A 72,089-nucleotide genomic window follows, 5' to 3' on the forward strand; every position below is an offset into this window, starting at 1 on the left:
AATACCGCCTGTCGGCACAAAAAACCCATGTGGACTTTTTAACTATTGACCTTCCCCATGTTGACCTAATGCTTGTGTCGATAATGACCCTGTCAACCTAACCCCTGTTGACCTTCAGTCATGTCGACCTTCCTACATGTCCACCTTCAGTCCTCTCAAATTTATGAATCCCTGAAAGATGTATCTGACACAATCTGACAATAAACTTCTACCACTAAGTTGGAGAACATTAGAAAATAAACATTTAAACAAGCTCAACATTCAGTGCTACTGTATACACACTGTACGACACATGTAGCAACTTCACCTGTTTCTATTATACTGCAAAGTACAATATGAATACATTTTGTGCACTGGTTCTCTTTTGTTTGTGGGGACCAGATAAGTAAGATAAAATATATATTTAAAAATTTGCAAAAATCGCTTATCCAAAATGCTAGTGGTCCCCCTAGAGCATTTCGGAAATGGGATACTCAACCTTACTTTATTACTGCACAAGCATCGAAGCCCAGCTTATGCAACTGAGCCACTACAGTTGTTTATGATTTATTTAAGGTTTAGTCACATCTAAACATAGACTTGCAGCTGAATAGGGATTACTAGGCTCTATTGTACATGAAGATGATGTTAAATGCAGTCATGTCATGAATATATAGTGAAGATGTGGTTTTAGATACAGTATGCATTAAATGTGGGTTTTGGTTTAGTACTTATACTTGGTTGCTGCTCCTGCTCTTCAATCAACTCATGGTGATCCAAATTGACTCACAGTGCTTAAGTTGTACAAAAACCCAAAACTTTTTTCACAAATAACTTATACAGCGGAGTCACAATACTTATGGTGGAGTACGGCACCTACAGTCCATACAAGTTGTACAATTTTTTTTTCACAAATGATAACTTTGTCATAATCCTTTGTGTGCCAGCATGCACTGTGCATCAAATAAAAGGTTAATGCTGCTGCCCTGTATTGGGAGCTCTGGGCTGCCATATATATTAGCCAGTGACAAAAGGGTTTTAATGGGGAGAGATAGAGTTATGCTGCCAAGGGGGGGCTTGGTTCTTGGGGTGGAGGGTTAGGCATTAATGGGAAAAGGTATGGTTGTGCTGCAGAGGTGGGAAGGTTAAGGTTGGTAAGAAAAAAAAGTGTGTTTCCTCTCGTATGTGAAATGTCACCAAAACCACCATAAAAGGGACATTGGGTCTGATTCAGACTTGATCGCTTTTGTGTGAATTTGCAGAGTACGGTAAATAGATTCCCATTGCCCAGACAGATTGAAATCCTATCATGTGAAAGTTTGCGATTTACTTGCGAATGGATCGCTGATCCAGCTCACTATATAATGATTTTCCCAGTTTGTGCAGGTGTGCATAATTCTGAGCATTTCACAAATCTGCGACAAAGACAGCTTGATTGGGGCCAGAACTGACATCCCAGACCTCCCTGAAAATGCCTGTATATCAATCACCTTTAGCAATACCCCTAGAGTTTCTACTGTACATCTCCATTTTCCCCTCCTCCCACCCCAGTCACCAAAGTGTACACATGCAAAAGAGACAGACGGTAGTCCCTGGTCACCCATGTTGTGTGCAAAAATAAAATATAGTGAAATAAATCATATGTCAAGTCTGCTATGGGTCTTTTTTAAATCAAGTTGCTCATGTGTAAAATAAGCCTTCTAACAAAATCTATGGTGGGGAGTTAGCAGGCATCTCACCAACAGACTCCATGGGCTGCTTCCAGAAATTTACTGGGCTGGATTTTAACTCCCAGTGCACCCCTGGTGTATAGATGTACACTGATGGCCTCAATGCAGGGTAGGATTTCCCACAAAGCAACCTAGGTGCCCACTTAGGGTCTGCTAGGTCCCAAGGGACCTGTGTACAGGGCCCCTGAAATCTAGCCCTGACCCCACAAGGCTAGATTACCAGTGGAGCTCTGTGCTTCTGCATGGAGCAGATGGAGAGGGCCCACTGACAAATCCCAGCCCCAGCCTGCCCCAACCCCACAGCACTGGGCCAAACAGTTAGCTTTGGAACCCTATCTGCTGGAGCAGGAGCAGAGTCAATGTGAAATGTGTACATGGTAGTTTAAACAACAACGATTGAGTAGGGGACCTGTCTGCTGTGTGTGCTGCACATCATAGTGGTGGCCACCACATATTGGCCCTGCATCTCTCAGCCACATTATCACCCTCTACATCTCTCAATCACGCCATCATCTCACCCCTGCATCTCTCAGCCACATTGTCACCGCATATATCTCTCAATAATGCCACCATCTCGCCCCTGCATCTCCCAGCCACATTGTCACCCCCTACATCTCTCAATCACGCCATCATCTCACCCTGCCTCTCTCAGCCACATTGTCACCCCCTACATCTCTCAATCATGCCATCATCTCACCCTGCCTCTCTCGGCCACATTGTCACCCCCTACATCTCTCAATCACACCATCATCTCACCCTGTCTCTCTCAGCCACATTGTCACTACCTACATCTCTCAATCACGCCATCATCTCACCCCTGCATCTCTCAGCCACATTATCACCCTCTACATCTCTCAATCACGCCATCATCTCACCCCTGCATCTCTCAGCCACATTGTCACAGCATACATCTCTCAATAATGCCACCATCTCGCCCCTGCATCTCCCAGCCACATTGTCACCCCCTACATCTCTCAATCACACCATCATCTCACCCCTGCATCTCTCAGCCACATTGTCACCCCCTACATCTCTCAATAATGCCACCATCTCGCCCCTGCATCTCCCAGCCACATTGTCACCCCCTACATCTCTCAATCACGCCATCATCTCACCCTGCCTCTCTCAGCCACATTGTCACCCCCTACATCTCTCAATCACGCCATCATCTCACCCTGCCTCTCTCAGCCACATTGTCACCCCCTACATCTCTCAATCACACCATCATCTCACCCTGCCTCTCTCAGCCACATTGTCACCACCTACATCTCTCAATCACGCCATCATCTCACCCCTGCATCTCTCAGCCACATTGTCACAGCATACATCTCTCAATAATGCCACCATCTCGCCCCTGCATCTCCCAGCCACATTGTCACCCCCTACATCTCTCAATCACGCCATCATCTCACCCCTGCATCTCTCAGCCACATTGTCACCCCCTACATCTCTCAATAATGCCACCATCTCGCCCCTGCATCTCCCAGCCACATTGTCACCCCCTACATCTCTCAATCACGCCATCATCTCACCCTGCCTCTCTCAGCCACATTGTCACCCCCTACATCTCTCAATCACGCCATCATCTCACCCTGCCTCTCTCAGCCACATTGTAACCCCCTACATCTCTCAATCACACCATCATCTCACCCCTGCCTCTCTCAGCCACATTGTCACCGCCTACATCTCTCAATCACGCCATCATCTCACCCCTGCATCTCTCAGCCACATTGTCACCCTCTACCTCTCTCAATCACGCCATCATCTCACCCCTGCCTCTCTCAACCATATTGTCACCGCCTACATCTCTCAATCTCACTATCATCTCACCCCTGCATCTCTCAGCCACATTCTCACCGCCTACATCTCTCAATCACGCTATCATCTCACCCCTGCTTCTTTCAGCTACACTGTCACCCTTTACATCTCTCAATCACGCCATCCTCTCACCCCTGCATCTCTCAGCCACATTCTCACCCTCTACATCTCTCAATCACGCCATCATCTCACCCCTGCATCTCTCAGCCACATTCTCACCGCCTACATCTCTCAATCACGCTATCATCTCACCCCTGCATCTCCCAGCCACATTGTCACCACCTACATCTCTCAATCACGCCATCATCTCACCACTGCATCTCTCAGCCACATTCTCACCCTCTACATCTCTCAATCACGCCATCATCTCACCGCTGCATCTCTCAGCCACATTCTCACCACCTACATCTCTCAATAACGCTATAATCTCAGCCCTGCATCTCTCAGCCACATTGTCACCCATACATCTCTCAATCACGCTAAAATATCACCCCTGCATCTTTCAGCCACATTGTCACCCCCTACATCTCTCAATCACGCCATCATCTCACCCCTGCCTCTCTCAGCCACATTGTCACCCCCTACATCTCTCAATCACGCCATCATCTCACCCTGCCTCTCTCAACCATATTGTCACCGCCAACATCTCTCAATTATACTATCATCTCACCCCTGCATCTTTCAGCCACATTGTCACCCTCTACATCTCTCAATCACTCCATCATCTCACCCCTGCATCTCTCAACCACATTTTCACCACCTACATCTCTCAATCACACCATCATCTCACCCCTGCATCTCTCAGCCACATTGTCACCGCCTACATCTCTCAATCACGCCATCATCTCACCTCTGCATCTCTCAGCCACATTGTCACTACCTACATCTCTCAATCACGCCATTATCTCACCCCTGCATCTCTCAGCCACATTGTCACCCTCTACATCTCTCAATCATGCCTTCATCTCACCCCTGCATCTCTCAACCATATTGTCACCGCCTACATCTCTCAATCTCACTATCATCTCACCCCTGCATCTCTCAGCCACATTCTCACCGCCTACATCTCTCAATCATGCTATCATCTCACCCCTGCTTCTTTCAGCTACACTGTCACCCTTTACATCTCTCAATCACGCCATCCTCTCACCCCTGCATCTCTTAGCCACATTCTCACCCTCTACATCTCTCAATCACGCCATCATCTCACCCCTGCATCTCTCAGCCACATTCTCACCGCCTACATCTCTCAATCACGCTATCATCTCACCCCTGCATCTCCCAGCCACATTGTCACCACCTACATCTCTCAATCACGCCATCATCTCACCACTGCATCTCTCAGCCACATTCTCACCCTCTACATCTCTCAATCACGCCATCATCTCACCGCTGCATCTCTCAGCCACATTGTCACCACCTACATCTCTCAATCACGCTATAATCTAAGCCCTGCATCTCTCAGCCACATTGTCACCCATACATCTCTCAATCACGCTAAAATCTCACCCCTGCATCTTTCAGCCACATTGTCACCCCCTACATCTCTCAATCACGCCATCATCTCACCCCTGCCTCTCTCAGCCACATTGTCACCCCCTACATCTCTCAATCACGCCATCATCTCACCCTGCCTCTCTCAACCATATTGTCACCGCCTACATCTCTCAATTATACTATCATCTCACCCCTGCATCTTTCAGCCACATTGTCACCCTCTACATCTCTCAATCACTCCATCATCTCACCCCTGCATCTCTCAACCACATTTTCACCACCTACATCTCTCAATCACACCATCATCTCACCCCTGCATCTCTCAGCCACATTGTCACCGTTTACATCTCTCAATCACGCCATCATCTCACCTCTGCATCTCTCAGCCACATTGTCACTACCTACATCTCTCAATCACGCCATCATCTCACCCCTGCATCTCTCAGCCACATTGTCACCCTCTACATCTCTCAATCATGCCTTCATCTCACCCCTGCATCTCTCAGCCACATTCTCACCACCTACATCTCTCAATCACGCTATCATCTCACCCCTGCATCTTTCAGCCACACTGTCACCCTCTACCTCTCTCAATCACGCCATCATCTCACCACTGCATCTCTCAGCCACATTCTCACCCTCTACATCTCTCAATCACGCCATCATCTCACCCCTGCATCTCTCAGCCACATTCTCACCGCCTACATCTTTCAATCACGCCATCATCTCACCCCTGCATCTCTCAGCCACATTCTCACCGCCTACATCTTTCAATCATGCTATCATCTCACCGCTGCATCTCTCAGCCACATTCTCACCCATACATCTCTCAATCCCGCTATAATCTCACCCCTGCATCTTTCAGCCACATTGTCACCGCCTACATCTCTCAATCACGCCACCATCTCAGCCCTGCATCTCTCAGCCACATTGTCACCCCCTACATCTCTCAATCATGCCACCATCTCACCTCTGCATCTCTCAGCCACATTGTCACCGCCTACATCTCTCAATCACGCCATCATCTCACCCCTGCCTCTCTCAGCCACATTGACTCCCTCTACCTCTCTCAATCACGCCACCATCTCACCCCTGCCTCTCTCAGCCACATTGTCACCCTCTACCTCTCTCAATCACGCCACCATCTCACCCCTGCCTCTCTCAGCCACATTGTCACCCTCTACCTCTCTCAATCACGCTATCATCTCACCCCTGCATCTCTCAGCCACATTCTCACCGCCTACATCTCTCAATCACGCCATCATCTCACCCCTGCATCTCTCAGCCACATTGTCACCACCTACATCTCTCAATCATGCCAGCATCTCACCCCAGCCTCTCTCAGCCACATTGTCACCCTCTACATCTCTCAATCATGCCTTCATCTCACCCCTGCATCTCTCAGCCACATTCTCACCACCTACATCTCTCAATCACGCTATCATCTCACCCCTGCATCTTTCAGCCACACTGTCACCCTCTACCTCTCTCAATCACGCCATCATCTCACCACTGCATCTCTCAGCCACATTCTCACCCTCTACATCTCTCAATCACGCCATCATCTCACCCCTGCATCTCTCAGCCACATTCTCACCGCCTACATCTTTCAATCACGTCATCATCTCACCCCTGCATCTCTCAGCCACATTCTCACCGCCTACATCTTTCAATCATGCTATCATCTCACCGCTGCATCTCTCAGCCACATTCTCACCCATACATCTCTCAATCCCGCTATAATCTCACCCCTACATCTTTCAGCCACATTGTCACCGCCTACATCTCTCAATCACGCCACCATCTCAGCCCTGCATCTCTCAGCCACATTGTCACCCCCTCCATCTCTCAATCATGCCACCATCTCACCTCTGCATCTCTCAGCCACATTGTCACCGCCTACATCTCTCAATCACGCCACCATCTCACCCCTGCCTCTCCCAGCCACATTGACTCCCTCTACCTCTCTCAATCACGCCACCATCTCACCCCTGCCTCTCTCAGCCACATTGTCACCCTCTACCTCTCTCAATCACGCTATCATCTCACCCCTGCATCTCTCAGCCACATTCTCACCGCCTACATCTCTCAATCATGCCATCATCTCACCCCTGCATCTCTCAGCCACATTGTCACCACCTACATCTCTCAATCATGCCATCATCTCACCCCTGCCTCTCTCAGCCACATTGTCACCGCCTACATCTCTCAATCACGCCATCATCTCACCCCTGCATCTCTCAGCCACACCATCACCATTTATATGGAGCTTTTCCAAAATGTCCAGTTTATTGTCATATTTTGAATGAATTCTTTGTGCAGGTTAATAATTTGTTGTAACTTGCACAGTTCTGGCCCTTTCGGAATACAGTATAACAATGATCTGGGCCTGCCTATTTCTAGCCACACACATTTAAATAGAAATACAGTACTACCGTATGTGAGAAATGTTCTACAATTCGCCATATCATTATATTTGTACATCCCCTCTAGATTTATCCTACTTCCAGAACTACTGGTCTCTTGTGACCAATTTAATTAGAATGATTTTCCTAATAACATAGTACAAACCTATTATTTCTTGTGAAGGTAATCATATAGTGACTTCCTTCATGTCTCCAAAACAGATTGGATGCTATAAAATGCCTTGAAAGGGGAAATTCCCCTTCAGTAATGCTTGTGGATTTGTAAATATACAGAATATAGTAAAATATAGTACATTACAACTCTGTGGTACACATACTATATTAATACTACAGGTATATGTGTACAGCACATTTGTATTTGACCACTTTCCTATGATTTGTAATGATATTTTTTATTCTTTTTTTACAGCCATTGTATAACCACAGTTGTGTAGTTGTGTAGTTTGTGGAATTTGAATCATGGACAAAATGTCTATATAGCTTTGGCTTTCAGTTGTGAGGTAAGTAATTCTTACACTGTTGTAGCACTACAAAATGTACAGAGACTATCTATCTATCTATCTATCTATCTATCTATCTATCTATCTATCTACCTACCTATCTATCTACCTACCTATCTATAAATCTATCTATCGATCTATCTACCTACCTATCTACCTATCTATCTATCTATCTATCTATCTACCTATACATCATCAGTTATGCATCATAAATACAGCGGCTTTCAGCGCAAAAACTGCCCATCATAGCACCCGCATTATCGCTGGCCCGGCCGCTCACCTGCTTGTAAGTCATCCACCCCCGGGAAAAATTGCTAAAATGGGCAAAAAACACTCAGTGGGTATGGACCTTTAATGCTAGAAACATTCTACTACAACTGTTAGTTTCAAGGTTTGGTAGAAGTGCCAACATCTCTGTGATAGATGCGCAAAATATGCACAAAAAATTGCCAGCATCGCTCACATTTGTTAAAAAAAATCCAAATAAAAATCGTTTTGGTAAAAAAAAAATTGTATTTCCTATATAAGGTAAACAATCCAGGTCATTATGATGAATAAAAGTGTTTGCTTGGCAAAATTTCACACCTATTTAGTTAAATTCACTTGGCACTCAAAGGGTTAATACCATAAATTCCAGGACATTTCTTACCTGTGGTCCAGTACCCGGAATGATGGGGTGGATAATACCCCAATGCCTGTTGTGCACAGGAGGTTTACCTGCTGCCAGCATGATAAATACCAGAAAGCTAGAGCTAAGGAGAGTTACGTATTAAAGGCTTCTTCTCACCTCTGCTGACTGTATTTACTAACAGGCAGATGTTGTCTGTCCACTAAGAACATGCTCCCGATAGAAGTGAGTACAGCAGGTTAGATCATGTGTCAGACACTAGGGAAGACTGACTTCCAAGGAAACAAAAGCTCTAGCTTCAGGAGGGCTCAGTTGTGTATATGCTGATGTTACTGCACAATAGTACTGTCATTTAATATCCTGGAATATATGTTATAAATATCACAGTTTCATGAATTGAAATATCTCGCTGGAATATTTGCTTTGCTATTTACTAACATATTTTTACGTTTATATATTATATGTATTATTTGATATATTTATAGGTTCAATAACAGCACTTATCCAACCTTGGTATTAGGACAGGAACAGACTGGCACCCAAAAGCCGTTTCGAATGGATTCCAACCAGTCTTCACCCCTGTTGAAGACTGGTTGGAATCCAGTCGAAACGGCTGTTGGGTCTTTTTTCATGATGCTGTAGATCTTTAAATACATTTTTTTCACTAAAACCGTGAGTTCTGGTCTGTTCCTGTCCTAATACCAAGATTGGGTAAGTGCTATTTACTACATATCTGGACCCTGCACCACCAATGATGTTCAAGTACTGAGTGCTATTTTGCTAAACCATATATATGTTCAATAACAGAATGAAACTGTGCCTGACCTTTCTGGAATTCTACTCTGTGTACTTACTCCTGTTGCTACTAAGAACTTGTAATAATACATGTGAATCATCCATACCTGGGTTCGGACTTCCTGTGGCTATTAATGGTTACTCTTCAGAAGGGGATATCACATTTGGTGGGCTCTTTGCTGTTCATTTGGATGTAGAATATCCAAAATTAACATTTAAAGAAAAGCCTCAACCCCTCCAATGTCACACGTAAGTGTTGCTATTAAGTCTTCAAAATATAAGTATAATACTAGAGTTTAATGCAGACAGTGTACAGTATAATAGATAGAAAAAAAGAAGCGCTGGTTGTCTGATACTTATTTTATTAAAACAATTACAACATAATAAAACAACACTTTGTTGGATGCAGAAATCAGTAATTGTCTGTTGCTGGATGCAGATATCCAGAATAGAATGTGAAGTGTTGTAGAATTCCAAACTAGAGTGCCAGATCCAGGAACTACACATGCAGTTTAGTAGTGGATTAGCTGAGTTAGTTTAGTTTGTTATTTTAGCTGGTTAGTTCTACCTGCTCTTAAGGTGCCCATACACGTACAGATTTTCTGTGCTGTGCGTTTTGAACTTCAAGCTGCCATGCGATTTTGTCATTTGAAGTGGATGCGATGTGATGCGATTTCAGCTTCTTCTTTTTTTTTTAAGTTAATAGTTACAAAATGTACATCGCATCACATCGCATCCCATCGCATGTACTACTAAAGTGATGCAATGTGATGCAATGTAGCGCAAAAAGTACTGCCTGCAGATACTTTTTGTGCTATAATACAATATTGTACCCGCGGGGATGCACATCGCATCACATCCCCGCAGGTACACGGTGCGATTATCGCACATGTGATGCATTTTGAACTTTAAAAGTTCAAAACGCATGCGATAATCGCAGCGTGTATGGGCACCTTAAGTCTTTATTATAGCGGAACAAAAAATTTAAAGTGGCACTCACAGGCAGTATAGAATCATGCTGGGTACTGTACACAGGAATTATCCTAAATAAAAATAACACCTGCCCTTCTCATAGAAACTGGGCACTTATTTCTCCTACTACAAGACTTGTCACATTGGACCTGATTCACTCTAGGTTGTAGTTTTATGAGTATTCGCAAAACTACAACCCACGGCGGTAAGCTGCAGGAGGTCGTTCAACATGGCCACCCTGCATGCCGAATCCTGTAACGCGAAGCAAATGCAAAAATATTGGATCTGCATTGCTGAAGTGCGAGCGGTTTACTATAAAGCGAAGAGCTCGCACAATACATGCTGCCCTCTGGCTGCGAAACGCGGCACAGGCCGGCCATGTTTTAAAGCGCAGCAGCAGCTGCAGATGCACCACCCTCCCTCCCCTGTACAGTCTGGACACACCTGCAATGTCCGGTCCACAACCTGACAATGGTCAGACACCACCCCTGCACCTGACCGCCCCAAAAATGCCGTTGATTGTGCTCACATCTTTCACAAGCCTCATGTACATGATCTGCAATTTTTTTTAAGATCTGCAGTGCTTGTTGAATCAGCCCCATTAGCCAATGCACATGTCTGATTCTCCGCAAATGGCATTCCTTCCCTGCATGCCCATACACTTTTTCAGTATCTAGGTACCGTTTAATAAATTAAGTTTGTCTTCTGCATATTCAAACCTATTAATACAGAGGCATTGTTGCCACATTATAAAACAGCTTATCTGCAGCCTTTTCTCACCCTCCCTTCTCCAATACAACCTCTCCTCGTCAGCACCTTGAGCTACTAAGCACTAACAGAAGGAAGGCTCATGCCGAGAGACACAGCTCCTCATGTACATCTTATTATCAGGACCACCATCAGGGGTGGACTGCAGGGACTAGAGTCCCGGGACCCTACAGAGAAGGGATAATGCCAGGTGGTGGCCCTGCTTATTATCACAGGAGGCAAGTCTGACTTGTCACCAATTTCACTCCAGTGTGGCAAAACCTGTTTTCACCTGTTCCTGCTTAGTTTGTGGATCGGGTTGGAGTTCCCCATCTCCCAGTTTGTGGGGGATGTTTTAAAATGAGGTCAACAAGATTTATAATTTTTGTAAGAGATTAATTTATACAAAATACATTCAGAAAATACACTTTAGGATAACAAGTATTTTGTATGTCACTAATACCCATTTTACATTAAAAAGCCAGATGCGGCCCAGCTTTTGACCCCTTTTACACTGCCGTTCCCAAAAGGCATAGTGCCGGGTGGATGGCATCAGCGAAGGTGGGTCCTGAGCCAGCGCTTGGAGATTACATCATCACCAAGCATTGGGAAATCTGCCAGCCAGGAAGCCCACAATGTCAACGACATGCTGGGGCCAATCTCAGCACTTGGGAAAGCTGCTGGTCTACCCTCAGCCTCCGTACGTGCTCCTGCCAGTCTCCATCTGTGAGGTGAATGGATGTCGCACCCAGATATATTCACCTCCTCTCCGGCTCCACTGCTGTCTGCATAGTACAGCAGACAACAGCAAAGCCAGTAAGCCGCCTCTCCCAACCTCCGTAGTGACCGCAGGGCACTGCGGTCGGGAGGTATGGTCTCCGCCATTGATATAAATGGGTCCAACCCAGGTTACCATTTACACTACCCCTGACTATGGGTCTCACCTATGTTCAATTTAGAAAATTTCCCGGGTCATATTGCCCATTTACATCAAGCCCTAAGCTGGGTTATTGTTTTGGTGTAAAGGGGGTGTAAGAGGCCACAGATTGCTCCTGAAGCCAATGTTGCAGTAACCTTCTAAAGAGACATTGTAATACCAAGAGTTATATATATTATTATTTAAATCATATTATTTCATAACAAGTTAAAAGCCAGTCAAAATGATGGATTTTGCAGTGTACTTTCACTTTGAGCTGTGACAGTACTAAGCTCACAATTTCTCCACCCTACACCCCAGTTCCTGTCTGCTCCTACCTCCAATCTCTGTCTTTAAAGCTCGTTCCCCCCATGTCCAGCCATTTTGAAAAAGATCAGGGTCCCTGCAAAAATTGCGTTCACTTTCTGTTAGTTTCACACTCAAAGGAGTAACTTGGTCTATCAAGTGGCCTCTAGTGGTCAGTGGCGGTACTTCACCTGATAGAGGTGAGGAGTAGTTAGCCTTTTATGTATATAGATATAAATGAAATATGTTAAAGCGTTACTTGTTCAATTCTAGATTTCACATAAGGTATTACCGCTATCTCCTGGCTATGGTGTACGCTATATGGGAAATCAACAGGTCGCCGGATATACTACCAAATATCACACTCGGATTCAGACTGTATGATACTTGTTACAATGAAGTTAGATCATTGCTGGGGACAACATTTATATTGTCAGGGGGAAAACAGACAGTGCCAAATTTCAGCTGTGGCACAGAGGGCATGCCAGCGGCCATAGTCGGTGACATGACATCTAAGGCCTCAATACCAATGGGCAGAATTCTTGGCCTGTACCGATTCCCTCAGGTGAGTTTCTACAAAAAAACTTCTAATTAAAGAATACAGTAAATATATATTCTGATTGGTGGAGTTATTAAAGACCCCACCAATGTTTTGGCTGACAATTGACAGATATTTACTCTCAGTTATTAACAGCGATAAGAGAATAAGTTTCAGGGCAATGATTAAATAATTTCAGATTGCTACAGATGCTACAAAATGCTTAGATGAGGCAATAACACTAAGTTCTACTGATTGTGGCGAGCTTCTGCCCCGGCCCTGTTGCTGTCTACATACTGTATGACCTAAGATAGTCACTGCATTACTAGATAGAGAATAGTCACTGCATTACTAGATATATAATAGTCACTGCATTACTAGATAGAGACTAGTCACTGCATTCATAGATAGATAATAGTCACTGCATTACTAGATAGGTAATAGTCACTGCATTACTAGATAGAGAGTAGTCACTGCATTACTAGATAGAGAATAGTCACTGCATTACTAGATATATAATAGTCACTGCATTACTAGATATATAATAGTCACTGCATTACTAGATATATAATAGGCACTGCATTACTAGATATATAATAGGCACTGCATTACTAGATAGAGACTAGTCACTGCATTACTAGATAGAGAATAGTCACTGCATTACTAGATAGAGAATAGTCACTGCATTACTAGATAGATAATAGTCACTGCATTACAAGATAGAGAATAGTCACTGCATTACTAGATATATAATAGTCACTGCATTACTAGATATATAATAGGCACTGCATTACTAGATATATAATAGTCACTGCATTTCTAGATATATAATAGGCACTGCATTACTAGATATATAATAGGCACTGCATTACTAGATAGAGACTAGTCACTGCATTACTAGATAGATAATAGTCACTGCATTACTAGATATATAATAGTCACTGCATTACTAGATATATAATAGTCACTGCATTACTAGATAGATAATAGTCACTGCATTACAAGATTAATAATAGTCACTGCATTACTAGATAGATAACAGTCACTGCATTACTAGATAGAGAACAGTTACTGCATTACTAGATAGGGAATAGTCACTGCATTACTAGATAGAGAATAGTCACTGCATTACTAGATAGAGAACAGTCACTGCATTACTAGATAGAGAATAGTCACTGCATTACTAGATAGAGAATAGTCACTGCATTACTAGATAGATAACAGTCACTGCATTACTAGATAGATAATAGTCACTGCATTACTAGATAGAGAATAGTCACTGCATTACTAGATATATAATAGTCACTGCATTACTAGATAGAGAATAGTCACTGCATTACTAGATAGAGAATAGTCACTGCATTACTAGATAGATAATAGTCACTGCATTACTAGATAGAGAACAGTCACTGCATTACTAGATAGAGAATAGTCACTGCATTACTAGATAGATAATAGTCACTGCATTACTAGATAGATAATAGTCACTGCATTACTAGATAGAGAACAGTCACTGCATTTGACAATAATAGCATTCACGGAAATACATCACACCCGCAGCCAATCTCATTTTCAGTTGCATTTTATATATTTTAATGTGTTTTCTTCTTTCTTTGTAATTAGATAAGTTATGCTGCAGCACACCCAATCCTCAGTGATAAGTTACAGTTCCCATCTTTCCTTAGAACCATAGCTAAAGATGACTATGAAATTGTAGGAATTGCAAAAGTGGTGAGTCACTTTAACTGGACTTGGGTGGGGATCATAAGCTCTGATAATGAGTTGGGAAGTTCAGGTTCTCAAATGCTTATCAAGGAGATTGAACGAAATGGAGGTTGCATTGCATTCCTTGAAATTCTTCCCATCTTCAGTTCCATCGAGTCAGTTTCCCGCATTATAAATGTCATCAAGAAATCAAAAGCTACAGTTATTTTGGTGTATTCCACCATGGAGAACCTTATTTCCCTTATGGAGGAGGCCTCATTTCACAACATTACAGATAAAGTGTGGATTGGTGGTGGAAGCTGGTCCATCACTTCTGACTTCCCAAGAAAATACATTTTGACCACCTTAAATGGCAGTCTGGGTCTGTCACCTTCAAGTGGAAAAATTCCTGGTTTTAAAGAATTTCTTTACAGTATCCACCCATCTAGATATCCTGAAGACATCTTTATAAAAACATTTTGGCAAAATGCCTTTGGTTGCATTTGGCCAACAGATGCCTCTAAAAATGATACATTCTCAAATGCTTCTGAAGACCAAACCTCTTGGTGCACAGGGAAAGAGAGATTGGAAAGTATTGATCCAAATGTATATAATGTGAACACATTCATATACACATACAAAATTCACAACGCAGTTTTTGCCATTGCTCATGCTTTGCATGAAATGCATTCCTGTATACCAGGCAAAGGGCCCTTTCTCAATGGATCATGTGCAGATCATTTTAATTATCAACATTGGCAGGTACAGTATAGTAGAACACTGGCAGGTACAGTACTGTACAACATACTGTATACAGTAATAGCCTTCTTATAATAGTGTTGTGCTGATTAATTGTTAAAAAAGCTCCTATCCTGTATTGAATAGATTTTTTTCTTTTTACTTAGATTTTAAGATTGAATCATTTTTATTATGCAAGATTTATGTAATGTTAGCCACACTTTCTTTTATTGTATTGTATTGTGTGTTTGTTTTGTTTATTTGTTTTCTGGTTTTGTTCTAAATATGGAAATTGCAAAACTAATAAAACATACTTGATTAAAAAATAGCTAAAAAGATAGTTTATCAGTTTAATATTTTAATATTTTTGTTTTTGTTTTTACCAATTCCATATTATTGAGAAATAAATGCAAACAGCAGGCGCACATACTGTACTAAATAATGACATTTAAATTGCATTTTGTTACAATCTACACCAAAGAAACTGAGATTTGAATCATCAAATGAATGCCCCTGCATATCATATACATTGCGCATGCTGGCGAGCGGACGCTATATCTGACTGGGACACGTGTCCCAGATTCCCGTCAGCAGGGGACGGGAACCCTGCCCTTCTCCACTTCAGGGAGATGGGCAGGGTTAGGGGGTGGAGCGGGAAGGTGGGGGAACGTGTCGGGGACTGGCGGCGAGGCAGCGGGGGAGCTCCGTTGTAAGGGGACGCACGCGCGTCTCGTGCGATCGTGCCCTTCCGAAGTCTAGCGTGGCTGGCGCGTGGCAAATCCACCGCCAGACCCTGCAATGAAGAGAAGCACTACATCTGTAGCAACAGAAAAAGTGTTTGGATCGTGAACGCAAAGCGACTGACAGGATGATGATGTTTGGGGGTGAAAACCTTCCAGTATCTGTGAGTGTCATAGAGAATGCAGGAGTGCCTAGGCGTTGTAAGGGAGGGTCTGTGACATCAGCCCTGGGCTCGATGAGCCTGTCTCAGTGGCAGAGTTGTGGGAGGGTCAGACTTACATTTGCACAGATTGGAAAAAAAACTCAATGGTTTGTGAATTGTGTATTGATTTGCAAGTGGATAATGATTAGCGACCCATTCACAATTCACCCACAAATTTACTTGGGGCGGGTGTTCTTTCTGTCTGAGCGGTGGCTGTCTACTCGCAGTCATCTGCAACTTTGCACAACAGCGTTCAGGTGAATCAGGCCCCAAGCCTGTTTTGGGTTGTGTAACATTTTTAGAGCCATTCACCTCTGACCATGCAGCACTGAGCAGGAATATGATTTTTATCAAGCTCTCTCCTTTATAAAAGTTGTATTCTTTCTTTTAAATTAGTAAATATGTCAGTAATGTTATTCAATTGCATCCATAAGGTAAAAGAGTAAACAACTGCATAAATATTCTAAAATGTTAAACATATTTTTTACTACTTTCAGCTGCTCCATTACATTAAAAGAGTCAACTTCCTCAATACAGCAGGAGAACAAGTATTCTTTGATAAGAATGGAGACATACTACCTTTCATGGATATCCTTAACTGGCAGCTTTATGACAATGGCAGTCATCAGTATGTCCATATAGGCAGCTTTGATGGAAGAGCCCCAAAAGGGCAAGAGCTACAGATGGAAGAAGAAAAGATTATCTGGAATGGACACACTCATGTAAGTGTTGGCTTTTTCGGTATACTGTAGTTATATTTTTATGCTACATTTTAATCATCCAATATATACTGTATTAGAACATTTATTCATATGTATAGTATTTGGCTGTGTATATGTAATGTATTATCGAAGACAAAAGCATCTAACATCACGTCTTTATGTTAATAATTGGAATAGAACTTCATTCCGAATTTGCATCTGTTGCTAATATTTTTATCCATTTCTCTTATTTCTAAATGTACTAAATGAATTAGTTTAGTTCAGTCTTTCCAACCTGCGGCCCTCCAGCTGTTGTGAAACTACACATCCCAGCATGCTTTGCCATAATTTTACAATTTCCTAACAGCAATAGTGTGGCAGGGTATGCTGGGATGTGTAGTTTCACAACAGCCAGAGGGCCTCCGGTTGGACAGGCCTGGTTTAGAGCATTTAGAAAAGTTTTTTTATAAAATGATGGACTTCCAAGGCCGCGGAATTCGCAGTCTTGTGAGTCAACCAGAATAAGGTTCAATGTGTGGTCCTGATAAATGAGTTTAAGAACCACTGATTTATTAGCTTTTGGCTCAATGACCAACTATTATATCTGAGGTTTGGTGTATATGGAAGATTGCGCTATAATTGAGCAGCTCTTATGGGTTAAAGTAGTTTACGGTTTGGAGAAGAGCGCTGAGTGATATACAAAATTTATGTTAATATATAGATATATATAGGTGGATGTATACTTAAGAGTGGTACCTGTAAGGAAAAAAGCTGTTTGTTAATAAAAAATGTTTACACCCTTTTGGGGAGGATTTATGTTAAATAGAGGTTCCAGAATCCTGTCCCTAGCTTACCCTAAAATCCTGCGTCTTGCTTCAGTGGCTGGAGATGTTTAGGCAGGTCGTGACAGGCTGAAGTTGATGTATCGCCCGGCACTGTTGTAGACACGGGAGCCGGGATGTGGAAGTCACTGTGAGACGCAGTTGATGGAGAGACCGTCAGGATGTTCTTTACTGCATGCCGCACAAGCTGGAGGATCGCGGCTAGGTCCTTGATGTTGTAGACCAGTCACTTCAGGTTGTGTTCCCAGCATTGTGTTTTTATATCTCAAAACTTTATTGATAAAACCGGAAGTGATGTCCAGGAAATGGCTAAAAAGTGGTGGGAACCACATGTTTTCCTCAGTTTAAAGATCAACTCTTAGATTATATTGATTTGCAGCTAGAGAAAGTTAAAAAGTTTGGAAAGGTAATATTCGAAAAATCTTAATAAAGCTTGGTACCACTCTTAAAGAAAAGCATTTAATTCAATGTCAATATTAAGTCCTAAAGGTTCTAGAGTTTTCATGTTGAAGATCCACTTCGTTTCAGTTTTTTTCAATTCCTTTACTAGATCTCCACCACGCCAGTTTCTATTGACTTTTTGTATAACAGTGCATTTTAAAACGGCTGGATTTTTATCATGTTTTACACAGAAATGATTTGAAACACTGTGAGTCTTTAAGCTCTTGATAATATTACAAATGTGTTCAGCAAATCGAATTTTCGCTTTCCTTTTCATTTGTCCTATATATTGTAATCCACAATTACATTCCAGTAAGTAGATAACCCCCTCTGACTCGCAGGAAAGGTGATCCTTGATTGTGTATTCTTTTCCTGTTTGGTTGGATTTAAAAACGTTTAACGGTTTGGTTAAAGTTTTTTTGTTTCTGCATGCCTTGCAGTTCAAACAGTCAAAGAACCCATTATTTTGAAGTGAAGTGTTATTTTGAAACTCTTTGGTGTAGCTGGTAACGAGATGGTGTTTCATATTTTTTGCTTTACGGTATATTATTTTTGTTTTTTTGGCAATATTGGTAATAAGGTTTTGTGCAACTGGAGTACATGCCAGTGTTTCTGAATAATCTGTTCGATAGTCTCGGAATTACTTGTTTATTGTGTGAAAAAGGCAAGATTACAATTTTCTTGTTATTTTTCTTTTGTCTTATAAGTAATCAGATCTTTCCTTTCAGTATTGATTTTTTTCTAGTTGTTGATCTAGTATTTTTTCTTTGTATCCTATGGCCATGAAGTTGTTTTTAATTTCTTTGCTTTGTGTTTTGAAAGTCGAGTCATCTGTGCAATTTCTTTTGACTCTGCGAAATTGTCCCACAGGGATACTCCCAATCCAGTTTTTATGGTGCTTACTGGTTGAAGGAAGAATATTGTTTCCATTGACCTCTTTGGTATGGGTTCTTGTTTTGAATCTTTCATCTTCAATGACAATCTCTAGATCTAGGTAAATGACTTGGGTTCTACTGGAAATGATAGTGAACTCTAAATTTAATTCATTTGAGTTTAGATGTGTTTTGAAGGTGTCTAGTTGTTGTTCTGTTCCTTGCCAAATGAAAAAAAAAAACATCATCTATATAGCGGTACCACTGTACAAGGTGTTCGCTATGTTGGGTATGAGTCCAAATACAGTCATCCTCCCCCTTGGCTACAAAGAGGTTTTCATAGCTAGGGGCCAGTGGGGTCCCCATAGCTGTCCCCCGTTTTTGCAAGTAGAATTGTTCATCATGCCAAAAATAGTTATGGGATAGTATGAAGTGGATATTTTACAAGGGAAATACCAACATCAGAACAGGAGTATCCCTGTGGGACAATTTCGCAGAGTCAAAAGAAATTGCACAGATGACTCGACTTTCAAAACACAAAGTGAAGAAATGAAAAACAACTTCATGGCCAAAGGATACAAAGAAAAAAATACTAGATCAACAACTAGAAAAAATCAATAATACTGAAAGGAAAGATCTGATTACTTATACGACAAAAGAAAAAAAACAAGAAAATTGTAATCTTGCCTTTTTCACACAATACACAAGTAATTCCGAGACTATCGAACAGATTATTCAGAAACACTGGCATGTACTCCAGTTGGACGAAACCTTATTACCAATATTGCCAAAAAAAAACAAAAATAATATACCGTAAAGCAAAAAATATGAAACACCATCTCGTTACTAGCTACCAAGGAGTTTCAAAACAAAAATTCACTTCAAAATCATGGGTTCTTTGACTGTTTGAACTGCAAGGTATACAGAAACGAAAAAAACTTCAACCAAGCCGTTAAACGTTTTTAAATCCAACCAAACAGGAAAAGAATACACAATCAAGGATCACCTTTCCTGCGAGTCAGAGGGGGTTATCTACCTACTGGAATGTAATTGTGGATTGCAATATATAGGACAAACGAAAAGGAAAGCAAAAATTCGATTTGCTGAACACATTTATAATATTATCAACTGCTTGAAGACTCAAAGTGTTTCGAATAATTTCTGTATAAAACATGATAAATTCCAGCCGGTTTAAAATGCACTGTTATACAAAAAATCAATAGAAACTGGCGTGATGTAGTAAAGGAATTGAAAAAAACTGAAATGAAGTGGATCTTCAACATGAAAACTCTAGAACCTTTAGGACTTAATATTGACATTGAATTAAATGCTTTTCTTTAAGAGTGGTACCAAGCTTTATTAAGATTTTTCGAATATTACCGTTCCAAACTCTTTAACTGTCTCTAGCTACAAATCAATATAATCCAAGAGTTGATCTTTAAGCTGAGGAAAACATGTGGTTCCCACCACTTTTTAGCCATGTCCTAGACATCACTTCCGGTTTTATCAATAAAGTTCTGAGCTATAAAAACACAATGCTGGGAACACAACTCTATTCCTTGAAAAAGTGCACAGGACGCATGAAACGCGTTGGAACCAGTAAAAGGACTCCGATAGAATCCAGAAACAAGTCTCCCTACATCCACTCTCGTCACTTCGGTGGCCGGCGCCGACTTCTGGTACTTCCGGTTATCGCGGCACACAGCGGGGCTGTGCTACAAACATCACAACCTGAAGTGACCGGTCTGCAACATCAAGGACCTAGCCGCGATCCTCCAGCTTGTGCGGCACGCAGTAAAGACCATCCTGACTGTCTCTCCGTCAACTGCGTCTCACAGTCACTTCCGCATCCCGGCTCCCGTGTCTACAACAGTGCTGGGCGATACATCAACTTCAGCCTGTCACGACCTGCCTAAACATCTCCAGCCACTGAAGCGAGACACAGGATTTTAGGGTAAGCTAGGGACAGGATTCTGGAACCTCCATTTAACATAAATCCTCCCCAAAAGGGTGTAAACATTTTTATTAACAAACAGCTTTTTTCCATACAGGTACCACTCTTAAGTAAACATCCACTTTTATCTATATATTAACATTAATTTTGTATATCACTCAGCGCTCCTCTATTATACCTGTTTTTTTTTATCTCCTTACCACTTCCTGCACTCCATGGTTAATTACATTTACTTGCACATTTTTTCAGACCCCAAATTCTGTCTGTAGCAATCCTTGCCCAAAAGGCTTCAGAAGATCTACAGGTCAGGGAAAAAAGACCTGTTGTTTTGATTGTATTCAATGCTCTGAGGGAGAGATCCTGAACCCAAATGGTATGTGATATTAGATGTTTTGTATACTAACTATTGTATGTGTGTATGTGACATTAGGGGGGAAATTTACTAACAAAAATTAATGAAAAAAAAATTTGGGTGCGTAAATGTATTTTTGGCATTTACTATGCCAAAAATACGAATTTTCGTATTCATATTGATGGGACATTCATATTTGTATTTACAAATACGAATGAATACACCATCGATAGATTATGCCAGGAATCACCATTCAAACGATTGGTGGTTCCTGATTTACTAAGCGTCCGTATTGAAAATACGGCCGCTAATTGGCGTGAAACGCCCGCGAATATACGGCAGGAAAATAAACTTTATTTTCCTGTCATATTTGGCTGTAGCCTGCACAAATCAGTCAGATCCATGCAGGCTTCAGTGTAAAAAAATAGAGAATCAAATAAATACATTTTTAAAAAAACAGCGTGGGGTCCCCCCACGGCTGTAACCAGCACCAGGCTGAAAGAGCCGGGGCTGGTAATAAAAAATCAGGAAACCCAACAAATAGGGGTTCCCCGATTTTTTAAAACCCGCCCCAGGCTCCAGGTCCGGGGCTGGTTCCCAAAATACGGCGGACAAAATGACTAGGGGTTCCTCGTATTTTAAGAACCAGCCCCAGGCCAAACCAGCCAGCAGGGTAATGTCACAGCCAGGGGACACTTATAAGATAAGGTCCCGCGGCCAAAACATCACCCTACTGACCAGTCAGCCTGGCCAGAGGACCTGGGGGAGTGGGAACCCCCCCAATAAGGCCTGGTGCTGTCCCTGGTGACCCTGTGCGGTGGTCACCGGGCTGATTTCAGTGTAAAAAAATTGAATAAAACTATTGTCTTTCACTGTGGAACTATGAGTCCCAGCAAGCCTCCCCTGCAAGCTGGGACTTGAAAAATAGTCAAATAAACACACTGCTAGGTGGCCAATAGAATCATTCAGTCGAGAGGCGCATAAGATGAAAGATCTCTGTGCCTCTCATCAGTCTGATGCGGGGAGCTGCCAGAGTCGCCAGCATGTGACAGAAGACCAGGACTATGGCGGATCAAGACGACAGATCTTCACAGGAGGACCTGGGTGAGTTGGATTTCCTTCCACAGGTCCCCCATGGATTTCTTCGGACCCGGACCGGATGCCAACACTGATGCCGCCGACATGGACCTGGATGTCAACATGGAGCCAAACGCCGACATGGACCAGGAGCAGCACCAGGACACCGGACCAAGATCCGGGGACCTACCTACGGGCTCAAGATGGGTAACTATCAGTATGTATGGGCTTTGGATGTATTAAAGTTTTATTTTTATTGTGTGTCAGTGTGTTTATTTGACTATTTTTATTACTGTGGAACTACAATCATCAACCATCTTGAGATATCACAGGGCAGCGATCAGGTCTGAATGACCTTCAATGATGTTTACATACAGTACTATGAAATCCTTCGTTAACATTGTGGCTACTGTTACTGTATTAATTAAATAGAAATTACATTTTGCAGAACGGTCTGTGAGACCCTGTCAGCCATCACTTTAAAAAAAAACAATAACTCGGGGGAAGCGGCTGACATCGTATGACGCCTCCCAACTCCACACTCCCATGGTCCATAGTAGTATCTGCACCAGCCGCACATAAGCAGTAGCACAATGTGGCCATTTTATCTCCTGACTGTATTTACCCACAAGCTGCTACTGCCTGCAGTGTCCGCAGTAGTCACCGCCCAGCCATGATGCATAGTGATTGACAGTGTCAGCAGCGTCCTGCCAAGCTATGAATCTACCTTGGTATGTGGGGACCCCAAGACAGCGACCCCTATCGCCCATCCATTTTAAACTTAGTACACTCAATCCATCCATTTGTCATGGTATATTTCAATAATATATATATAATATATATAGTCCAGCCCATGAGCAGCACTACCTCAGCATAAAATACTGTGCGGTGTGCCATCCATAACCATCCACGGTCAAACAATATCTCTCCAGACGGCGGAACTCACCCAAAATAAAACACACAGAAGCAGGAATGTGTTCAACGTTTCAAACCTTTACTGGACGAACAACCGTATAGTAAAGGTTCGAAACGTTGAATACATTCCTGCTTCTGTGTGTTTTATTTTGTGTCTGGAGATACATATACACACACACACACACACACAATACCTCCATGTATTCGTCATTGGGCCTCTAAAATCTAGTTCTTTATTAATTAAAACATTCTACATGGTGATCTTGTCTATTAAACTGCCATATGGTCTACAATTGCTGTGCCACTATGCTTCATAGATGCACTATATTGTTTTAAATGGATTTGTTAGTATGTATGTGCTGCCACTGTGTCATTAAAGGTCCATACACACTTATGGCGGCCCCAGGGATCCAGTTTGGTGTCAGGTCTTGGCAAGTGCAGACACACTTGCCAATGTCAGCCAGTGTCTTACATGCACAGATGACGGAGGGGTCGTTAACATGTATGTAATGTAATGTATTCTCTGCCTGATATTTTGTACCTGGTTAAGGTTAGTTGCATCAAAGTACTGGAGTGATTTGTAATCTGAGAGAGTAAGCAATATATATATATATATATATATATATATATATATATATATATATATATATATATATATATATATATAACCAGCAGATTCCGGCACTCACTACGGCTCCCTTGATGCGTGCTCCGGTGCCCTCTTGTGACAGTTCGTCACTTTATGTAGTAGATACAAGATCGAGGCGGCACTCCAAAGGCTTGTTGAAAAATCAGAAGTCTTTATTGAAAAAAGGGTGTCACATCCGACACGTGTTTCGTTGCCCGAAACACGTGTCGGATGTGACACCCTTTTTTCAATAAAGACTTCTGATTTTTCAACAAGCCTTTGGAGTGCCGCCTCGATCTTGTATCTACTATATATCTATATATATATATATATATATATAGATATATAGATTATCTATATATCTATATATAGATATATATATACAGATGGAGCCGGGCTCCCTCTTGCTGGCGATCCGCCAGCATCCCGGCGTCCATCTGACTGAGACGCGCGTGCATCTCATGCGCACGCGCGTCTCAGTTTCCCGTCGACGGGGGGACGGGAACCCTGTCTGTCTCCGCTTCAGGAAGATGGACAGGGTTAAGGGGGGGTGCGGGGAGGCGGTGGGGACGCCGGGTGTCCGCCGACAAGCCGGCAGGGACCCGGGGGAAGCCGGCAGAAGGGGGCGCGCGCGCATTTCGTGCGTGTGCATCCCCTTTCGCAGATACAGATGGCAGGTGGCGGGGGATGGCGGCTGGAATCGCCATCCCCTGCAAAGGAGAGACCCGCTCCATCTGTATATATATATATATATATATGTGTGTGCGTACAGTATATACAGTATAATGTAAGAGCTTGAAAGATCATACACTAAAAAGATCATATACTAAATATAATATGATATACTAATATGTTTGTGTATACACATTATTTTTGGTGATTTGTGACTTTAACCATTATGAATAAGAATTAAGACTTCAATGCAAATTTTCAGTGATATTGCCGGGATGTGATGTAAAGCACTTTTTGTGAGAATTACCTTTGAATCTTAGTCATGTTCATTTACTGGTGAATTTAGAACTGACTAAAACTAATGTTGGACTGACTGCGCTTTCATAATGATTTGTTTAGCTAGCGATGTAGCTGCCTCCTATCTGTTTGCTATGACGCCTTTTATCTTTATTATCATAGTCATTGATGATCCATTGTTCCTCAGATGGTACAGAATGTATGAAATGTCCAGAAGATCAGTGGCCAAATTCATCAAAAGAGAAATGTGTGCCGAAAAGCATTCAGTTTATGGCTTATAATGATTTATTGGGTTCCTCATTGGCATTTATATCAATCTTGTGTTCTATACTCACTATGTGTGTGCTTTCTTTGTTCATTATTAAACATAAAACCCCCATAGTTAAAGCCAACAACCGAGAACTTAGTTATCTCCTTCTCGTTTCCATTATGTTTTGTTTCCTGTGTTCCTTAGTATTTATTGGACGACCCAACATGTTATCCTGCATGCTACGCCAAGTGGTCTTTGGAATTATCTTCTCCCTATGTCTGTCAGCAATACTTGCCAAGACGATCACCGTCATAATGGTTTTCAGTGCTACAAATCCAGATAGCAAAATGAAAAGACTTGTTGGACTACGAATTCCTAAATACATTGTTCCTTCATGTACAATGGTCCAGATACTCTTGTGCCTAATATGGTTGTGTAGTTCTGCTCCCTTTGAAGAACTCAATATGGTGGCAGAGATTGGAACTATAATTATTGAATGTAATGAAGGCTCTAAAGTATTATTTGCATGTGTATTGGGCTACATGGGACTCTTGGCATCTATCAGCCTCCTTGTTGCATTTCTAGCCAGGAATCTCCCCGACACTTTCAATGAAGCCAAGTTGATCAGTTTCAGTATGCTAGTGTTTGCTAGTGTCTGGATCACATTTATCCCAGCCTATCTAAGCACCAAAGGAAAACACATGGTGGCAGTGGAGATATTTGCCATCATATCTTCCAGTGCTGGGATACTTGTTTGCATATTCTTTCCGAAATGTTACATCATTTTATTACAGCCTGAAATGAACCACAAGAGATATATAACAGGGAGAAAATCATGAGGGCTATATATAATGCCAAATATTCTATAAAAACTATGAATAATATTACAACAAGCTGGTTTAGGTGTACTGTATAACAAAATAAAAATAAAAGAAAAAACTGCTCTCTGAGGAACAAATTACCAACCAGTATGATATCAAAATAAATTTAATCCTTGTAAGACATCACATACACACACGTTAAAATAACATGAATTAATATACAGTACTTCATTGTATAAGACCTCTAAAAATGGTGCAATTCAATACATAAACGATGCATTTTTGGTTAAGGGAATAGCCCTCTTATCTTCCTTAATGAGGATCCTGTTCCTATTGGGCTGACAGTACAACTTTATTGCACACAGAGCCCATTCATCCAATACTTACCTATGTTGCCACAGAGCATCAGTCCCCTTGTCCAGTTGTATCCATTTGGGGTACCTGTGGATAGAAAACATACTCAGCAGCCATCTTCAGGGCTTCTCTGGGACCCCTGCACTGCTGTAAGCACTCTCCGGTCTTCTGTTTACTTCTGGGTCTCCGCCCTCGAGGCCTGCCCTCCAGCCAATCATGGTACGGGATTTCCCGATGCCGGACCATATACTATACAATAAGAATAAGGACCAGGAGACAATCGCCTTTAGTCCTGAAGAAGCGTAATAGTGAAACACGTGTCGATAGGCATAATAGGCTATTGTTTACAGTGTTAATAATGCTATTATAAATAAATATTGAATGTGTAAACTGTCAACTCAATTGGCATAACTGTTTTGGGAGTAGTATCCCCAATAGGGACAAACTCCTGCATTGTGAACAGCAGACAGTCCTATATAATGTGAAAATAAATACAAACTACCCAGCAATCAAATTAAACATAGGCTCTGCTGCAGAAAAGTTATTCATGTATGGATGTTATTCTGTAAAATACCCACCAGAGGTCAGTAGATCCTCAAAAGCGAACAACTGGAATTTATGTATTTTTACCAGCACGCTTCTAAAATCTAAACTATAATATAAATATTATGGTACTTATGTAGTATCTGGGCTGCCGATTTTTTGATTGTATGCCTTAAGTTAAGGCATACAATCAGATGCGATGCGATGCGATATCGCATCGCATCGCATACGATGCGATGCGATGCGATGCGATGACCCGATTTTTCCATAGGATTCAATGTTAAAATGGACTGAGTCCATTTTAACATGGAATTCAATGGGAAAAAGGGGTCCTTTTCATACCCCTACTATCCAAGTGGGCATGGAGTTGGATATAAACCTGTGGCGAGCGTAGCGAGCCACCGAGCCCGAAGCGTGGCGAGCGAAGCGAGCCCCGCGAGGGGACGGTATTCTGTGTATTCTGTGTATTCTGTGTCCCCTCGCGGGGCTCGCTACGCTCGCCACGCTTCGGGCTCGGTGGCTCGCTACGCTCGCCACAGGTTTATATCCAACTCCATGCCCACTTGGATAGTAGGGGTATGAAAAGGACCCCTTTTTCCCATTGAATTCCATGTTAAAATGGACTCAGTCCATTTTAACATTGAATCCTATGGAAAAATCGGGTCCATCGCATCGCATCGCATCGCATCGGATGCGATGGACCCGATTTCAAAATCGGCAGCCCAGTTACTACATAAGTACCAATATTATTATCAACACAGGGTTCCGACTGGTCCAGCTGCTGTAGAAAAACACAGTCACATATAAGTGATTGGAATAGATCAGTAACAGAACCTCTATAGAGATCAGCTCATAATCTATAACAGCAGAGTACAGTGTGTGTAAATGAGACATATCAATTGTATGCAATTCCAATTGAACACTTAAGTTACACACTACAACCATTAAAGTGTACACAGCAGTCATTAACTACTACAAGGTTATAAAATAACTTATAACAAGCCTTGAGTAAAGTGGATCATATTATATGAAATTCAATACACTCTCTGGACAAACTGCCATAAACTTGTAACAGTTTAATATTCATCAGTGACAGTAACAACCTAACACTGAGCAATAAGCCTATTTTTAATCTATATACTGTACACACTTTCTCTTTCTTCTAAGTGCATCACAAGCACTTCACATTCATGTTTATTTTATTCTTGTTTGTCTAAAAAAAATTTAACCTCTTAAACATTTCACTAATAAGAAGGAAGACTATCTGTGAATATACAATAAACAAACACAGATAGAATCTTGCCCTTATTTTTTAAGGTATTTTCTCAATAAAGTATGAAGTTTTAATAAAATGATAACATTTCTTTAGGAGTGCGTCCACAGTGCTAAAAGTTTTAAAGGGACATGAACGGTAATTAGCAGATATCTCTGACTGTATATGATATCTCCGACCACATGTCTCAGACTAGCGTAATTAAGCCATCTATACTATATCAAGAGATTTAAAGGGCCACAAAGGATAACAAATGTGTAGCCTGATCAGCAGAAATTTCCTTGATATTCAACTAAATTCTCGCCGTGTATGATTTCTTTATCTATAGGTCTCAGACCAGTATAATAAAGCCCTTATTATAGAGTATACAGAGTTTAGAAATTTAAAGGGACAATTATGGTAAAAACAATGGAGGATATAAAATCCAAACTACATATCTAGCAAAATATTGCTGTCCTTCTTACTTTCTAATTTAGGGGACTCTCATTGCTGCCAGTCCCAGAAAGTGTACCCTTGCGCTGGGCATCCAACAGGAGTGCCACTGGGTTCTGCTAGCAACAGCAGATCCCCATATCTTTCATCACTCACCAAACAGAGACCCCAACAATTGGAGGTAAACCTCTCAGATCCGTTCACTGTCTTTTGACACACGGCTGAGTATAAAAGGACCACCAGGGGAATCAATTGGTGAGCTGTATATTTCTATACCTTATACTCTCCAGGTACCCTATGCATGATTACATGAGAGGACAATCTCTATTTAGAGGGTCATAATTATAGGTACTCAATCAGAGCAGGCATAATATATGCAAATATTTCGTCAAATGTTTTTAATATGCGTAAGAAAATTATAAAAAAAACTTCTATCTGTAGTATCACGAACTTTGTCACTTGCACATAAAATTCAGCTGGGGACAACTAATGTCTCATAGGGTTGTGTCAACCCGCAATCTGAGAAACATTGAGCATCCCCGCTGATACATTCATATACATTTTTCCATAATTTTTTGGTAACGTGGTCAAGTGTTCAGCTGGCAGATTAACACTATTAAGGCACCCATGTAAAACTTAATGAGACTGTCAACAAACATGTTTTAATACAAATATCAGTATTTAATAAAAATTATAATTAAAGAGTGCCCCAAAAAGAGAGTCATCTTTTTCCCTCGTTTTGTGTATAGTCTATATTCATGACTCATGGGAGCACCACCAACTAGGATAAATAATACATTTAGGTCTTGTAAATGAATTTATACGTTGGTTCATTGATGTCAATGACATACTGTAACTCTAGTCAGTGCGAGAATCTTCCCAGTTCCCCTTTCCCTTTATAAAGGAGTGCGTCCACAGTGCAAGACCCTTTCTTCTCTTTTTTCTGAACCAATTATACCCTGAATGGCCGGATTGCACCCCCGCCACATTACTATCAATAACAGGCAGACCAGAATCCCCTTAATAAGAGGGACTCAATATAATTGTGTGCAGATTTTACATCCCTCTCCCCTTGCCTCCCCCACCTGACATTCAAATGTTACACCTTAACTCTCTATTGGGAAAATAGCCCCATATCATTCATACATTGGTACACCTTAGGAACACTATGAAATATACCCTAAATCAATTATATCCATTGTCACTGGAGGCTAAATTGAATCTCAACACATATTCTACACAATTTATGTCAAAATGAAGATATTCCGGGCAAAATAACCAATCCAGAAAAGACTTTGAGGAATTATTGCACATACACTAAGTATTTACAGTCAGCATACCTTCTAGAGACACACCTGAAGTCATTTCATAGGATCTACATATCCCCAGCTCAACGTAAATACATGATTCCTGATGAAAATGGGCAATGCTATAAGTGTTCCATGACAAATGCAAAACTCTTCCATTGCTTTTGGAGCTGTAATAAAGTCCAGAGGTTCTTGAATAAAATGATACATTTTATTAATAAAATACTTGGTTTATCTGTGACGTGTCACCGGAGGTGTGCTTACTGTTTGGTTTTTATATATGGGACTTAGATATGCATATAGGGAGGCCAATCCCGGGATCGGCGGGATCCCGGGATTTTGGCCTAAAAATGGCGGGATTTGAATCCCGGGATTGACCCTTCCAATCCCGGGATTGCGGGATTCGTACCTGATTGTAAAAAAAACCAGCAGACGGCTGTTTGGAACAGTGTCTGTGTGTGCTGTAGCGGCATGACGGTGGCCGGGCTACGCAGCGTGACCCCTGACATCACACCACGCTGCACAGCCCGGCCGCCGTCATGCCGCTGCAGCACAGTAGCACACTGTTCTGAATTGTTCGCCTGGCCGGCCGCCCGCCCGCTGAGGCTCCCAGCCGCCCGCCCGCCTGCTGAGCAGCCTCCTAGACGCCTGCTGAGCAGCCTCCTAGCCGCCCGCTGAGGACCTCCTAGCCGCCCGCCCGCTGAGGCTCCCAGCCGCCCGCCCGCCTGCTGAGCAGCAACTAGCCGCCCGCTGAGGAGCTCTGTGCCGCCTGCCCACCAGCCCGCTGAGGACCTCCTAGCCGCCCGCTCGCCCACTGAGCAGCTCCCAGCCAAGCTAAGTAGCTTCCAGCCGCATTCCCACTGAAGATGGTCCTGCTACTGCCTGTCACCACCATCATGTAAGTGACAGCGCAGTGCAGGGCAGGAGGTATAGTGTTTTTTTTTTGCCGTGTCGGGACGTGTTTTTTTTCTTTTTTTTTTAACCATGGAGGCCAATCCCGGGATCCCGGGAATCCCGGGAATCCCGGGATTGAGCATTTTTCAATCCCGAATCCCGGGATTGAAAAAATGCCCCGGGATTGGCCTCCCTATATGCATAGCTCTAAACATATCATCTTTTTGGTCACAACATTTACTTTGGCAAAGAAAGTGATATTACGTTATTGGATAAAGAAATCTGCACCGACTTTACAAGAACGTAAAACAAAGCTACTCCAACTAGTATACTTTGACATAAGATCTCTTATGCAGAACGAAATCCCAAAGCCGGACTCATTTCACAGAACATGGGACATGTTTATCCACTCATTGGACGACAACTCAAGACAACATATATTGTATTAGACTTTTTTGAAAAACGTCTTTGGCACAAAGTGAATCCTTTGCTAGATGTCCAACAACAGAGGACTAAGACATAATACCATGTACCTCTCGGCCCAGCACTGTATACAGTATTTAACTTCATTCAACATCATAGAAGTTAATATATACCCCCCCCCCCCATCTAACTCCAACTCATACAACTACAATTAGGGGGGAAAAGAACATTATTTTGAACTGTGATCTAGATCAAAAGCCCCATTAAAAGGATTCATCCCAGATCTCCTTATAGCTCAATATATACCAGAAGCAAGCCGAGCAGGAACAAGATACTCTATGCTTTGCTGCCCAGTAAGGATGACTGTTATACCCCCCCACCCCTCTCCTTCACCATGTGTGAGTCTTGTGTAACTTAGCTTGCCTTAGCCTTTAGATTTAGGTTAATAGTTAGTAGATAGACAGCATATAGATGTTTATTTGCTACAGACGTCAACCCTTTCTTCAAGAATGTTTGAAACCATTTTTCTCTGCTGTTTATGAAGAAAGTAATGTACTAAAATCCAGTATCTAAACGAGTGTTAAATGTAAACATGTACAAATTTCTTGTTGGAAAATTGCTTGGAAAATTCAATAAAAAGTAAAAAAAAAAATGTATTTAAACTCCTGGCATTGCAACTTAGTTTTGTCCAGATGTAAAGTTACTGTTATTGTTCTGCTTCAAACTCCGAATCTACTCCATAGTCACTAAGGACCTTGTTAGTATTGTTTCAGTAAAGTACCAAAACAGATGGCTAATGAGAACTATGCGGAGCATCAGTAGAATACTCCCCCGTGTAATGGATTTCTGTGCACGCAGTATAATAAAGGTGTATATAAGGTAACTTACAGGAACCGTCTCTAACTCTGCCAAAGCTGAGTACACACAATTAAAAAAAAAAAAAGATAATACTGTAGATCCTGTTACTCATAAGCAAATGATCTTCTGGTTTTCTTCAATATTTTGGACAAAGACATTTTCATAAACCCAGTAACTTACGAGCAAAAATATCATACTTGATAATGTATGCAATACTAAACCACGTAAATGCACAAAACATATTCAGATTTCCATTAAGGTAATGTTGTGCATATACAGTAACTGGTTTGATATTAATGTTAAGTAACTAATTACTAAAATGTAAATTCAGTGATTTCTACTAAAATGGAAATTCACAAATTAATTGCAAGTAGCAACCTTCCGCTAAAAGACAAATATATAATTATAAGAATGAGCAACAAACTGATTTGTGTTTATTGATCTGGAGAAAATAACGTAATTTAATTTAACTTTTTTTTAAATTAATTTAAACCAAAGGAAGGGTGTATAGTTTACGCTGGAATTTTGGGAAAATGCATTACTGCCTTATGGTGATACAAGTTAGTATGTTCTTAATATTTTCAAAAATGGGCCTACAAAGTGCATCACCCTGTATGACAAGTAATATGCAATACATTGGTTTTAGCTGTGTATCATTCTCCACTCATTTTTTTTTTTTTAAATAACGTTCATTTTCTCCAGTTTAATCTATTTTTTTTCCGGTGGCAATGAAACAAAAGAAATAGGGCGTGCTGCTTTTGAACAATGGTTGGAACAAGATTATTAAAAATCCACTTATACCTTTGTAATACACTTTATAGGCTTTAATTGGCAGCTAAAAAGTGGATTTACAGCATATAGGTGAATACGATTTAAATATAACAACAGCTATATTCTCAGACCTGTACATGTTCATACATAATACCGCTTGCAGCATGGTATAGACTAACTGATTCATTCTGCTTAACTATAAAACTGTCTGGTTGCCAATAAACACATTTAGCAGGTAATTATATACTGTAGAGAGAAGCATTGAGTATAATATTACTAGAATTTGATATATTTCTGGAATGTTTTCAGTTTGCCATGTTCCCATTGGGCTCATAAAAATTCCTTGTAAAGATGTTTAAGATGATTATTATTGTCAGTCCCCAAGGTAGTTCCGTGCATGTGGAAACGATTCTTCTGTCTCATCTCCTGTACAATGTGTCCTGTGCTTTACTCACTGATTAGGGAAAACAAATATTTGTTAAATAAATTGAAAAACAGTAATTTAATATAATAGCATTGCCATTTAGTGTAAACGTACACTTGTGATCTGCACGCCGTAAAATGTTAAAATGTTTAGCAATTAATCAAATTGCAATCCCTTAATTTAATTTGTATGACACTGATTATAGCAAATATTTGATGTCTAACTTCAATTACAGTACATATGCTATACTGTATGTTCCGTATTATGATATAGAGCAAAGTGTATTGCATACAGTATGGATACAATATTGATACAGTATCCATATTATCTGGGCTAAATCCTACCCCTTCTTATGTGCATATGAGAATTTAATTCACATAATATGCACAATAACTTTCGGCAAGGGACTTATAGGTTTATGACCCTATTGCGCATAAATGACTTTCGGACAGCAAATGCGCAAGATGCAGGAGAACAATAGTTGAGATCCCTCTCCAGAGATTTCTGGAGGAAGAAGCCCAAGGCTCGTATGTTATGACAGATTTTGGACAGATTTTGTGATATAGCCGATTGTTTCGCAAAAGTCATACATTTTGCAAAATCAGGAATTGTAATAGCATCTGAGTTCATTAAAAGTCTGAGGTTTTGGGCTCTTAATAAGATCTTTTTTTTTGAAGGGGTGAGTTGTATTCGGCAATTCGGCAAGTATACAAAACAATTGTAACAAATAAACATTTTTAGAATTACTTCTAACCTTAAAAAACTTAAAATAAATTACTATAGTCTGTCAAAATAGCTAATGCAGTGTACATGTCATTTTTGCATTTTTTACCCCAAAAAATGCATTTTATTCACAACGGGAAGTGAATTGGGTGCACAAGCAGTTTCTGTTGAGTAAAATTATTAAAATTATCTGCAGCATGCCTATATACTGTATATAATTGTGACTGTATCTCCAAAAAAAGGTTATGCTACAGGATATCCTAGCTATACCTTGTAACATAAATGGTATGCAGATACAGGGAAAAGTACCGGACATGCCCTATTTTGACATGTCAAATTTTAGAACTATTTCAAAATTAATTATCTGTTGCAAAGGTGCTGTAATTGTGTACTTGTTATTGGTTTGCATCCTTGCCGAATACAACCTATCCCCACACCATAAAAAAAAAAAAAAAAAACCTCAGCTCCGAATTTAGAGCTGTTTTGTGTGAGACCTTCTACCTAGGCTTCCATTACATCCTGGCCTGCAACTGTTATACTATACGCATTCTGGTTGGCCCGAAAAAGTCAGGCGCTTCCTGCTCAAAAAACACTGAGAAGTCGGATCCAATTTGCAGTTGGAGTGTTAAGACGCACGCCATTACATTCTGAGATTATGGGGTTTATTCTAGTTCATTCTTTCTGACAAAATCCTTCTTAGATGGACAAAACCATGTGCACTGCAGGGGGGCAGATGTAACATGTGCAGAGAGAATTAGATTTGGGTGAGTTATTTTGTTTCTGTGCAGGGAAAATACTGACTGCATGATTTTACACTTCAATATAGATCTCACTTTGAAGAAAAACCCCACCCAAATCTAATTCTCTCTGCACAAGTTACATCTGCCCCACCCGCAGTGCACATGGTTTTGTCCATCTAAGAAGGATTTTGTCAGAAAGAATGGACTAGAATAACCCCCAAAGTCGGAGATAATGTCTGGCTGCTTCCAACTTTTTCCCTAACGCTAAAATAGGGTCCCATTAAATCCTGACCTATATTTCTTTATAAGTTATGGTATCTATAGATGTTGCCTATAGGGAAAAAGCTCTGGAAAGTTTTGATCCATACAAGCTTATTGTAGACTGATAGAAGTCTATGGGGAGTGTCCTTCTATGGTTCCACATTGTAGTCTCTGATATCTGCTGTAGACCAACTGTCCGTATTATCTTGTTTGATACATCACGCCAAGAGTCAGAGAGCATTATTAAGTCCATACCACTAGTAATAAAATGCATATTTATGTAAGAGAATTAATAGTCAATTCAGTGTTCTAAACAAGCAATAAGGCTGCATCTTGACTATAATACAAAGCATTTGGCTAAAATGATTTTGGGACGCATTAGGCATATCCAATGCATATGTGGTTACATAAATGAGGCACAAACATTACTGAACATTTAACATTTATTCTGAAATACTAATTATGGAACATGACCTTTTTATTGCAGCAATATATTTGTTAGCACCATGGTGGAAAAAAACAAAACTGTGGTAAAAGAATTTATTTTATTGGCTTTTGCGGATGTGCACCAGTTCCAGAATTTGCTCTTTTTTTTCTTTCTACAGACCTACATTACGTGCGTCATAGGGAACTTTGCTATCATTGTCCTTGTTAGAGTGGAACCTTCTCTTCATACTGTCATGTATTTCTTTATTAGTGTATTCTCTGTTTTGGAGATTATGCTTGTGTCTGTCATTGTCCCAAAACTATTAGCCAATCTGATTTCAGGTAATAATATTATTTCCTTCAATGAATGCTTTGCACAACTGTACGTCTTCATCTCCTTGGGAGCGACTGAATGCTACCTTTTAATGGCAATGGTCTTTGACCGATATCTGGCTATTAACAATCCTTTACACTACTCAGCTATAATGACGCCTGCTTTTTGTACGGAGTTGGCCGTGTTGCCGTGGATCATAGGATTTGGTATTATTTTAGTCCCTGTCATCATCACAGCATGTTTGGATTTCTGTGGTCCTAATGGGATCGATCACTTCTTCTGTGACTTGGCTCCGCTGCAGAACTTGGCGTGTTCCGATCAATTTATTAGCAATTTATCAACAATCATAGCCACCATATTAATTGTTGTTTTTCCATTCATTACAATTCTGGGATTCTACATCCGTATAATAATGACAGTTTCAAACATTAAGAGTCAGGAGGGAAAACAGAAGGCCTTTTCCACATGTTCCTCTCATCTCATTGTAGTTGCTTTATTTTATGGCACAGCCATCATTGTGTATGTTAAACCTAAGGGAAGCCATTATGATAAATATCTTTGTTTTATGTACACAGCATTAACACCTATGGTTAACCCTTTCATTTATACCTTCAGAAACAGGGATGTTAAGAAAGCTTTCAGGATTTCAATAAACAACTTTTTAAAACCTGTTTCATTATAAAATGAGGTTTGTAACTGAGGGGTAAATGTATGAAGCTTGGGGAAGTGGTGTATACCCCCATAAAGAATATCATGTGCAAGGAGATAATACTCCAACCAATCAGCTCCTAAATGTCAATTTACTGTGCATACTGTAGCTGATTGGCTGGTGCAATATCACCTTTCACATAATATTCTTTATGGGGATAGATATCACTTATCCAAGCTTCATATATTTACCCCTCAACAAGTTTCATGCATTCTTTATGGATATTTTGTTTTTTCCTGAATTTAACAAAAAAGAATGTGATGTGCAAACATACAACGGGCGCTCAAGGAATACCCATGACAAAAATGTACTTAAATTAATGGGATAGAGTCCGTCGAATAGGCAATGAAGTTGCAAGATTATCTGTAAACCCTCCCACAGTATTGATATACCAGGGAGGCAAGAAAGAGAAACAAATATGGTGCAGATAACTCCTTCACAATTGGGACTTGTGATATATAGTTGCACTTACAATGTGGAATCAAATGATATCGCATGTATATAAATCCAAGGCAAAACAGTATTCCCTTCAATGGGCCAATATGGAATAACCTGTATTAAGAGACACTCTCCAACATTGGAGGAGAGTAGAAAGATATAGGGAACCAAAGCAAACAGAAGATAAGATGGTATTTCAGTGTTGGTAGTCCTCTCCCAAAACGACCTGTCTGGAACAGGAGGATGGTGAATGTCCAAAACAAGTCAGCCGTCAGCCAGAGGAAGTCCCTGTGTCCCAGAATGCATAACACGTTTCGAAGCGGAAACTCCTTTTTCAAATGCATAATGTGCCCTCCACGGTGTGCGGTATTTAAACCCTTAGGGTCGTTTTGGGAGAGGACTACCAACAATCTTGTCAGCTGTTTGCCATGGTTCCCAATGTCACGCTTTTATTTATGTCTACCTATTGTAAGTGCAATTTTATATTAAATACCCTTTGTTTTAAGGCTTTATTTGCACTATCTCTCTACTCTCCTCCAATGTGGGAGAGTGCCTTTTAATACAGGTTATTCCATATTGGCCCATTGAAGTGAATGCTGTTTTGCCATGGAGATATATATATATATATATATATATATATATATATATATATGTTGTGGAATTGTGATGACGCAGTTGCTGAGCGCCCTACCTTGCGGCGGCGCCCGGAAGCAGCGTCTGCAACAAGATGTATCACTGTTTCTTTATATATAGGTAAGTCACACACTGTTTGTTTATTCTGTCATTTCTTGATAAAAGTGCACGGGCACTGAAACGTTGAAAGAACAAAGTTGACATTTGTCGTCTATTCTTGCGAAGCCTGAGAGTGCCGCCGCTTCCAACCATCTATATATATATATATATATATATATATATATATATATATATATATATATATAGGTCCAGTCGGCGGCACTCCCCAAATAAAGATATTCTCATAGGCAGAATTCAACGTTTCGAACCTTTTTATTAGCGGTTCTTCATCAGGTTGTACATCCTGATGAAGAACCGCTAATAAAAAGGTTCGAAACGTTGAATTCTGCCTATGAGAATATCTTTATTTGGGGAGTGCCGTCGACTGGACCTATACGCTGACCCTGAGGGGTTGTGGATGGCACCCTGTCTTATTTGATTGGTTGAGGAAGTGCTGCTCCCATCTGGACTTTATATATATATATATATATATATATATATATATATATATATATATATATATATATATATATATATATATTACATGCAATATCATTTGATTCCACTTTGTAAGTGCAACTATATATCACAATTCCCAATTGTGAAGGAGTTATCTGCACTATATTTGTTTCTCTTTCTTGCCTCCCTGGTAAATCAATACTGTGGGAGGTTTTACAGATAATCTTCATCACCTATTGGACGGACTCTATCACATTAATTTAAGTATATTTTTGTCATTGGTATTCCTTGAGCGCGCATTCTTTGCGTCACATTCTTTTTTGTCTATTTCTAGTAATAACCTTGAGATTATTATTTTGTGCACAATACACAGGCAGCACTTTGAATTTTATTGCGCACTCTGGTTTAAAACTATTTTCACATCTATCTTTCTCCAGAATTTGTCACATAACCTTTAGTTTTTTAATATTTCCCTTTTTTTTTCATCTGCATTATTAAAAAAAAAAAAAAAAAAACAATAAACAGGCAGCACGGACGGTGTAATGGTTAGCATTACTGCCTCATAGCACTGAGGTCATGGGTTCGATCCCCACAATGGCCCTAACTGTGCGGAGTTTGTATATTCTCCCCGTACTTGCGTGGGTTTCCTCCGGGTACTCCGGTTTCCTCCCACAATCCAAAAATATACTGGTAGGTCAATTGGTTTCCAACAAAAATTAACCCTAGAATGTCTGTGTGTGCGTGTACATGTGGTAGGGAATATATATTGTAAGCTCTACTGGGGCAGGGACCGATGTGAATGTTCAAAAATTCTCTGTACAGCGCTGCAGAATATGTGTGCGCTATATAATAACTGGTAATAATAATCTCTGTACAGCGCTGCGGAATATGTGTGCGCTATATAAGAACCTGTTAATAAATAAATAAACATGTTTCCAAATGCTAAGCATATGATGACAGAGATGATTTCTAATAGTAACATAGACCTATTTATTAGGGGTCCAGGTAGGCCTGCACAAAACAGAATTCGATGAAATGCAGACAATGTCTAGGTTGACAGTCAGTAGGCCAACACCATTTGGTCGATATGCTCAAGGTCGACATAGACAAAAGGTTGACACATGGCCCAGAGGGGACATAGTACATTCATTGGTTGTCCACATGCTCAGTTGTTTACATTAGCTCCCAATAAGCAATGAAAACTCATATCAAACTTTTCATTTGTCAAACATATGAAAAGTAACACTAAAGGTATGTTGATATGTTTTAACTGCCCCCACCCACCCCATGCATGCAGCTGCCACTGCTCCCAACTGTAATTGTGTAACTGTAGACTATTAGACTATTTACTTAGAGCGAAGTTCTACTGAAGATGGGATGTTGGTCCATAGCAGCCAACCAGATACTATCCATTATCTTCTAGAACATACTAAATAAATAAGTAGAATCTGAAAATGATGCCGATCTGCGATTATCAGCAAATGTACAGATGTAGCGCCTCTCATCATTGCCGCCAGCTCGGCATGGCGGAGGTTCTGGTGTTACAATTTTCTTATTGCGCTCCCGTCCGCAAAGGGGTGTGGGCGCACGCCATGCAATACAATCCGCCACCACTGGGTGGCTAATGCTCCATCAAGCTAGCGTCGGAGTGATATACTGTACTGTGCCAATGGAACCCCGCCATTCGCCGTACAGAGCGCGCTTACTGTATGAGACGCTCATGCATAATGAGACGCTTGTGAACATCGCTGCGAGCAAATGGGCTGTGTAGTGTAATGAGCCAATACAAATACAGTGTTTACCTTCACGTTCACGTAGCTGATGCTGAACATTTTGAACTGTTGGAACTGTACAGTAGCTCTAGTACCACTGCATTACTGTCTCTTCCAGGGAGTAATGTGTATGCAGCTGAAGTCAACCGCCGCCTCCCCTCCCCCAGGGGAGGAGGGGGTCAACGTGACCTGAATACAGTACAATACAGTATCTCCAGCAGCGCTAATCCACAAAGGGACCGTCGCAGGGTTTCGCCATTAGGGCTACTTATGCCACTGATTATATATATACCAGCACTCTACAGACCGTACACATCACCATGTTACGTAGTGTAGTGGATAGCTGTGTGACTCTACATGCTGGAGACCCGTGTTCGATTACGGCGTCAAATCTTTATTTTTTTTTCTTTTATTCAAATATTTTGTAAAGTGACATTTTTATAAAACTTAAGACAAACAGTACATAAAAGAACTTGTTTCCATAAAAAACTTGTTGCTTCCATTCCTACTGTCCTAATGTTACAGATTTTGCACATGGTGACCCAGATGAACTGCATTGCCTTAAGGTGGCCATACATCAGAAAGATATTGTACCCAATCATACAATCTCAATTGATTGTAAGATGGATTGTATGCAGATTGTGCGCACATCTTGTGTACACAAATCATACAATCAATCATCAGATGGATTGTATGACTGATTGTATGATGGATTGTATGCAGATTGTGTGCACATCTTGTATACACAATCATACAGCAGATGGATTGTATGGCTGATTGTAAGATGGATTGTGTGTAGATTGTGTGTCCAAAAACCACCAAGGACTGCCGGGGATTTCAAGGGAAATTGTACACAATCATGAGCGCAATCGATCTTAAGATCGATCTTTCTGATGTATGGCCAGCTTTACTGTCTCTTCCAGGGAGTAATGTGTATTGAGCTGAAGTCAACCGCCACATCCCCTCCCCATCTCAGACGCTCATGCGACTGTCATCTCAGACTCTCATTCGACTCATGTGTACCATGGTAGACACAGTATTAGCCATTTTTATTATTATGGAAGATGAAGGCTAGGGATAAAAGTTTTATTTAATAAAGTTGCATCTCATAGGATATTACTTACAAGCTAACAGCTTATATAACTACAGTACTGTAGTTGTCATAGCGATTCAGTATGTTGAAACTCTTTCAAATAAAGTTTTGGGATGCATGATGAAAGTCATATGTCGCACACAGCGTGTGACTAGGATGCCCGCTCCACCATTTTGAGACTACTGTACTGTTACAATGGCGCAGCCCAGTAAAGGCCCGTACAGCACCCGGGAGTTTAGGCACCTGGTGCTCTGGTGAGACGTTGCTTTTGCCAGCAACAAGCAAAAGCTCCGGGCATACAGAAAGGTCTGGAGGGCAATTCTGGTGGACACTGGCCATGAGCGGTCTATCCACTCCCTAGAGCGCTGCTGGAGCGACCTGGTCAGGGGAGATCCTGATAGACTTCAAGCTCAAGCGTCCGTACAAATTTAGACACATGGAAAGCCTTATTGGGAAGCCGGAATCTTTTATGTGTGTTAAAACTACAATACTGTACTAACTCACTGTACATGTATTGAAATCCCAGCATCTTTTGACAAAACCAGTGAGATGTATAAAGTAGTGTAATGATACTGTACGCAATTCAATGTAATTTTATTTATTAGTGTGAACAGTACAGTACAGCTTGCTGGACAGTACAATAGTAGCAAAGTACTTTACTGTACTACCCTGCTGTAACAGCAACACAGGCGCAGGAGCGTCTCATTACTGGAGCGTCTAAGATGCTCCTGCGTGTCAATCAGATGGAGCGCCTCTCCACTGGCGCCAGCATGATCCCCTCTCCGCCAAAGAGAGGGGATCATGCTGGCGCCGGCGGTGTGAGAGAGGCGCTGACTAGGCTTGTCAGGGACATTACAGTACAGCTTACTGGACAGTACAATAGTAGAAAAGTGTACTTTACTGTAGTTCCTGCGCTTCATGCACGCGCTGCAGGACAAATTTCACGCATGCGCAATTAGGTTTTCAAAAAGTGACATCTGGTGGATGATCACTGGTATTGCACTCATCCGGAGATGCCACTGCAAATCGCCAAGCTTTTAAAATGTATTGCAATGCCACACGCTGTGGACCGCCATGGCGGGCTGGCGGTACAATTGCCATAGGTAGAAAGGATGAGCAGTGCTACATCTGTATTCACTCACCATTGAATCATTTTTGCAGTGTGCACAACCCAGGACTTATTGTACTTGGCAGCTGTGATAGAAACAGGCTGATCGGGGCCGGAGCTGACATCACATGACTTCCCTTCCAACTCCGGGGCTTGTCTGCATTTTTTCTGGCAGGTCATCTAGTTACTAGGGATCTGCACCGGGCACTTTTCGTGTTTCGTGGTTTGTGTTTTGGGTCTGTATCTCTGGCCGTGTTTTGGATCTGGATCTGTTTCAATACACCACCCTTCTGTGTTTTGTGTCTTGTGTTTTATGTTTTGAAAAAAAAAACATAAAAAATTCTAAAAGCCCTATTATTAGCCTTAGTAGTTCCCTCATAATAGTAGCCTTATTAATGCCCCCTTAATAGTTGTACCCTGAGTAATTTTCCACTTAGTATATTCCCCCCCCCCCCCCCCCTTAATAGGTGTTCAAAGTTTCTGCACCATTAGTTCCCCCTAAGTAGTTGTAGGCTTTAGATTCCTGATCTGTAGTTGTCCCGCTTAAGCAGCCCCCATTAAGTTAGGCAGCTAATATTAGTCCCCCTAGTTTGTACCCTATAAGTTATATTGTCTCCCTGCAGCCGAAATACAGTACATGTAGCTTCTCCCGCTCTGCAGACAGCACAGACACATCCGTGCTGTCTAAATTTCACATGTTGAATGAAGACGGTGCCAATCTCCTGGACTTTTATAGATTCCAAGTCTCACGAGAATCCAATAGAGGGAAGATGACGACCTGCCTCGTTTTCGGCTCGGAGAAATGGCAGGACGGAAAGAAACCATACGGATCAGGTAATTGTGGGTGTGTCAGATCTCTGGGATCTGAACGCAGGCATGCCTGCCGGTTACCATCCACAAATGTTGGCATCCTGTCAATCAATATGTATGGGCAGCGATATTGAGGTCTGTCATCTTGCAGGGAGAGCAGTGTGATGGAAACCCGTAGAGGAACACACAGAGGCAGAGGTGGCCAGGTGAACAGGAGCGGGCATCACAGAAACCACACTCTAATGTGTTTCTTCGCTGAAAACAAGCCACCCCTCGGTGGCATTGTGAAACAAGTTTTGGGTCTGTATCTCCAGCAGTGTTTTGGAACTGGATATGTTCCAAAACACCACCATTCAGTGTTTCATGTTTTATGTTTTGTTTTTTGGATCTGTATTTTTTTTTTTAAATCTCTAAAATCGCACAATTTTTGTTTTGCTCCTACGCTATTATAAACCTCAGTAACATTCTTTCCAGTCTATCTTGAATACCTCACACCTCATACCTCATAATGTTTTTAGGCCAAAAGGTGGCACCGAGATAGCTGGATGACTATGATAAGCGGCACAAACACGTGGCTCATCTATGAGTGGCACTGCAGTGAAAAACAAGTCCCCAAAGAGCGCACAACGTAAAAAAAAGAGGTACAAGATGGAATTGTCCTTGGGCCTTTCAACTCACCCTTATGTTGCGTAAATAGGACATGCACACTTTAACAAACCAATCATTTCAGTGACAAGGTCTGTTACACGACTGTGGCTGAAATGATTGCTTTGTTTGGGCCCCCACAAAAAAAGAAGCAATTCATCTCTCCCTATACCAACAGGCTCTACAGAGGCAAGATGTCATCCTCATCTTCATTATCCGATTCCTAACCCCCTTCAGTACATACAGTACATCCTCATCCTCAGAGATTATCAATTTGTCCCCACTAGAATACACCACTACAGGTCCCTGTTTAGTCTCTGGAGGCAATTGCTTGTCTTCTTTGAAGAATTGATAATTCATTATGATGAACATTAACTTCTACACATTTTGTGGAGGCAACCTCCTACACTGCTCGCTGACCAGGTTCCTGGCTGCACTAGAAACTATTTTAGAGTACACACTGGAGGGGGGACAACTCAGGTAAAATAAAACTAGTTTGTACAGGGGCCTCCAAACTGCCGTTTTTTCCTGCCAATAAAGGTACGGACTGTCTGACATGTCTACTTGGATGCTGTCACCAAAGTAATCCTCCACCATTTTTTCAATGGGGACAACATCATATGCCGGGAAAGTAGACATGTTGGCAGGGCCTACAGTCCAGACCAGATGTCCAAACTCGCTCCTGCCTGCCCTGCATCACTGCCTGGTAGGAAATTGAAGCTGTTCCCTCACAGCCACAGAGCTTCTTCACCAATACCAGAATCTTGCCTCCGGGTAACTGTGCCGAACTTCCGCCACTGAGTCAGAAATGAATCTTTTAATTATGCTAAAGAAAAGTAATATACAGTAGTAATAAATTTGACAGCTTTGTTAAAACAACATACATTATCATAAAAAATAAAAAGGGAGATATTCACTGTTATACATTTTAAACTAGAATGTGCCAGATGATAGAGTGGTATTTTGAGAATGTCTAAAGTCTTTCATTTATTTAATGTAATGTAAAAATGAAGTTAAGTTATAAAAATATAAATTATAAATATAAATTACTGTACAGATAGTGCCTGCCTCATTCAGCTGGCAGATGGCGATAGAATCGCCAGCCCCCATCAGAAGGGGGTGCGCGCACATGAGATGCTCACGCACCCCTTTCCGACGGAGCTCTCTGTTGTCTCCCTGCTGGTCCCCGCTGCCTCCCCGCAACCCCCCCTAACCCTGCCCATCTCCCTGAAGCGGAGACAGGCAGGGTTTCTGCTACCCGTCTCCGAGTGACTGGGACGCGCGTGCGTGTGAGACAGTCAGATGGTGCGCCTCTCCGCCAGTGCTAGCCAGCGGGAGCATTGTGGTGAGCCCTGGAACTGCAGGAGAGGCGCTCCATCTGTTAGGTCAACATGTAAAATGTTGTCAGCAACAAATGTCGTCATATTAAAAATATTGACATTTTTAGAATGCTGACATTTCGACACCAGAAGGTCACCAGCACATTTTGATTTTATTTTTATGGTTAGGACAAAATATGCAAAAATATATATATGGATGACGTTTGGTATCAACCAAACTATGAACATGTCAGTATTTCTGAATGTTGACTTTTTTTCTACCAACCATTGTTCATGCTGACATTTAGATGTCAACATTTAGATCATGTAAACATTTTAGTTACAACACTATGAACAGAGGTAGAACTTTGGGAGGCAATGGAGTCATCTGCCGCCGGGCTCCTGCACCCAAGGGGGCACATCTCCTTCCCTGAAAGTTTAAATCAGTTAATTGAAAGCTGTCTATATCACTCTTGTGGCTGACTCTCCCTCCATAGATGTCACACTGTCTTTATTTTAAACATAATATACATAACATACATACATGCATACACACATCCATACATATATTTATATAAGGTCCGTGTGTGTGTGTGTGTGTTTGTGTGTGTGAGTGAGTGAGGGGGGGCTAAGTAGGGGGCACTAGTATGCCTCTGGGCAACTGAGGAGAACTTACGCCACTGATTATGAATGTTGACTATTTAATGTCAACTTTTCATATTAAATCCACAAAACTGGGTTGACAACCAAGAACATTGAATCCACAGAGAGAACATAAGTGAATATGTTGCGCTCAACACTTGTCCCTGCAGCCCGCAGGCTGTATGTCCCTCTGCGCTCCCTGTCCCCTGTAGTAGGCGGACCCATTCCCCACACGCTGTGTGAGTTACAGCGCTCCTGTTATATGTGCTACACCATATATGCAGTTAACCTTTGTGCATATTACAACTACCTGTGCATATTACAATAAACCTAAATCCCTGGATGAGCTTCCAAAAGTGTGTCATCTAACAACACCACAAGCACCGCTATATGCTCTGCCAACACCACAAGCGCCGCTATATACTCTGCCAACACCACAAGCATCGCTATATACAGGTACTCTGCCAACACCACAAGCACCGCTATATACTCTGCCACCACCACAAGCACCGTTATATGCTCTGCCACCACCACAAGCACCGCTATATGCTCTGCCAACACCACAAGCACTGCTATACACTCTGCTAACACCACAAGCACCGCTATATACTCTGCCAACACCACAAGCACCGCTATATACTCTGCCAACACCACAAGCTCTGCAATATACTCTGCCAACACCACAAGCACCGCTATATACTCTGCCAACACCACAAGCACTGCAATATACTCTGCCAACACCACAAGCACCGCTATATACACTGCCAACACCGCAAGCACTGCAATATACTCTGCCAACACCACAAGCACCGCTATATACTCTGCCAACACCACAAGCACCGCTATATACTCTGCCAACACCGCAAGCACTGAAATATACTCTGCCAACACCAAAAGCACCGCTATATAATCTGCCAACACCACAAGCACCGCTATATACACTGCCAACACATAAGTCTGCTGCTGTGTCAGATTGTACCTAGGGGCTGCAGCCCCCTCTGTGAAAATCGACCACCACCAGTAAGCCCAGTGATTGCAGAGGCTTTCTATTAGAAGCTCTATCTGCTAATCCCATGCTGGACTGTAATCAGCAGATACAGCTACTGATGGGAAGACTTTCTACCGCTGCGTTTTGCTTCAATGGCTGCAGGTGACAGAGGGCCTTATTTTAGTTCACTCTTTCTGACAAAATCCTTTTTAGATGGACAAACCCATGTGCACTGCAGGGGGGCAGATGTAATTTGTGCAGAGAGAATTATATTTGGGTGAGTTATTTTGTTTATGTGCAGGGTAAATACTGACTGCTTTATTTTTACACTGCAATATACAGATGGGTCAGGTCCCATCTTTGCAGGGGATGGCGCTGGCGTCGCCAGCCGCCATCCCCCGCCAGCGCCATGGCGATGGTGAGAAGGGGATGCGCGCGCACGAGCGGCGCGCGCGTCCCCTTCCGACGGCGCTTCGATCCGTTCCCCCGGGTCCCCGCCGGCTTGCTGGCGGTAACCCGGGGTCCCCGCCGCCTGCCCGCACCCCCCCTAACCCCCCCTAACCTTGTCCGTCTCCCTGAGGCGGAGACGGACAGGGTTTCCGTCGCGCTAGCGACGGAGACTGAGACGCGCGTGCGTGTGAGACGCACGTGCGTCTCAATCTCCTCGCTGGCGAGGCTGCTGGCGGGTCGCCAGCGCGTACGTTCTGGCGACCCGCCAGCAAGGATGTAGACAGTAACATACTGTAGATCTCACTTTGAAGTAAAACCCCACCCAAATCTAATTCTCTCTGCACAAGTAAAATCTACCCTACCTGCAGTGCACATGGTTTTGTCTATCTAAGAAGGATTTTGTCAGAAAGAGTAAACTATAATAAGGCCCACAGTCCCTATAAGCTGCAAGTAAGAAGGGGGTTCAATTGCACATGTGCAAATCCCCCCTGCCGGGTGCTCCACATGATGCAGCCCATACAAGTCATTGAGCATGCATGCTGCTGCTGGGTATTTTCTTTTCTTCCTGATACTGTGGCATGCACACATGTGCACCACTCACCACGGTGCATAAAAACATTAAAATTGGAACATTTTTCTGCAAAAGGGCTTTTATTACCTCACATTTATTATTTGGAAATGTAGGGTCCTTGTACAGGTTGAGTATCCCTCATCCAAGTATCCGTTATCCAAATTAATACACTACCATGGACATCTGTAACAACACTACTGGGGACATATGTAACTTACACTACCATGGTGGTGGGAGGAAACCGGGCTACCCGAAATAAAACCCACGCATACATGGGGAGAATATACAAACTCCGCACAGTTAGGGCCATGGTGGGTATCGAACCCATGACCTCAGCACTGTGAGGCAGTAAAGCTAACCATTACACCATCCGTGATGCCCCAATGAACCCAAGCAGTGGTTTTCCTGCCTTGCTCAGATTCCAAATTAAGGCAAAACACCATTATACCGGTGTTGAATTCTCGTGGGTGTTTGATTCTATTTCAGTGCCTATGGCAGTGATTTGGCACCACTTACTGTTGTCTGGAGGTCTGTGCTTACTTCAAGTTGCTGAGCTGACCTATGTATGTGTCCAATGTATTGTATCCTTTCCACTGTCTGAGCTGGAGTGGAAGGGTCAGAGTTACTCACAATTGCACGGATGGCAAAAACTGTTGATGTTTTGGGAGTTGCATATGTATTTGTGAGAGGATAGTGATTAATGATCCATGCACAATTCTATTGCAATGAAGCAAGGGGCATATTCACTTTCTACCTGGGTGGCTGCTTTCTCCTCTTAACTTTCTCCCTGATGCAGAATTGTCACATTGACGTTCAGATCTGAATCATGTACTCTGTGTGCATACACTCTAGTGCTGCTAAGTTTTGTTACGGGCTGAATTAGATAACAGTACAAGCAGTTAGAAAGTCAATTTTTATCCTTCTTTTTAAAGTGCAGAAATTTAGTTACTGTACATCTATTGTCTAAATGTGTCATAGTGGTGCTGCACTCTGACTCCACAGGCTGCACCTCATTACACCTTTGTTGACTAATTAAATATGAGTGCCTTTGTTGCAATAATAAATATAAGCAATGTGACTTAATGTTTTGTGTTCTCATTTTCATAAAAAATGCAGCTGTGTAAGCACCTTTGTTGACATAATATAAATAGTATCTTTGTTGACACATTAAATATAAGCAGCTATTATGATATTATATATGCCTTTTTCACATAATATATATCAGTGCCTTTGTTGACAAATAAATGTGACTCGAAGCTTTGTGATGTCACTTAATATTATACTTGATATTCCTACATATCACTGCAGAAATGCAAACCATTTACGATTTAAATACACTGATCCCCGCTGGCCTCAATGCGGACTTCGAAATCAAATGGTTTTTATGAAATGAATGTCCCATTGTGGTTTATATATGTCCGGAGTCCCATAACTAATTTTTGTTTTTTATTTACTGTGTGATATGTAGGAATATCAAGTATAAGATCCCGGCAGGCGTTACCTAGCAACAAATGTGTATACCAAATGCGGCTAGAAGGTGACGGAATGTTGATAAACACCACCTTCATAATGATTGGAAGACGGGGAAACCGGTAGTGACATATCGGCACCCCGGGACCTATCAGAACGACATACATGAGACGCCGCATAGAGAACATTGAAAGACACGCCTGGCCGGATGTGACGTAACGGCTCCCAGCGTGCTGCTGCGTCAGACGCTGCGGTAGCTATGGAAACCCTGGAAGCCGGAAAAACGGCTAGACAGGAAGCCCACGCTGCAGCAGGGGACTATGGGACTTGAAGGCTCATGATCTTAATTAGGAGTCCAGCTGCGGCGCGGGAATTTGGACGGTATTTAAATGGCTCATGTGCACTCAGAAAGGACACCTTGAAAAAGTCCTCATAAGAGGAAGAAACGCGTTGGTGATCTGCACAAGAGTTATCCTACCAGCAAGGAGGGACTGGAAGAAACCCATGGTGATGAGCCCAGCAGCTGCCTGTATTGGATTGTGACTCTCACATGTTTTTGTTTTTTGTTGAACTGCTTAATTTATTTTATTTATTTATTAACAGTTTCTTATATAGCGCAGCAAATTCCGTTGCGCTTTACAATAGCAGACAGTGATACAACAAAACAGGGTATTTACAGACAGTCAAAATGTAGGAGGGCCCTGCTCGCAAGCTTACAATCTATAGGGAAATAGGCATTGATACATAAGGATAGATACTGTATTCTTTATTGCATCGATTCTACCAGAACGCAAGGTTCTATGACTGGTTCTGGAATTTGATAAGCTTGCCTGAAGAGATGAGTTTTTAGGGAACGCTTATAGGTTTGGAGACTGGAGGAGAGTCTTATTGCGCTTGGGAGGGCATTCCACAGAGTGGGTGCATCCCGAAGAAAGTCCTGCAGTCGGGAATGGGAGCGAGTAATGAGTGTGGATGAGAGACGCAAATCTCGGGAGGAGCGTAGAGGTCGTGTTGGATGATATTTTGAGATAAGAGAAGATATGTATGTTGGTGTAGTTTGGTTTATGGCTTTGTGTGTAAGTAAAAGAATTTTGTATTGAGTACGGTAGAATACAGGTAACCAATGAAGTGACTGACAGAGTAGCTTTGCAGACGATGAACGTCTGGCTAGGAAGATTAGCCTCGCAGCTGCATTCATAATGGACTGTAGTGGTGAGAGTCTGTATTGGGGAAGCCTAATAAGGAGACTATTGCAATAATCAATGCGTGAGATGATGAGAGCATGGATTAGAGTTTTTGCAGTGTCTTGTGTAAGGTAAGGGCGAATTTTAAATATGTTTTTTAGGTGCATGTGGCATTATTTTGAGACAGATTGAATGTGGGGTACAAAGGAAAGTTCTGAGTCAAGGATAACACCTAGGCAGCGAGCTTGAGAGGTAGGAGTGATTGTCATCTTCTCAACAGCGATAGAGATATTAGGTTGGTAACTACTATTTATTGGTGGAAATATAATTAATTCTGTTTTTGAGATATTAAGTTTGAGGTGGCGAGATGACATCCAGGATGAAACAGCAGAAAGGCATTCAGAGACACGGCTCAATACAGATGGGGACAGGTCCGGGGAGGATAGGTAGAGCTGAGTATCATCATACAGATGATACTGAAATCCAAAAGAGCTGATTAGTTTGCCAAGAGATGAGGTATAGATTGAGAAAAGCAGGGGACCTAAAACTGAACCCTGAGGTACTCCAACTGAAAGAGGTAGCAAAGAGGAGGTAGAATCAGAGAAACGAACACTAAAGGAGCGGTAAAAGAGGTAGGATGAGAACCAAGAGAGGGCTGTGTCTTTAAGACCTATGGATTGTAGTGTTTGTATGAGAAGTGTGTGGTCAACAGTGTCAAAAGCAGCAGAGAGATCTAGAAGAATTTGTAGTGAGTAGTGGCCTTTAGACTTAGCAGTGACCAGATCATTCACAACTTTAGTCAGTGCTGTCTCTGTGGAGTGTTGGGCACGAAAGCCTGACTGATGCCGGTCCATTAAGTTGTGCGAGTTAAGAAAGTGTGTGAGGCGAGTATAAGCAAGTCTTTCAAGTAGTTTGAAGGTGCATGGAAGTTGAGAAATGGGACGGTAGTTTGAGAGAGAGCTTGGATCAGAATTCTGTTTTTTTCAGAATCGGAGTAATAACTGCTTGTTTGAACAATGAAGGAAAGACACCAGTAGAGAAAGAGAGGTTACAGATTTTAGTTAAGATTGGAATGAGCACAGGAGACAGAGATTTACTTATTTGCGAGGGTATAGGGTCAAGAGGAGAGGTAGTAGAGTGGGAGGCAGAGAAAAGTGCAGATATTTCATCTTCATTTGAGGGCTCAGGTATGGAATTGAGCATATCACCAACTGAGTTGGAGCATACCAATTAATCTCTGATCTTGTCAATTTTATCCCTGAAGTAGGAAGCAAGATCTTGTGCATGGATAGTGGTTGGTGGCTTGGGTGAGGGAGGGTTAAAAAGGGATTTAAATGTATTAAAAAGACGTTTTGGGTTAGAAGCTTGAGCAGAAATAAGAGTTTGGAAATATTAACTGCAAGTTTCCATTGGATCCGGTAATTACCCTCCTCTACTGTGTTCAAGGATTGAATAGTTTTTATATGTTGAAGCACTTTTTATGTGCCTGCATTGATTTTATGAATTTTATTATGTGTATATGTCGTTCATGAATAATGCTTTTTATGTGTATTAAATGAAGTTGCCAAACGTACTTCACCATTATACATTATTCTTTATCCTCATATGTCCTCATATGTGCACGGGAGAGAACCTGTGACCATCTGAGAATATTCCAAGCGCCGGCTAAATCATATTCCATTTTTTTGTTATTGGAGCCAGTAAAGGTGTTCCATTGGTGACAAAGTTTAGGAAAGGGCTTGCGAAACCAAAATCTTTTACAATGTTAAAAAAGGGGTTAAAGATATCACCTTAAAAGGTGCCAAACCAGTGCCACAAAATAAAGTTTAAACAGTGAAGACATTAATATCTGAGGAGAGTCTAGGGTTTTCATGTTTGAGTCTGAAATTTTCCCTACTGTCCTCATAAAGAAGCCTCTTTTCTCTACTTGTATCATTTCTGCACATCTGGGGAGCAGAAGAAATAAAGATGGTTATGAGAACGTAATAGAAATTAAGGATGCTTTTGTAGAACAAGATGAGGGGAATGATTGTATACTACTACAATGTGACACTAATGAGGAGGATGTTAATGATGATTATGTTGTTTGTGTCAAAGTGCCAGTTGTAGCAGTTCTTGACGGTGACAAAAAGAAAGTATGAAGACAAAAAAGCTACCTTTTGGTGTGGGATTATTTTTAACCAAATTTGTGATGGCATCTTCTCCATTGTGCGGTAAGTAGAGACAGCCACCTCCTCCATGTTAAGTCACTTGCGGTGTGTTCATGAGATTTATTTTACCAGATAAAAATGAAATTAACACCCTCTCATCAACCTCCTCATTATTGATCAAGAGAGTAATTTCAAAATAGTTTTGAGGAGCCCAAGCAAACCAAGCACTTCAGTCAAAAAAAGGTGCAGTCCCTGTCGCTGAAGTGCTTGGTTAGTTAAACTGTGTTTGGTTCTTTTCTTAGCTAAATTTTTAATGGTCTCAAATTTGGTGACATATTTAGTCCTGTTGTTTCCACTTTGAAATGAAACCGCTGATAACTTAAAACTGTCCACTATGTAAAGTACTTCTTTTATTTTATTTGCAATGTTGATCAATTTGAAACATCCTAAGGCACCAAGAAATGTCAGCTGCAGTGAGCATATGCTTATATTAATTTTGATTTCATGAGATTTATTTTACCAGATAAGAATGAAATTAACACCATCTCATCAACATCCTCATTATTGATCAAGAGAGTCATTTCAAAATAGTTTTGAGGGGGCCCAAGAAAACCAAGCACTTCAGTGAGAAAAGTTGCAGTCCCTGTCGCTGAAGTGCTTGGTTAGTTAAACTGTGTTTGGTTCTTTTCTTAGCTAAATTTTTAATGGTCTCAAATTTGGTGACATATTTAGTCCAGTTGTTTCCACTTTGAAATGAAAACGCTAATAACTTAAAACTGTCCACTATGTAAAGTACTTCTTTTATTTTATTTGCAATGTTGATCAATTTGAAACATCCTAAGGCACCAAGAAATGTCGGCTGCAGTGAGCATATGCTTGTATTCATTTTGATTTCATTTAAAGTTTACTTGTTATCATTTATTTTATTACCGTTAATGGGTATTATGCACAACTATCATAATTAAAAGTTGATGTTATAGTAGCAGATAAAAAGTTTAAACCCACCACAGGTTTTGCTAGAGCTGATCTTTAATTAAGAAGAAAACAGCTTTTTAATGAGAACTGTTTGAAGAACGGACAGAAAAAAAAACACTCCCCTGTGTAAAATCATTTCTTCTCACATGTTATAATCCATGGGTATATAAGGTGGAGTTATATGACGTGGCACTTACTCTAACAAAGGTGCAAGAGTCAGAGCCTCATCTAAAACATTTTGGACAAGGACATTTTAACGTGTATGCAAAAACTTTCTTTAAGGTAAACTTTTCTTTATATACTGTTTATACATTCTTATTTTCATTAAGTACTAATTGTTAAAATGTAAATGAGTGGTTTGCTTGCAAGTTACAGTATATATACTGTATGTAGCTCAGGAAACCTGTACCGCTGCAGTTGCTGTGAGACTACACATCGCAACATGTCCTGCCACAATTCTGCTTTTAAGGGCTGCTAATACTGTGGCAGGTCATGCTGGGAAGTGTAGTTCCAAAGCACCTGGAGTGCCACAGGATTCTCTATCTCTAATATACCTGAAAAAATTATATACATTATATTAAAAAGCAACAAATATGCGTTCTCCTCTATGGAAAAAAATGTCAATTACTATTTCGTTGTCACAAGTAGTTTTGGTGAATGTAGTTAAAACACAGACTTATAGCAGCTGCCAAAAATAAATGTCACAGATGTTATGGTAATGTAACACACACACGCACACACAAACACACACAGTCCCGTGCATCTCTATCGCCTGTCTAGATTTATACTGCATGCAATATAAATCTAATCATCGCCGGTATTCTGTCAGTTGAGAACACTAGCCATGACTGATCGCTCCGCTGGTGCAGCGCTTTGTGCTGAGTGATCTGTGTGGAGGGATCTGAGCTTAACTAGATTTCTTAGCGCACTGTTCCGCCTCCCTGTGTGTACGGGGCATTAGCCTTGAAAAAAGATCAAGTAGATTTAGATATAGAACCAACCAATCACCTCCTAACTGCCTTGTTGCTGGTTGGTTTGAAAATTGACCTGAGCTGATTGGATGGGACTTTATCTCTGGACACTTTAGTTCTCTCCACGGCATAGTAGACAGACCACTTATGCTGCTTTCACATCGCAAAATGAAGGATCGCACTGGGACTTTTAAACTGGTCAGTCCCGGAGCGAACCTTCATTTTGTCATTTTCACATCCCCACAGCGAACCGGCAATAATCCCGGTTCGCTGATGTCATTGGGGGCATGGTGGGGAATCGGCACGTCATCGGGGGCAGGGAAGATGGCAGCGCTTAGGGCTGGCGCTGCTCCAAGCGCTGCGTCCTCCTTAGAGTGAACGGGAAATGGGTCGTTCAACCCATTCACACCGCCAAACAACACGGCAACAAACCGGTAAGAACTCTGCTTTCTTACTCGTTTAAATTACCCTGTTGCTACCCGTTTTAGGGACACGATAACCCTTTTCACATCGCAACTAATTCCCAGGTACAAGCCGTTTTGACCCTGTAATTAGTGCAATGCGAAAAGGGTATCAGAGGCATATTTATTAAAGTGTTAATAGAGAGAGAGAGAGAGATACAGTATAAACTTTAGCTCCAAACTAGGGACACCATCAGTTCAGCTGGACCCCAGTAAAATGGATGGGGTGGGGTCTCTGGGAGGGGCGTGGCTATGTCTCTGTGAAAAAAAAGAGCGAGAGGAAAAGGACAGGCTGCCGCTGTCTATTGATAGTGTAAATCATACCTTGTGGAGACAGCAATAGGTAAAATGTGTATAAAGAGTGTATGCAGTACTGTAAGTGTGACAGTACTGCAGGTTACTGCAGCAAGCAGTTGGTGCAGCAAGCAGTTGGTGCAGCAAGCAGTGAATAGGCTGGACAAGTAGACCATAGCAACAAATCAGCTGTTCATAGCAACGAATCAGCTTCCAGGTATTATTACAGAAGCACATTTTATAAAGAGTCAGATAAAATCTGATTGGTTGGTATGAGCAACTTCCCCACTTTTGTCACTGCTTGATACATCTCACTTTCTATAAGAATAATATGTACTGTACATGAAACTAAGTTTACTGTAGCAGAATTTTATTTGCAATAAACTTTAATTTGTCTATTAGAAAAATGTTGCGGTTGCTCAAGACATTGTTAACAATGTAGTAACGATATACTGTACTAGTATACATTTTGTAAAACATATACTATTAGAATCATCTATACATATGTCTAGTGTCCATTAGTGTGTCTCAGAAACAAGGTAGCAGAATAGCTTTCGAAGTATTTGCCTCAAGCGGGCTTACAAGTTTGGCATATTTATCCCATGTATTCAAATTATCAGAGATTTCCCTGGGCTTATTAGGGCATGAATTGAAAAGGTCCAATCCTTATTGTCTGGTCTCAACTTCAAAACCTGACATTTGTTTGGAAATTAAAATATATATATATATAACATGATTTTGGGGGGTCCGGCACTCCTCCTTGTAATCCAATAGCCTCGGTGCCTTCCACAAAGCAATGTAGAGACGATGTACCGAAGTACTAGGGCGGCACTCAAAGGACTTTCACAGGTCACAAAAAACTGCAGACTACACCGGCAGTTGGTGCTGACGTTTCGATAATTTAATATCGCCATCAAAATCTTTGATAACGATATTAAATTATCGAAACGTCAGCACCAACTGCCGGTGTAGTCTGCAGTTTTTTGTGACCTGTGAAAGTCCTTTGAGTGCCGCCCTAGTACTTCGGTACATCGTCTCTCTCTCTCTCTCTCTCTCTCTCTCTCTCTCTCTCTCTCTCTCTCTCTCTCTCTCTCTCTCTCTCTCTCTCTCTCTCTCTCTCTCTCTCTATATATATATATATATATATATATATATATATATATATATATATATATATGGTCCGGGGGGATGGCGGCACTTGGGTGAAAGAAAATTCCACACTCAGGTCTCACCAACGTTTCTGGGCTATCTAGCCCCTTTATCAAGGTTCTTCCTGCACCTCGATAAAGGGGCTAGATAGCCCAGAAACATTGGTGATACCTACCTGAGTGTGGAGTTTTCTTTCAGCCCAGTGCCGCCATCCCCCCGGACCCTGTATTTAGCAGTCCTAGTGCTGCACATTGGCGGGCACCGATTTGTCATACTTTTTGTGAACCTGTTTCATTTATGGTGGTGTTCATAGGAGAGCCTTCATCTACTGCATATATATATATATATATATATATCCAAAACACAATAATGGACCAATTCTATATAATAAAATCTGTATGCTGCTCCTCACCTCTTGGAACCTATTCTGGTTGCTTCGATGGTCATGCTGTGCGCATGTGCATATGCATTTCTGCGCAGGTGAATATGCAGGGTGCATGCACCCACGGTGAACAGGGTACACGCACCCAACTCAGCAGGTGGGGGCGGAGAGGGGTGTGGGGCTCTGGGCAGCCTCATTACCATATGGGAACGCCCAGCTTTCCTTGGGCGTTCCCATGAGAATGCTGGGCATTGTCATAGTAATGAGGGCATGACGGACAGTCGGGGGCGGGAAACTGACATCACCGGATGTCAGCTGCCCGTGTACTTCCCTCCTAAGTGGACACGCCCATGTAAGGTTGCACAGAGCAATCTTTTATATGCGTGGGCCTTCACAATCATTCAATGGTCATGGACCATTGAATGATGGGGTAGGGTCCCCAGAGCCTGCGAATGGATGTTTATGTTACACATCCATTCGCAGCCTGTGCAGGCAGAACCGCGCTGCAAGGGGGCGGGCGATTGGCCCAGCATTCAGCGTGACATGGTTTGGTCTACTCACAAGGCTGCAAATTCACAGCCTTGTGAGTCAACCAGAATAACCCCTCTAGTGTGTGTGAGTGTGTGTGTGTTTGTGTGTGTGAGTGTGTTTGTATTCAAGTATTGTGCATCCATTAAATGGCACCCGATAAAGCATTTTCTGGGCGTTCCCCGGCCATTGGGAGGGGGGCTGCTGATACCATCAGCGGCCTCCTTCTCCACATGGACTTCACAGCTCTGATAATTACCTGCGAACACATTCACAACTGTTCACAGAGGCGGGGAAGTGCAGGGGCATTTGTTCACCGTGTTGGCTACCTGCTCGCTGCGCTGGCAGAATCGGGCCCCAGGTGACCTTCTGTGTACCACGGGAATGATCTCCATGCATTAAATAAATAGTTTGCATTATCCTCTCTACAACACTCATCTGTATATTTCATTTTTATTAAACAAGTTAACTGTAAAATTCATATTTTAAGCAAACAACAAGACATTTTTTGCAATAACCAATTAATGTGGAGAAGCATTTCACATATCTATTGATTACATAGCCAATACTTTGCATATATATAATAACATATATTAGGCGCATCCAATAAGGATATTGGGTACTTATGTATTATCTGGGCTCCCATGTTAAATGCACCCCATTTTTTCATACCCCTACTATCCAACTACGCATGGAGTTGATTTTATATAGTGTGGCGAGCGCAGCGAGCCACCGTGCCCGAAGCGTGGTGAGCGCAGCGAGCCCCGCGAGGGGACGCGGTCTCATAAGAAAAACGGGAGTCCAGATATTACATAAGTACCGGATATTGTAATTTATTGCATACAGTACTAATCATGGAATCTGACTTTTTTCCACCCAGGAAAAAAAATTGTGCGCAAAATGGCGGAAACTAATAAAACTGTGGTAAACAGTTTTGTTTTGTTGGCTTTTGCTGATTTGCACCAATTCCAGAACCTACTTGTCTTTGTTTTTCTACTGACCTACATTACATGTATTATGGGGAACATGACGATTGTTGTCCTTGTTAGTAAGGAACCTTCTCTTCATACCGTCATGTATTTTTTTATATGTGTATTCTCTTTTTTAGAAATTATGTTTGTTTCTGTCACCGCCCCAAAACTATTGACCACTCTGATTGCGGGTAATAATATTATTTCCTTTGTGGAATGCTTTACCCAAATGTATATCTTCCTTTCCTCTGGATCAACTGAATGTTTTCTCCTTGTAACAATGGTCTTTGACCGACATTTGGCTATAAATAATTCTTTGCACTACTCAGCTATAATGACGCCTGCTTTTTGTGTTGGGTTGGCCTTGTTACCATGGATCCTTGGATTTGGCCTAATTTTAGTCCCTGTGGTCATCACAGCATACTTGGACTTCTGTGGCCCCAATAGGATCAACCACTTCTTCTGTGATTTGGCTCCAGTGCAGGACTTGTCATGTTCCGATCCCTTCATTAGCAACATATCTACAATTATAGTCACAATATTAATTGTTATTATTCCTTTTAATATAATTTTAGGACTCTATATTCATATAATAATAACTGTTTCGAAGATCAAAAGTAATACAGGAAAACAGAAAGCCTTTTCCACATGTTCATCTCATCTCATAGTAGGTGGCTTATTTTATAGCACTGCCATCATTGTGTACGCCAAACCTAAGGGAAATCGCTATGACAAATATCTTAGTTTTATCTACACAGTATTCACACCTATGATTAACCCTTTTATTTATACCTTTAGGAACAGAGATGTCAAGAAGGCATTCAAGAATTCATTCAAAAACCTAATAAAACCAGTTCCAGTATAAATTTTGGGTTTTACTAAACAGGCCATATATATATATTTAGATGTTTTGTTTTCTTAACATAAAATTCAGGGTTTTTTTGTTTTGTTTTTATCCTATTTGACATCATCAGTGTTTAAAGAAGATTGAAACATTGGATCACATGGTAACCATGTCACATGACTCAATCCTGTTCACTAGGCAGCATAAATTCACTGCCTATTGAACAGGTAAATGCTGCCCCACCAAATGCATGCCACCCACCTTACCCACCTTACACTTACATATCTGCTCAGAGGCGGCCGCACAGAGGAAAAATCATTTGGTGATCGCACACCATTCAATGAGTTTTCCTCCCTTTGTGGATAATAGTTAAGCCCCATACACATGGTGCGATTTCAGAAATAATCACGGTCATTGTGAGGCCAAAGTAAGTAGCAACAGGGACATTACCCTCTAGGCACCTCCTCCATGAAGCGCTAGTCGTGCTAGAGTCTATTCTCACTGATAAAAATGGATATTTAACTGAGCAAGGATTGCGGCTTCTTACACAGGGTATGTGCCCTAAAATTACAAGATAGAGATGGTGACAGCAGAACCAGTTGGAATTTACAACTATGCAGGACTGGTAACTATAATATTGCTATTGCCTCTGGAGAAACTTTTAAATGATTGAAATGCTATGTGTTTTATGTTGTTTGTCTTGTCTTCTTAAAGTGACAGCTATATCTTTCTGTTGCTGTCACCGTCTCTATCCTCCAAGGTACGTCACTTGCGTTGAGTTCATGAGATTTATTTTACCAGATAAGAATGAAATTAACACCCTCTTCATCAACCTTCTCGTTAGTGATCAAGAGATTCATTTCAAAATTCTTTTGAGGGGGCCCAAGCAAACCAAGCACTTCAGTCAGAAAATGTTCAGTACCTGTCACTGAAGTGCTTGATTTGTTAAACTATGTTTGTCCTTTTCTTAGCTAACTTTTCTAATTGTCTCAAATTTGGAGACATATTTGGTTCAGTTGTTAACACTTTGAAAAGAAAAACACTAAGGGTGAAATGTAATAGGATGAGAGAATCAGAAAGTGAGAGATTTGGTTAGAATTTTTTTTTTTTTTTAAAGGGGCAATCTCTTTTTACTCGTCAAACATTCATTCTCAGCTTACGCATTGTCGACCCTTTGATCCACACCCAAACTGGTTTTGCAGTGTAAATGATTGCTGCTTTAAAAAAAATCTGGAGATTTCTTAACAGATCTCTCACTTTCTGATTCTCTCGCCCTATTACATTTAACCCAAAGAATGTAAAACTGTCCCCTATGTCAAGGACTACTCTTATTTGCAGTTTAGATGAATTTGAAACATCCTAAGGCACCAAGCACGGTTATTCCCTCGCAGTGAGCATATGCTTACAGTATATTCACTTTGATTCAGTTTAATGCTTTATTTACTTGTTATAATTTATTTTATTACCGTTAATGGGCATTATTCAGAACTTAACATCAGAATTTAAAGTTACAGTATAGTAGCAGAAAAAAAGTTTAAACCCACTACAGGTTTTGCTAGAGCTGCTCTTTAATTAAGAAGCAAACAGCTTGTTAATGAGAACTGTTTAACGAATGAACCGAAAAAAAAATAGTCCCCTGTGTAAAATCATTTCTTTTCACACGTTATAATCCAAGGGTATATAAGGTGGGGTTAGATGACTTGGCACTTACTCTAGCAAAAGTGCAAGAGTCAAAGCCATACAAAACCTCTTCTACAACATTTTGGACAAGGACATTTAGCTGTTTGCAATAAATCCCAAGCAAATGTTAACCATTTAATGGTATTAGTAATAATATAACGTGTATGCATAAAATAAATTCAGACGTTCCTTAAGGTAAACTTTTCTTTATATACTGTATATACATTCTTATATTCATTAAGTATATACTAATTGTTAAAATGTAAATGAGTGTTTTGCTTGCAAGTTACAGTATATTTATGTAGCTCAGGAAACTTGTACCTCTGCAGTTGCTGTGACACTACACATCGCAACATGTCCTGCCACAATTCTGCTTTTAGGGGCTGCTAATACTGTGGCAGGTCATGCTGGGAAGTGTAGTTCCAAAGCACCTGGAGTGCCACAGGATTGTCTATCTCTAATACTGCTTTCACGTTGCCTAAAGGTTTAAGACCCGGTATTTCGAAACAGAATTCAAAACGGGTCTGAGCCACTAAACCCCTTTCACACTGCAGGTGAAAACCGTTATAAATTGCATGTAAGTACCATTCACACATTTAACCCGTTTAACCCCCAAGGAACATGTTTAAAGCCATAGAAATAGAGCTTTTCACATTGCATAAAAAACGGCTCTGAAACGGGTCGGACCCTGCTTTTAACCGTTTAAGAAATACCAGTAAAAGGCAAAAAAAAATGTCAATATACCATTTAAGAGCTGCAGTGTGAAAGGGGTATAATATACCTGATAAAAAGATATACATTATATTCAAAAGCAACAAATATGTGTGTGTTCTCCTCTATAGAAAAAAATGTCAATTACTATTTAGTTATCACAAGTAGTTTTGGTGAATGTAGTTAAAACACAGACTAATAGCAGCTGCCAGAAATATATGTCACAGATGTCATGGTAATAGAACACACACACACACACACACACACACACACACACAGTCCCATGCATCGCTATCACCTGACTAGACACTAGACAGTGTGAATAGAGATAAAGCAGAGAGAGAGATACAGTATCAACCATCAGCTCCTAACTACCATACTGTATTTCATACACAGTCTGTAAATGGCAGGAACAGCTTGGTCTGTACTTTATCTCTATTTTTCTTTATCTTTTTTTTTTTCTATTAATGGAGCAATCGCTATTCGCAAGCTGAGACTAGCCACAACAAGATGAGCATGGCTACATCTGTATAATATATATGCCAGTACTTGTGGTGGGAATATGTACTCTAAGTTATTCTTTTGTAAGCTTTCATAAGATCTTCAAGCAGTTTACCAAAACAATCCATACAAAACAATGAATACATTTTTAAAAGAACCCGGTAGGGTGACGGCATCGTCTGGCATGGAGGGAAGGACAGGGGGGCTGGGGGGAGCGGGGGCCATGCTGCATTGAGCAGCATTCTTCTCATTCTGAGATTGTACATTTTGAGTGTATAGTAAATATTGCATAGAATAATCACATAGCACACTCAAAATCGATAGCCCAGTTCAAACCGTGTATAGACAGCAATAGACTTTAACCCTTTCAGGTCCAACATCTAGTCAGGCTCAGCAGCCCTAGCGCTAGTAGCAGTTCCAATGCTGAGCCACTTTACAATAAGAACATCAACATTCAATGTACTGTAGACCATTTTTTTTTATAAAAAAAAAAATGGTACTTGTTTCCTAGCACGGCCACAATCGCGGCCATCGGGTGTAATTTTTAGTGGCCTGCGACGCGACCGACGCGATGCCCACGATTTTTCCATTGAAATGCATTGAAAACAGTGAAAATCGCGTCGGTCGGGTCGTATGCGGCCAAAAATGCTTAAATGGTCCACACGCGATGGCCGCGATTTCCCCATAGGGAACAATGTTAAATGGCTAACTTTACCCCCGATGACCGCGATTTCCCATAGGAAACAATGTTAAATGGGTCAATTTACCCAAATCATCATAGGGAACAATGGTAAATGGGCCAGAAACCCCCAAAAACACCCCTGAACATTGACATGTCCCCCCAAAAGTATTTCACGCCACCCCGCGATCAACGTGAACCCGAAGAGTGGCGAGCGCAGCGAGCCCACGAGGGGCGGCGGTAAGCGTCCTCCGACCTTTTCATACCCCCACTATCCACGTCGGCGTGGAGTTGAGAACAGAATAGTGTGGCGAGCGCAGCGAGCCACCGAGCCCGAAGCGTGGCGAGCGCAGCGAGCCCCGCGAGGGGACGCGGATACCTTCACAGGTAAACGCGTCCCTTCGCGGGCTTCACAGGTATCAGCGTCCCCTCGCTGTACTCGCTGCACTCGCCACACTATTCTATTCTCAACTCCACGCCGACGTGGATAGTGGGGGTATGAAAAGGTCGGAGGACGCGTACCGCCGCCCCGCGCGGGCTCGCTGCGCTCGCCACGCTTCGGGTTCACGTTGATCGCGGGGTGGCGTAAACTACTTTTCGGGGGACATTTCAATGTTCAGGGGTGTTTTTGGGCCATTTACCATTGTTCCTATGATAATTTGGTTAAATTGAGCCATTTCACATTGTTTCCTATGGGAAATCGTGGTCATCGCGGGTAAATTGAGGCATTTAACATTGGTCTCTATGGGGAAATCGCGGCCATCGCGTCTGGCCCATCGCACCCGATTTTTTAGTGCATGCGATGGCCGCGATGCCCCCGATTTTACACCCGATGACCACGATCATGATCGTTGTGGCCGTGCTAGATAACAAGTACCAAAAAAATTACATTTAATTTAAACATTTTAACCAGACTGTTTGAATTGCAAATAAAAAAATCTGACTGCAAAAGGTTAATCTCAGGTAAAAAGTGTATAAACAGTGTATGCAGTACTGTAAGTGTGACTACGGGGTTGGTGCAGCAAGCAGTGAATAGGCTGGACAAGTAGACCATAGAAACTAATTAGCTGTTCATAGCTGTGGTCTCGGCTCCCCTCTGGCTCCTACTGCTAATGAAAACTGACCATCACAAAATGTCCGCCCCCATAGAGCAGACAGTTTTTGAGGCGTGGGCTTCCTCTAGCATCCTTAAAAACGGTCTGCTATTAGGGGGCAGCCATTTTGTGATGGTCCATTTTCATTAGCAGCAGGAGCCAGATGGGAGCCGGGACCGCAGACAAGATCTGCGGGTCCCTGCCACAGAAGTGGCATGCGGAGAGGTAAGGAGGAGGGGGGGGGGTGTTAGCTTTACTTGGGGGGAGTTAACTTTACTTGGGGGGGCTGACGATATTTTCAGTAGAGGGGCACACATCAAGTAGTTACGCTACCGCATGTGTGAGCCATGGGCGCAAACACAGACTCCGAAAGCCTGTGCCCGCAAGGTGCTTGTTGTTTGAATGACACCCTGCCGGCGTTTGGGGGTGTGACACCGACATTTTCTGTGTGATTCCCAGGAAACGCAGGCGTTCCCTGGGCGGTCGGTATGGATTGCCACAGGTGTCATCAGCGACCTCCTTCTCCACAGGGCATTCACAGATCAAAGTGAGTCCTGACTGTGCGCACAGAGGTGTGGTAGTGTGGGGGGGCATCTATTCAGCAAGACGGAGGCTACCTGCTATCTGTGCTATGAGCACTTGCAGCCCAGCAAGAAAGCATGAATCGGGCCCTAGGTGACCTTCGGTGTGCTACAGGAATGTGCTCCATACATAAAATAGTTTGTATTATCCTCTCTACCACACTGATCATACAAATGGAGCAGCTCTCAATGGACATGCTACTGGTGATGGAATCACCAATCAGCGCCCCACACCGGCCGATGGAAGGTGGCTTGTGCGCCTGTTCCATTGGAGCCCGCCAATGTTCTCCATCGGTCTGTGGCAGCTCCCCGTAGCCCCCCCCCCCCCCCCCCCGAGCAGCCCCCCACAACTCACCCTGTCTTCCCCCACTCCCTGTCCATCTCCCTGAAGCAGAGACGGGCAGCGAAGCCACTCCCTGCCGTTTTGATGATGGGGATGCGTGAGTGTGTAAGCCTGCGCTAGCTCAGGACATCTGTCAATCATGCAGGCTGGCTGACAGACACTCCATCTGTATATTGCATTTTTGTTAAATGAGTTAACTGTCAAATTAATATTCTAAGCAGACAACAAGACGATTTTTGCAATAACCAATTAAATGTGGAGAAGCTTTTCAGACACCTATTGATTACATAGCCAATACTTTGCATATATATAATAACATATATTAGGCGCATCCGATAAGGATATTGTAATTTATTGCATACAGTACTAATCATGGAACCTGACTTTTTCCTCCAAGGAAAAAAAAAATTGTGCGCAAAATGGCGGAAACTAACAAAACTGTGGTAAACAGTTTTGTTTTGTTGGCTTTTGCTGATTTGCACCAATTCCAGAACCTACTTGTCTTTATTTTTCTACTGACCTACGTTACATCAATCATGGGGAACATGACGATTATTGTCCTTGTTAGTAAGCAACCTTCTCTTCATACCGTCATGTATTTTTTTATATGTGTGTTCTCTGTTTTAGAGCTTATATTTGTTTCTGTCACTGTCCCAAAACTATTAGCCAATCTGATTGCGGGTAATAATATTATTTCCTTCGTGGAATGCTTTACCCAAATGTATATGTTCCTTTCCTCTGGATCATCTGAATGTTTTCTCCTTGTAACAATGGTCTTTGACCGACATTTGGCTATAAATAATCCTTTGCACTACTCAGCTATAATGACGCCTGCCCTTTGTATTGAGCTCGTCGTGGTACCATTGATCCTTGGATTTGGCCTAATTTTAGTCCCTGTGGTCATCACAGCATACTTGGACTTCTGTGGCCCCAATAAGATCAACCACTTCTTCTGTGACTTGGCTCCAGTGCAGGACTTGTCATGTTCCGATCCCTTCATTAGCAACATATCTACAATTATAGTCACAATATTAATTGTTATTATTCCTTTTTTAATCATTTTAGGACTCTATGTTCATATAATTATAACTGTTTCCAAGATCAAAAGTAACACAGGAAAACAGAAAGCCTTTTCCACATGTTCATCTCATCTCATAGTAGGTGGCTTATATTATAGTACAGGCATCATTGTGTACGCCAAACCTAAGGGAAATCAATATGACAAATATCTTGCTTTTACGTACACATTAATCACACCTATGGTTAACCCTTTTATTTATACATTTAGGAACAGAGATGTTAAGAAGGCATTCAGGAATTCAATAAAAAACCTAATAAAACCAGCTCCATTATAAATTGCGGGTCTTATTAAACAGACACACACATATCTATCTATCTATCTATCTATCTATCTATCTATCTATCTATCTATCTATCTATCTATATATATATATATATATATATATATATATATATATATATATATACAGGCAGGGGTGAGAACCGGCACTACAGGACTTAGCTGAAACCAATACAAGTAACGTGCCCAAGTGCCAGCTATAAGGGCCTTCCAGCCCCTTGTAGATACAGAAGAAAGAATGAGCACTCAGGGACTCCCGTCAGGGTGAAAAGTGGATTGGTTTATTCAGTCAGGTGGTCAACGTTTCGGGGTCTCCCCCGTCGTCAGGACAGTATCACGCCATTGTATTTGTCCTGACGACGGGGGAGACCCCGAAACGTTGACCACCTGACTGAATAAACCAGTCCACTTTTCACCCTGACGGGAGTCCCTGAGTGCCCATTCTTTCTTCTGTATATATATATATATATATATATATATATATACATATATATATATATATAATGTAGCGTGGAAAAGCAGCGGCACTCTGAGGCTTGGACAAGGTGCAAATATGGTGAAAATTTATTGAACACTTGTCTACATGTTTCGGGGAATTTCACCCCTTCTTCAGGACAACCACACTGTGATACAAACGTGAAATAAATACCCCATGCTGAACTTTCCCTGCCCGCCGGCTTTCCCACGTCTACCTAGCCGCCTCCCTGCATCTTCGTGTTCTCCGTGTCCTGCAGGCGGAAGTGTATAGTTGACCCCAGCGGTTGCCAGGGAGACGTAGGGACTCTCACTCCCTCGTCACTCCTGCCGCCGCCTCACGTCAACATGCTTCCTGCCTGTCAGCTCGGGAGTTACCGTACCCATACAGGTGGTAGCTATGGCAAACCCGCCAGCCCCTGTAATACATAAAAGTACAAACAATTTTATAGACTCATAAATACATAAAAACAACGTTCTGCTTACTGGTTTACCTAGTGATAATAGTGAATCATATGTACAGTATACAGTGAAAGTGACATAGTGTGTGCAAATAACTTCACATTGCTTGCATATCAAAAACGAACAACATTGGGTGAAACATTAAAAACATGAAAAATGTAAAAAAATCATGCAGCACAGATTCATACTGGATAACCACATTGTAATCTATCATATCAGTGGTGCTGAGTCCATTACGGGCATTGCCCTTCACAGACCCCCACTAGTAAAGTGCAAAAATAGTGCCATTTACGTGTAAAAAGTGACATTTAGGAGCCCTTTACAGGACATTGTGGTTTTAAGCATGATGTGCTGTATATAAAACATTTTGTGGTGAATTCACCGCTATATGTAGGTGCAAACATTAGAGATTAAAAAAGTGTTCTTCTCTCAGTTGAGGGTAATCATGTCTATGAATATTTTGGGTCGATGACCCTGCATATCTATTCTAATCTGTTTTACCAGTAGTCACCTGATAAGCCAATTAATCAAAGAACATGGAGCTATTTGGGTCACAAAACTTTCTGTATTATGTCATGTAGAAATATCTGGTCTGCTTAAATGTCCACAAGTACCACTAATGACTGTATTAAAAACATTTTGTGTTATCCAGACATGTTACAGAAAATTGATAAGGCCCAAGGTCTCATTCAGACCCTTGGGCTTCAAGGTTTCCAATCTAAAGATCCATTTGGATTCGAGTTGTAACAATGCCCTGCCCCGGAGGCAGGAAAAATTGTTACATCATTATTCACAAAACCTACCGACCGCAACATGTTGTTGCGGTATGATAGTCACCACCCACGGGCAGCTGTCCGGGGCCTACCCTTTTCGCAGTTCATCCGAGTATGCCGCACTAACAGTGAACAGGCCACTCGAGATCTCCAATTACAGGAGATGCTCAACAAATTTAAAGAGAGGGGTTACCCTGCAAAGGCACTTGAACAAGCGTTAGCAAGAGCCATAAAAAAGAGCAGGGCGGAACTAGTAGCCCAGGGACAGAAGAAGAAAAAAACTAACATATTCCCTTGGGTAAACCAGTATAACAGCAACAGCGCCAGGGCAACCAACAGGGCCAAAGAATTATGGCCCATTGTAACTACAGACCCGGAGTTGCAGTTCCTTAAAAACACCCGCCTTATGCCTTGTCATACCAGAGGCCGCAACATTAAAGACCTAGTGGTGAAAACTGACATTTCACAATTCAAGAAAAACATCTCAAAGTCCAGTTTTCTAGGCAGATGCAATGGTTGTTTCAAGTGTCTGGGGTGCCGAACATGTGGATACATGGCCACCGGAGACACCATCTTACACCCCCATTCGGGGAAAAGATTGAAAATAAATTGGCCCCTAACTTGTACTACCAAATTTGTTGTTTATGCCATAATGTGTCCATGCGGACTTTATTACATTGGCAAGACTGAATGCCAGTTTAAAGTCTGCATGGCACAGCATCGTCAGGCCATTCGACAGGCCCTCAACACAGGGTCAAGTGATCAGCCGGTGGCCAGACATTTTGCAGCCCTAAAACATGGCATGGCCACCCTGAAGTATAAAATTATTGACCATGTGCCGGACAATCCCAGGGGTGGCAACCGGGGCAGGGTATTGTTACAACTCGAATCCAAATGGATCTTTAGATTGGAAACCTTGAAGCCCAAGGGTCTGAATGAGACCTTGGGCCTTATCAATTTTCTGTAACATGTCTGGATAACACAAAATGTTTTTAATACAGTCATTAGTGGTACTTGTGGAAATTTAAGCAGACCAGATATTTCTACATGACATAATACAGAAAGTTTTGTGACCCAAATAGCTCCATGTTCTTTGGTTAATTGGCTCATCAGGTGACTACTGGTAAAACAGATTAGATTAGATATGCAGGGTCATCGACCCAAAATATTCATAGACATGATTACCCTCAACTGAGAGAAGAACACTTTTTTAATCTCTACATGACATAATACAGAAAGTTTTGTGACCCAAATGGCTCCATGTTCTTTGGTTAATTGGCTCATCAGGTGACTACTGGTAAATTGTTATGGTCATTTCCAGGAAGGGCGGGGTCAGGGGGGAGTCGCGTCAGCATGCTTCTGCCTCCCCCCTGACCCCGCCCTTCCCGGAAAGCGATCGGAGCAGCCGTATGGTGGAGGGCTCTTTCCTCTTCTACTTAAGGTAAGCACCCAAGGGTGTCTGTATCTCTCTCCTTGAAAACGGGGCACACGGGACCCCGAAACGTCGGCACCGAGATATGTGTTGTCACATAGTAAAACTTTTTTTGCAAAGTTGACTCGCCTCCGTTTGTGCCGCAGCAAACCCCCACACACAGCCACTATATATATATATATATATATATATATATATATATATATATATATATATATATACATATATATATACACACAGTATGATAACTTTCGTCCTGATGAAAGTTTTGAAAATAAAACTGAAACGTTGACAGCTATTGGTGCCAGTCGCCTACTTTATTCTACTATGCACAAATCCAAGTAGGTGCCACCACCCTACCCACCACTATTCCTCCTGTTGGATTTTTGTTGCTGCTGTGCCGTCTTGACAAAGGCCCATTTCGGGTCAAAACGTCAACTTTTTTATTATGGATCTGTTTACCTAAATAAAGTTTTTCCCTTTGCATCGATTGGCTCCTCAGCTTTTCTTTATGGATGCTGGACTATATAGCTATATGTGGACATCCCCCTTGGGATCTCTCTAGTGGTGCACCCCGTGTTCTCTTGGATGTGAGTGCGGACCCAGAATTGCATATATATAAATATATATATATATTTTTATAGCTGCTTTGTTTTCTCAGAATAAAATTAAATTCTTTGTTTTTTTTCTTATTTGACATCATCAGTATTTAAAGAAAAACCATGTCGCATGTCCTGGTTGTAATCGCTGGTTGCAACAACGTTACTGCGAAAGATCCTCAAAATATCTGCTAACAATGCCGGCATCGCGCACAGCGACTGCTCTTTTAGTATAAATAAATACAATGCAGCTGAGTCAATTCATTGAAGTTTAGTTAAATATTGCACCCCAAAAAAAGAAGAGTCGCTGTGAGCGGCGCTGGCATTTATTACCGGATATTTTGAGGATCTCTCACAGCACTCAAAGGGTTAAATAAATAATGGGGTTTTGTTTCATGGACTGCTCAATGCATTTAAACTTACAGGGACATTGCAGTGAAATGAGGTCCCCTGATGGTTGGCACCAAGCTTAAATGCATTGATCAATTCATGAACCAAAATCCTATTATTTATTTCATTATTTTTGAATTAAGTTGCGTGTGCTCACTACGCTGAGCTCTTTGTTTTTTTTTTTGTTTTTTTTTATCTAATGATATATATATATTTTACAAAACACATTAACCACCAGCCTGACATGGTTGCACTGTTTTCAACCACACCAGACTGAGCGTTATATGACCTGCTGATCGCAAACATTGCAACCAGTCAGAATTGCAGAGTGACTGGCTACCAGAAGAGGTTTGCGGGTGGGTCCACAGAGCAGGCTCAGCATAGGTGTCTCAATGACAGCGTGAGAGCTCATGCTGAGCCTGCTGTCAGCACAGCGCATGCTGTAGGTGTATGCTGCTGCTGAGGGGGCGGGCAATAACACCCTCCCCTCAACTTTAGAGTGTTTTTTTCACCCCTTCTAAACATTTTGGGGGCGTGGGCAAATAGCGGGAGGTAATCACATCCCCAAATTTTACCGGGGCCCGGCATACCTCTCGGCTGCCCTGATGGTGATGGCCACAATATTTCAATATTTTTTTTTTTTTTTTGGGGGGGGTTGGGGGGGTGGACTACAATATTTTTCAAATGTTATTTTTTTTTAAAAGTTTTAATGATATGTTTTTAACCTAATAAAAATATAAAACAATTTGTGAGACTTTTTTGTGGAAAAAAATTGGTAGTTAAGTATTGAAATTGGATATGCAATAAAAAATAACCAAGCATTGCTTTTTTTATTGTTAAATAAGTAAAAAAAAAACATTCTTACACAAAGTTAATAAACCTGTTTTTCTTTTAAATGATGAGCAATTGCAAAACAGTACATACCAGCCAAATAATAGAACAATAAAAAGACGGTAAAATTATACATTTCAAGTTCAATGTATCATTTTTTTTTACCCCCATGTTACTTTTACTGTAATCCTATTGTGCTGAGGCTTGAGCAGGATGATGTAGCATTTGGGGATAAATATGAAGACCAGCAGTGCTCCAGTAGAGGCCAACATCGCGAACACTTCCAGTGCCACCATGTATTTGCCATTAGTGGATAGATATGTTGGAATGAATGACATCCAGACACTACAGAACACCAGCATGCTGAAGTTAATATACTGAGCCTCATTGAAACTATGCGGAAGGCAAGTCACTTCATTAGGATGGCCAATAAATAAGAATGAGAGGAGGAAACATATGATAAGAGACACTAGGAGGATATAGCTCAGATTATAGTTATTTGCTCTCACCAAGGGAGTGTTCTTGTGTTTTACAAAGACCCAAAGCACTGATTTCGTCATTATAGAGAAGACGGTGGCAGCCACCGCTAATGTTGTCCCCCAGCTTGCAAATCCTCCTATGATAACAAATGTAACAAATTAGAAATGCATCGTTCTGTACTGATGTTTGACCACTGGTCATCAGGGCATATTTTACAAATTTTTATTTCTAACAAAGAAAAAAGTCAAATATGTGGCTAAAAACATTTAAAACAGTAAAATAAAAAAAAATCCCCACATGTATTTGTCTCAGCTTTGTAACAGCATTTTACCTGTCAAAGCTGACATTTACAGCAAGCGATAGTCAACTCCGTCTTGTGTCGGCAGAATGACAAAGGAAAAGTGGAATGTGTAATGTTGTATTTGAATTTTGAAATGTTCTGCAGCCTACCCAGTATATAACACTTCCTTAATGGTTAACCCTTTGCATGCCAAAATTGGTGTGAAAATTGCCAAGCGAGCATTATCATTCTTCATTAGTATTCATTATAATGACCTGTAATGTTCTACCTCATATAGGAAATATCATCTTTATTTACATTATATAAGAAATGTGAGCTGGTATTTTTAGCCAATATTTTTTAGCCAATACTTTGAACATGTCTCACAGAGGTGTTGGCACTCAAAAAGTTAAACATTTAGAGGTGCACGTTTGTAGTGAGATAAACATTATTTCTGTACTGATACAGGTAGCTTGGAAACA

The 72,089-nt window shown here is 41.6% G+C and overlaps 4 protein-coding genes across 4 annotated transcripts; all 4 read left to right on the forward strand.

The window, feature by feature from the left end:
* The first annotated feature begins 12,621 nt into the window (after nt 1-12,621).
* LOC146049657 (extracellular calcium-sensing receptor-like) lies at nt 12,622-26,077 on the forward strand. The gene is made up of 5 exons (XM_083166216.1): nt 12,622-12,879; nt 14,476-15,318; nt 16,735-16,959; nt 21,297-21,420; nt 25,176-26,077. Exons 1-5 carry the CDS (start codon nt 12,622-12,624, stop codon nt 26,075-26,077), a joined length of 2,352 nt encoding a protein of 783 aa, XP_083022342.1.
* Nucleotides 26,078-35,568: 9,491 nt separating this feature from the next.
* LOC146049578 (olfactory receptor 10A7-like) lies at nt 35,569-36,504 on the forward strand. The gene has a single exon (XM_083166101.1). The coding sequence runs from the start codon at nt 35,569-35,571 to the stop codon at nt 36,502-36,504; it is 936 nt and encodes a 311-aa protein (XP_083022227.1).
* A 21,518-nt stretch (nt 36,505-58,022) lies between these two features.
* On the forward strand, nt 58,023-58,958 carry LOC146049579 (olfactory receptor 6C4-like). Its single transcript, XM_083166102.1, has one exon. The coding sequence runs from the start codon at nt 58,023-58,025 to the stop codon at nt 58,956-58,958; it is 936 nt and encodes a 311-aa protein (XP_083022228.1).
* A 5,987-nt stretch (nt 58,959-64,945) lies between these two features.
* LOC146049580 (olfactory receptor 11L1-like) lies at nt 64,946-65,881 on the forward strand. Its single transcript, XM_083166103.1, has one exon. It carries the CDS (start codon nt 64,946-64,948, stop codon nt 65,879-65,881), a length of 936 nt encoding a protein of 311 aa, XP_083022229.1.
* The last annotated feature ends 6,208 nt before the right edge of the window (nt 65,882-72,089 follow it).

The sequence above is a fragment of the Crinia signifera genome, chromosome 12 (genome assembly GCF_055691185.1).
Source record: "Crinia signifera chromosome 12, ASM5569118v1, whole genome shotgun sequence".
In the NCBI taxonomy this organism is placed as follows: domain Eukaryota; kingdom Metazoa; phylum Chordata; class Amphibia; order Anura; family Myobatrachidae; genus Crinia; species Crinia signifera.

Bases quoted from the DNA above. Each gene is read 5' to 3' on its own strand.
- LOC146049578 (XM_083166101.1), top strand. From the start codon at position 35,569: ATGGTGGAAAAAAACAAAACTGTGGTAAAAGAATTTATTTTATTGGCT.
- LOC146049580 (XM_083166103.1), top strand. From the start codon at position 64,946: ATGGCGGAAACTAACAAAACTGTGGTAAACAGTTTTGTTTTGTTGGCT.
- LOC146049579 (XM_083166102.1), top strand. From the start codon at position 58,023: ATGGCGGAAACTAATAAAACTGTGGTAAACAGTTTTGTTTTGTTGGCT.
- LOC146049657 (XM_083166216.1), top strand. From the start codon at position 12,622: ATGGTGTACGCTATATGGGAAATCAACAGGTCGCCGGATATACTACCA. The intron at 12,880-14,475 runs GTGAGTTTCTAC...CTTTGTAATTAG, and splicing joins GCCTGTACCGATTCCCTCAG to ATAAGTTATGCTGCAGCACA. The intron at 21,421-25,175 runs GTATGTGATATT...ATTGTTCCTCAG, and splicing joins AGAGATCCTGAACCCAAATG to ATGGTACAGAATGTATGAAA.